Source organism: Gopherus evgoodei, chromosome 1, assembly GCF_007399415.2.
Source record: "Gopherus evgoodei ecotype Sinaloan lineage chromosome 1, rGopEvg1_v1.p, whole genome shotgun sequence".
Classification (NCBI taxonomy): Eukaryota; Metazoa; Chordata; order Testudines; family Testudinidae; genus Gopherus; species Gopherus evgoodei.
The window spans coordinates 200592109-200664197 of record NC_044322.1 but is presented as its reverse complement, the minus strand read 5'-3'; the positions used below and the strand labels follow the sequence as shown (position 1 = coordinate 200664197).

Genomic DNA, 72089 nt, shown 5'->3' with positions numbered 1-72089 from the left:
TTATTTTCCTTTCAGATCATTTAGTTCAATGAGAACAGGTGCATGCTCTCATGGCCTTTTCACTTAGCTGCTAGCCTTCAGCAGGAGTTAAGAAGGAGATTAGAAGTGGCTTTGCAGTTGCTGAACTTCTGAACTAACTACACCTATTTGATGCACAAAGGTAAGGTTATAGGTTACCTGAGTGAGTGTTAAATCACAGTGTCCTAGAAACCATCAGTGGGTGTTCTTCAAAGCACCAAGCCTACCACAGAAGCAGCATTAAGCAATCAAAGTGAGTAAGAATATTTTATATTTTGTGGAACTGAGTTTTAAAATGTAATATTACAAATCTGTCATGTGTTTTTGTTTGTTTGTTCATTTTTTTTTGGGGGGGGGGGATGTCAGACCTTGTAAGATTAACATAATTCCCCATGTCATCATGAATTAACCAACAAATGAGAGAGAACCACCCTCCAGGTAACCTGAGGCATGAGAAATATATTGAGGTCGGATAGAATCTTCTCAAATAATCTTCAAAATCCAATAACGGGTGAGTCAGTCAACAACATTTCTAATGTAAACAAAGGAAGGTAGAAGTGCTGAGTTTAATAGTCTTTACTACAAGGATTATACTTTCAAAAACAGTTATTGCTGCATGTATATTTATAAAAAGTATATAGAAGTGTTTATAAATCATTTGCATTGACAGCATTCAAGGGTACTTGAAGAATATTTCTAAATGTGTTAGATACTCTATGGTCCATTGTAATTTAATGAGGGTGAAATTCTCTCCTATGCAGAAGGCCAGCACAAGACCTAGATGCTGCTTAAGCTCCTGAAATAGGATTTAAATAGATCATAGGCCTCAGTGCCATGAATTTCACCCTGAATAGTGCTCTCTACGTGTAAACATCCACGTACCAGTATATTAAACACTTCTAAATACAGGGGCAAATACTCCTTTGTAAAAATGTACAGTAATTCCCCTACCCAACCCTGTGATGTTACTGTAGTGTAGTAATTCTCTTGGTTTGGACAATTAACATACTAGATGTTTTTCAAGGGCTGCCCCCAACTCAATCCAATGAACCCAGCTCCATAGTGAGTTCTGCAGAGGAGTAGTGGGGAAGAAATCCACCCTCAGGCTGTGTAAAGCTGCAGTGGCTCTAGTCTCTACAACAGGGTCGGGAAATTTTTTTGCCCAACAGCCGCATCTAGATGGAGAAATTGCATGCAGGGCCATGAATGTAGGGCTGAGGCAGAGGGTTGGGGTGTGGGAAGGAGTGTGGGATGTGGGACGGGGTGCACTACGCAGGAAGGAGCTCAGGGTAAGGGGTTGGGGCAGAGGAGGGGTGCAGGGTGTAAGAGGGGGCTCAGGGAAGGGGATTGGGGTGCTGGAGACCGTGTGGAGTACGGGAGGGGGCTCAGGGCAGGGATGCAGGAAGGAGTGCGGCAGGGGGCTCAAAGCAGGAGGTTGGGGTGTAGAAAAGGTGCAAGGTGCAGTAGGAGGCTCAGGGTGGGGGGTAGGGGTGCGGCAGCGGTTTGGGGTGTGACGGGGCACAGGGCAGGGGGTTGGGGCAGAGGGGATGCGAAGTGCTGGAGGAGCCTCAGGGCAAGGGTTTGGGGTGTGGGCTCCAGCCTGATGCTGATTACCTGGAGCAGCTCCGGGTGGTAGCAGTGTGCAGTGGGGCTAAGACAGGCTCCCTTCCTGCCCTGGCCCCGCACTGTGCCACTCCCAGAAGTAGCGGGCACCATGTCCCTGTGGCCCCTGGGGGAGAGAGGGCAGAGGGTTCCACGTGCTGCCCTCCCCTGTGGGTACCTCCCCCGATCCTCCCATTGGTCACCGTTCCCTGTTCCTGATCAATAGGAGCTGCAGGGGGGAGGAGTGGTGCCTGCAAGCGAGGCCCGCGCATGGAGCCCTCCCCCAGGGGCCGCAGGAACATGGTGCTTGCCGCTTCTGGGAGCGGTGCAGGGTCCGCGATGCCGCAAGGGGTGGCAGTCCTATGGGCCAGATCCAAAGACCTGATGGGCCACATCCAGCTTGTAGGCCATAGTTTGCGCACCCCAGTCTACAAGCTGCTGTGTTGTCTGTACCCGTGCTTTGTTGAAGGAGGTCGTCAGTGGATCTAGATAGGTATGAACCCATTGCATTTTTGCTAATCTTGCTCCCCTTCAACACTGGTGGTTACAGGAATGCTCTATAAAAGAGACATCTTTGTTCATAGTAAATAATTCACAGATAAAGTTCCTCTAGATGGCACTCAAACATATGCAAATCCACAGTTTTATAGGGCCCATAAAGCTTCTTGTTGATGTGCAGTATAAAAGGCTTCATGTGTACAGCTCTTACCAGTGGTGTGGGGTGAGCTCTTGTTGAGCTGGGCTCTGATGTGTGGGGTGTACACCCATGTTATCTCCAGGCTGCGCATACCTCTTCTCAGTCAGATCCTTTGTGCCCTCAGACTAGGTGTGGATAGGTTTGTAAGCTGTACTATATTCTGCTCTTCAAGAGCTGAGAGTTACAGGAGGAACTCCAACCAATATAGAAAACAGGCACTATTATTGTCATGTATGATTAGAATGGAGCATATAATTTATAACAAACTATTTATTGACTGAATTTAGCTTTGTTTTTTGCTCCAAAAATGTGCAGAAGCAGCCTGCAATTTCCTTGAATTTACTGCTTTGTACAAACTTTACACCATTATTTTCTATTTCTCTTAAAACTCTGTGGATTGATTGTCAACAGCTCGTTTTGACATTCAAAATTCGAGCTGCGTGCCCCTATTGATTATTCTTATCAGGAGGGGGCCGTTAATCAATCAGAAACTGGTAGGAGATAAACAGGACTAGCAAATTTTTAGAACATTTTCTACTATTATGTATGCTGCTTGAAACTGCTGTGCTTGCATGTATAAAGCCTTTTAAATTTCTGCTGAGAACACAGCCGTTTTGTTGCTGTAGCCTGATACAGAGGTGTCTTGTGTGTACACATGTGTTCACTCCTGGAAACTTTACTTTTGCTGTGGTTTTGTTTGTTTTTTCCCCCTTAAGCACAAAAGAAAAAGGAAAACATTTTAGATTCCCCACCCCCACCCCGCAGTGTATGAAAACAAATTGGCAACCCTATTGATAAATTCATGGAGGATAGGTCTATCAGTAGCTATTAGCCAGGATGGGCAGGGATTTTAAACCATGCTCTGACATATCCCTAGCCTCTGTTTGCTAGAAGCTGGGAATGGGTGACAGAGGATGAATCACTTGATGATTGCCTGTTCTGTTCATTCCCTCTGAAGCACCTGGCATTGGCCACTGTTGGAAGACAGGATACTGGGCTAGATCTGCCATTAGTCTGACCCAGTATGGCTGTTCTTATGTTCTCTTCTGAGCAGTAGCAGCTGTCACAACTTCACATGTTGGGTTTGTATTGTAGGAGAAATCAATGACATGGAGTTCAGGTATATCACACCTATGCCCAGTTCCCAGGGAGCAAGCCTGCCTGAGGAATTGGATCTAAATTATAGTGATGAATGCAACAGGTAAACTCTTTTACTGTTTAACACATTATCCCCTGAAGATTCTGCATCAGAAAAACACCACCACCACCATCAACAAAGCATTTCTTCCAAAACTGAAACCTTGCTGTCATGACAAGAAAAAGAACTTGAAAGACTTTGTGTAACAGCACTATACATATAACTCATTCTTTTTTTCTTTCTGGGCCACACAGGATTTATTAGTTATCATTTATAGAAAAATGATGTCACTGTGAGATTTACTGGGTAGGCACAGAACTTAAAAATCATCTAATCACTTTCATATAAGATAATTGTGTCCGCATGTGTAGACCTAGTTGCAAATGGTGCAGTCAGGCAGGGGTCTGACTAGGGTGCCCGGGCTCTGGCAAGGGGCTTTGGGAACACTGTTTCTCTCTACTGTGTTAAGCAGTCTTCTTTTATAGAAAACTAGCTATTTTGATGAGAAGGCACAAGCTTACATTTTATTTTCTGATAGCACTGTGTGCGAATACTTGTGAAATTCTCTGCTTCAGAATAGCGCTGTTTATTATTTATAGGCCAGATTTGGATGGAGAATCTGGCATTTGCCCTCACAGTCCCAATAACCAGAACTACATTTGATCTTTTGCACAGACCTTATCACTCTAAAGTCACATCCAAAAAATGTTCACTGTATTGGGTGCTCTGTTTATGCCTAAATTTATAGCTATGTTGCAGGGGAAGGAGAAAAAGCGTTCGTTATTATTTATTTATTTATTTATCGATTTATGTATTATTTTTATTAAAGAAGCAAGGCACAGTAAGTTACAGTCTGATTTGCGTGAAATTATGAATACAATCAGATCTTGATATGAACTAGGGAAAATCTTTTGTTTGAACTCTTTAGTCCATATATTCAATTTTTTAATTAACTTTTCTCTGTAATTCTCAATATGTTTCTACTGTAATTCTCAATATGTTTCTATGGCATTCAGGGAACAAAAGGAAATTTACTGTGGCTAATTTAACACCTGTAAATTCCCACATGATGATGAGCAAATAAAGACCTTGTAGCCTGTTGGGAGTGGTGGTGGAGAATATAAGCCTGATGCTGTAGAAGCAATGAGTTCAAATGCTTCCTAGATTGATTCTTTAATTATAACATGTAGTTTTTCTTGCCTGTCATTTAGGTAATGAACTGAAAACCCTTTCAAGATACATTTCAGGATCAATATAATAATAATAATAAAAAAGTTTTCAAAGCAATAAAATATCTGACCCAAAACATTTCACATTTGGTTAAAATAATAATAAAACCTTAAGTAGATTTAGGGATAAAGTACCAGAGTGTGAGCTGAGGAAGTCTGGATTATTTCCCAGTCTTTGCTATGGTCTTGTGTGACTGTCAGCAGGTCATTTAGGGTGCATCTACAGAGCAGCTGGAGATATAAGTTCCAGCTCAGGCAGACATACCTGAGCTAGCTCTGATTTACGTAGTGTGCTAAAAATAGCAGTGACAACATGATGGCGTGAGTGGAAAGATGAACTAACTGCCCTGCGTACAATCCTATCCTAAGCAAATAGGTGTGTCCTTGCGATGGCTAGCCCATCCTGCCACCAGGGCAACCCTGGCTATGCTGCAATTTTTAGCATGCTAGCTTGATCAATACTAGTGTGGATAGTGTCTGCCTGAGCTGACAAGTACACCTCCATCTCCCATGTAGGCATACCCTTAGGCAACTAAAAATTGGGGCCTCCAAAGTTACAAGCCAGTACTGAAAATTTAGACCTATCTAGAGGTATGTAAGACCTGCTTTTGGCACCTTTGAAAATCAGATTTAAGGCCCTCGTTCAGCAGGGTACATAAGGCCATGCCTAACTTTAAGCACGAGTAATACAATTAAAGTAGGCATGTGGTTTGGTTCTCCTGTGTGATGATACATTATTTAGGAACATACGAATGGCCATGCTGGGTCAGACCAATGATCCATCGAGCCCGGTATCCTGTCTTCCGACAGTGGTCAGGCAAGATGGTTCAGCAGGAATGAACAGAGAAATTGCTGAGTAATCCATCCCCTGTTGTCTAATCCCAGCTTCTGCTGGTCAGAGGTTTAGGGACACTCGAAGCATGGGGTTGCATCTTGAGCATTTGACTACTAGCCATTGATGTACCTATCCTCCATGAACTCTTCATGTTCTTTTTTGAACTTGTTTATACTCTTGGGCTTTACAACATCCTCTGGCAATGAGTTGCATAGGTTCACTGTGTGTTGTGCAAAGAAGTACTTCCTTCTGTTTGTTTGAACCAGCTGCCTATTTATTTAATTGGGTAACTCCTAATTCTTGTGGTATGTGAAAGGGTAAATTATACTTTCCTATTCACTTTCTCCATATCATTCATGATTATGTAGACCTCCAATATATTCCTCCTTAACTGTCTCTTTTCTAAGATGTACATTCCCAGTCGTTTTACTCTCTCCTCATATGAAAGCTGTTTCATACTCCTGAACATTTTTGTTGCCCTTCTCTGTACTTTTTCCAATTATAATATTTTTTGAGATGAGGTGCTCAGAACTGCACACTATTCAACTTGTGTGAATACTATGGGTTTATCTCATGGCATTATATTGTCTATCTTATCTATCCCTGTGGTGATGGTTCTGAACTTTGTTAGCCTTTTTGACCGCTGTTGCGCATGGAGCAGATGTTTTCAGAAAACTTTATTCAATGAATAGTGACCATTAACCATTTAGTTTGTTCCTTTGTCTTCAGCTGAGATCATTCCAGAATGTAGTTCATTTAACCTGAAAGCAAAATAATGTTAAGGGAGGAAGCAATTGTGTTACAGTGCCACTGGATGTTTGGTTCAGAGAAGCACTCTGAAGTTTGGTTATGTATTCAGAGCTGATCTGAACTATTCCAACCTTTTACATCTGCAAAACTGGGCCAGGCATCTCCCAGGAATCAGTTTTATCATGAGATTGGTGCCCCTCACTCGCTTTTACATTTCTGAATGAAAGGCAAGTCTAGGGCCCAGCACACTCTCAGAGTAACAGATTTTGTGCTAGGGGCTATCTTAGAATAATGATTCATCCACTGCAGATATTGTGAGAACAGGCTTCATTTTCATAGCATACATTAAAGCCAGGAAGTGCAGAGGCACATGAAAGTGAAAAGGGGTAGGTGTGTATGTGTGTAAGAAATTAGTTTTATGATCCTCCAGGTCATTCAGTGCTTGCTTTGAACTAAGGTTTAGGAAAGTTCATATTTCTTCTGAATCAATTTACCCAACCTTACTTAACTAACAAGAGGAGGGCTAGCTAGTGATTAAATTGGAGGAGTGGGAGTCTGTACTTCTGGGTTCTGTTCTTGGTTCTGCAAATTACTGATGTGGTTTTGGGATACTGTATATTTTAAATTTGATCTTTCTGTAATGCTGATTCCTCAATGCTGATTCCTCCTTGGAAAATCAGCCCAATTACCTCTAAGTGCACTAACTAAACGCAGCAAGAGGAGAATATTAACTTTATGTAAAGTGAGTGAGAATGCAAGCAGTGCTAGCGTTATGTTCCAGAACATTAGAGAGGCTTTAAGGTAGTGCCCTTTAAGATCGAAGGATGGATGAGCACCCTCTAAGTACTTTCACACTGTGTGATAAGTTAAATGTAAGTACAATAATAAACTGCTCAATGATGTATGTTATGCAAATGAAATATATTGGAAAGCCATATTTTCTCTGTCTTGCAAAGCAGTCATTGTGAATTACTTTTGTTTAATTATTGTAATAATCAAGTGTGGTTCAAGGTTATTTGGCAAGAATGTGAATGTTGGAAATGTCAATGGTGTTCTTACTCCACAAGCTCTACATATTAAAATAAACAGCCTTTGTGGCTCCAAGCCCTCCTGGGTTTTGCTGTTATGGATGCTATTGTGACTTCTTAGGAGTAAATGATGACTTCTTTTTTCCCTCTCTTTCTGTCCTATTCCTCAATAGCCCATTGTCTCACACAGAATGGGTCACTCTGGGTATGTGGAGGGCAATCTAAATCTGACTGTGGAATGACCAAGATAAGTCAGAAATCTTGTCAGTAAAACTGGTTAGCATTTTTCAAATGAAGTATCTTTCGAGTGAAAAATGGCCTTTTTTAACAAATAAACATATTTCAAATAATTTCTGACAGTACTGAAACTTAATTTTTCTCAACTTTTTAAAATCAAAATAGCTAAGATAATTGAAATTTTCTGGTTACCAATAAAAAAATCAGTAAATGAAAGATTTTGGTTATTATTTCAATTTAATAAATCATTTTTTTTGTGGGGGAGGGGGAATAGAAAAATGGGTCCAGTTAGACCTCTGTGGAACAAAACAATTTCAAAATGAAATATTTTTCATTTTTTGAGCAGCTTTACTCATAATCTTTCCCATGGAAGATGATCTTTCCTGGCCAATTTCTCCAGCAAATATATTGGACAGCCAGGGAGCCATTTAAAAGACCGAAATAGTCCAAAACCAACAAAGAGAGGCTAGTGGGGTCTGTAATGGACAGTCCAAATCCTCTTCAGAACTATTTTTTTTAAACCATTTGAAATTGGGGTCAACAAGCCCATTCACTAATAAATGGCTCAGCAGAAGAGTAACTGTAGCATAAACCTGATGTAAAAAAACTGTATTGCATTTGTCAAACTATCTGGGGTGGCTCTCAGTCTGCCCTGAAGTAGGCCCTCATGGTTGTCAGAAAACAGGGCAGATACTCCACGTTGGCGGTGTGTTCTGTAATTAGATTTCATCAAGCTAGTAACAAATGTGAACTGTTGAATCACTCTGCTGGTTGTACCATAGAGCCACATACAGTCTGCTTAGACTCTCCACCTAGGCAAACTGGATTTTTGTGATTAAAAAGTCACTTAAACTTCAAAATCACACCACACCAGGTTGCTCCCAGTCCCAAAGGACCAGCCACTTACCTCAGAACAATTGGTACTCCAGATCTTACACCAAAGATAATGCTGGCAGCCAGTTCTAGGGTAAACTAACTAAAGGTTTATTAGCTAAGAAAAGGAAGTGAGAGTTATTGGGAGGTTAAAGCAGGTACAATATATGTACAGGCAGGGATTTGGAGCAATCAAATTTTTGAATTGCTCCGCTCCAGCTCTGAGCATAAAACCTACTGGTCCACACTCCAGCTCCGAGCTCCACTCCAAAGCCCCGCGTACAGGTGAGTCACAGTTTGTAATTCCAAATGGTGGCAGTGATGTAATAAACTGCCAGTTTCCTAAAAGTTTTTTCAGGGTTCCCAGATTCTCTGGGGAACTCTGCTTTGCATCTGATACCCTTCCCTGTAAGAGTCCAAACAGTCCAGAGATAAAGGATCTTTCCCTGAATCCATACTTATAGCTTCTTCTCATGGAAAACAAGCTGACAGGGTCAGTATCTGCATGGACATTTCCTTTGATGCCAGACAGTGAGGAATGGATTTTGAGTCTTTGTCAAGGCTAATTCCGCATTCTGGTACTTCGAGTGCAGAAGGTGGGGGCCCACAAGGATTCTAAAAATTAATACTGGCCACTCCTGGCTTGTATTAAACTCCAGAGGTTACAGCGTTTCTCTGATCTTGGATTGGTAGATGCTGCCACCACCCAAGTTCAGAACCCCTTTAAAAGCCCAGGAAGGTGCATTTGGGAATACCTTCCTGTGGGGTACCCACAAGCCCTTTTACCCCTTCCCCACTTGGGGAAGATCTGAGAAAGAGGAAAAAAGAAACAAGAAAATCAGCTGTTGCCACCAGCCAATTAAACAACATGTGCACAAACCTTTTAAGACACAAAAATCCAATTCTGTTCTGAAAAATGGTAAATTTTATTATTATTATTAATAATAATAAGAAAATACATCTGAGAACTCAGGCTATTGCTAGATTTAAAAAAAAACAAACTACAAGAATTAAGCATCAAGAACAGTTTCCTTGAGGTCCAGCTTAAAGGTTACAAGCAAAACAAAAGCACCTGGGGTTACCACAGAGGAATAATGAAATAAAAGGGATAAGCCATAATGAAATAAAAGGGATATAACCTAATTACATCTTCCTAGACATTTCCTGATCTACTTACATATCTGGGATTTTAAATGAGTAGTTTCTAGGTATGATCCTAATGATTTTTCATACCTGGCCCAAGCTTCTTACAGCATAGCTGTAGCCCTGTCCACCTCTCCCCAGGACAACAGTCAAGGCAGTTATGCCCCCTATCCCATCCTATGTGGATTACTTCAGGATTACAAGTTAGGGTAGCTAACTACTATACTCTAATGGCAAAGTATGACTACACAAATTGCAGCACATTCTTTCATTTTACTGATTTTCCACAAGACCAGCAGGACCAATTTCAGCAGGACCATATGATTGCCAAAGTCTTTTTGCAAGACGCTTTGGACATGGCCAACACAGCCTCTCATTCTATGGCAAACACCATAGTTCTAAGTTGTGCTTTGTCCTTTGGACTGCCCAGGGAAGATCCTGCATTGTGTTCTGAACTTCCATTCAAAGGTCCTAAGCTCTTCAGCAATGCCACATTTAAATCCCTTCATTCATTAAAGGATTCTAGAGGCCTCTCCAATCCCTGAGCATCTACACCTCTGCAACCAATGGAGAATTTAGCCAGTTACAAACAACCCTTGGATCAGAGCTGGAGGATATATAGGGCGCAGGGCGCAGCGTGTTACATGTCCCCTCTCTGGGCCTGAGCCATCAAAATTGTGACTCTGTCACAGCCCCCACCTTGAGAGCCTGGTTCTTTAGCTCAAGCTATAGACACTCATGATTTTAGTTCTAGAGGTCCTATCTTCAATCCCTGGTGTGCTGGTTGTCACGTGAGTGGGGACTTGTCTGTGGTACACCTGAATTTAGTGGCCTGAGCCCAAATGACTGGGAGTCAAGAATCTCTGAGTTCTAATCTTAGCTCATACCCTGATTCTTAGTCCTCGGGCAACTCGTGTGCGACAGCTTGGGAATTTATCTGTACAAATGTATGCATTCTGGTTAATATTATGAAGTGTCCCTATGAAAACTGCCATATCATGAATGACTCTCTACGTGTATCCGTGGCAGACTGCAAGCTCCATTTTGAATGTGAGGCTCGTTGCCTTCTGTGTTGTCCTTTTAAGTCTGTTGGAAGGAAAGGGACATTGTTATTGTGTAACAATAGAGGGTTGTTTAACTTAAGGGCTCAACCACTGAAATTTAATTTCTCTAGGCAAGAGACTGGCTCCCAACCAGGAAAACTGATGTAGTGGGAAAGAAGTGCTCTTGACAGCCCTGATTTCTAGTTCCCTGGCAAAGCTGGCAATGAGGTCAACCGAAAGAGGAGACTGAAAGGTTATCAGAAAGGAAGAGCTGATCATTTGGGAGTCTCTATCCATTTTGTCTTTAGCTCAAGAGGAGTGAAAACAACCCAACATGTAGGGGCCTTCCTGAGCTCAGATGGTCTCCTAGAGAAAGGTGAACTATTTCATTTTGAATATTTGTTGTGTTCTGTATGATCTGTACTGTCTTGTGCTTTGTATGACTAAGTAAAAGGCCAGTTGGGTTATACTCTGGGCAAAGTGTGAGAGTGTGTTATCTGCTTCACAATTATGCAAGCCTCAAGAGAGAGTTAAACTGTGAGCCAGAGGGCTTGCATCTTTCAATAAGATTCTGTGCCAGGGTATATTTTAAGCAACTGGGGGTCAGCGCTGGTCCTGGAGGCCTATGGTGGCTGAGGAGCTCCATTTCCAAGGAGAGAGAACAGACTGAAAGTCGGCTTTCCAGGAAACTTTCAAGAAGGACCAAGGTAGGAAACATTGCTGTAGGCTGCTGAGACCCAGGGGGTCTTAAACCACCTAGGGAATCCAGGGACTTAGAACCTTGGATTCGCCTCACAGCTGTGCAGGGGATGTATGAGGGAAGCATGCCAACCAAATCTGGGACAATGGATTAACCTTTTTGCTTCAGATTCCCCATCTTTATAATGTGGTAATAATACTTAATTGCCTGCAGGGCTGGCTTTAGGCCTATTCCACCAATTCCTCCAAATTGGGCCCCACGCCTAAGAGGGCCCCTCACCCAGTGAGAATCCCTTCCCTGGCTAGAGGCGCCTTTTTAATTTTTACTCATCCGGCAGCGCTCTGGGTCTTCTGCGGCACTTCAGCGGCGGGTCCTTCACTTGCTCTGGGTCTTTGGCAGCACTTCGGCGGCAGGTCCTTCAGTGCCACCAAACACCCAGAGTGACTGAAGGATCCACCGCCGAAGTGGCACCGAAGACTCGGAGCACCGCCCGGTGAGTACAAGTCCCACGTGTTTTTTTAGGTGTTTTTTTTTAAAGTCATCCTTGCTCGAGCCCCGTCAAAACTGTTCGAATTGGGCCTTGCACTTCCTAAAGCCGGCCCTGATTGCCTGTCTCAGAAGTGTGCAACGAGGGTTCATATTTACAGAGTGTCTACCTGTTACTACAAGAGCAACCAAACTTATTACAGAGTGGCAGTGATATGTTTTGTTTTTACTTCTGGAGTGCCTTGACAACAGAGTAAATGATGATGCTTTTAATTTCTTACTGGGAGTTGGCTTCTTCCTGGTTGACTATTATTATAAATATTTATTTGAATGACCATAATGCCGCATGCCACAGTCAAGGCCCTATTATGCAAGGCACTGCACAAACAAGCTCACACAGTAAGAGATGTGCTAGGTTCCACTTCTGCATCTTAAATAAGAATTAGTGAGCCATCACCGTGTGCTCACACTCATTCATTACCGTCATAAAAATCTTGAGATTTATTTAGTAAGTGTTGATAGGCAGAATATTTTACTTTTATTTTACATGGTGTGATGTCCAGGCTTTTTCAGATCACATCTGTCTAAAACTTACTAGCTGTCAGCTTTAGAACAGTTTTTAAAATAACTTAAAGCATATTTGAGTTTTCATTGCTGCATTAAAACACTTTTTTATTGCGTAATAAAGTGTATAGGCAGTATTTACATTGTTATATATTTAACATATTTGGCAAAGTCTTTGCAAAAAGATGAGATCTAGGCATCACTCACTTCAGTAAGATTTTGCTTTAATAAGAACACAGTAGAGTGTTAATGCCTGATATTATGTAGAATGGTTCTTTGGAGTGCATCTTATGTGAGTCAAATGTCATTCTATGGGCCATTTTCAATAGTGTAGTTACCACATGTAGTAATTGCTCAGTGGCAGGGTTGGCCTAGTGAATAGGCTACGGAATTGGCAGCCACACGACTAGGGTTCTACTGACAATTCTGCCACTGTGGGTATGTCTATACTGCAATAAAACATACCTATGGCACTGAGGGCAAGTCTACACTACAATGCTACATCGGTGCAGCTGCGCAGCTGTAGCGTGTCTGGTGAAGATGCATTATGATTACAGGAGAGCATCTCATAGCGACAGTGTTTAGGTTGATGTAACTTATGTTGCTCATGGTAGTGTCTTTTACACCCCTGAACAACATAAGTTACATCCACTTAAGTGGTAGTGTGTAGACCAATCCTTAATCTCAGAGCCTGTGGAAAACTGACTCAGGTTTGCTGACCCAGGCTGTGGGGCTAAAAATAGCAGTGTAGATGTTTGGGCTTGGGCTGGACCCACCCCTTTCACAGTGTCTCAGAGCCCAGGCTGCAGCCCAAGCTAGAATGTCTGTGCTTCAATTTTATAGTACCACAGCCCGAGTCATCTGACCTAGGCCAGCTGCAGCTCTGCCACAGGTCTTTTATTGCAATGTAAACATACCGTGTGTAAATTGTGACTTAACCCTTCTATCTTAGTCTCCTTTTATGTAAAAACTGGGCTAAGGTATTTGAAATACCTACCTTTGTAAAAGTGCTTTGGTGTCTGTGGATGAAATGTACAATGTAAGTGTTTACTTTTATTCTACATAATCCGTAGCATCCATTGCAATGAAGAAGGCATTTTTGCCCATTGCTTTCAGTAAGAGATTGCTTAGTAAGAATAAATAGGGCTATGCTACCTAACACTGCATAGAAATCTAAGCCCTGGTCTACACTATGAGTTTAGGTTGAATTTAGCAGCGTTAGATCGATTTAACCCTGCACCCGTCCACATGACAAAGCCCATTTTTGTCGACTTAAAGGGCTCTTAAAATCAATTTTTGTACTCTTCCCTGACAAGGGGATTAGTGCTATTGCTATTTAGTGTTGTTGCTATTTAGAATCCATCCACACAGTTCATGAACCAGCAACATCTCAGCTCAACAGAACCTTTCAGGACCCTGTTGCACAAACTGATTTGCTTCCAGAACTAGTATCCTGAAAGAGGAAGTATACTTCAAAGGGCATATCACACTGTTAGTCACTAGAAATTCTTAAGGACTTTTAATTAACCTAGGGTCAACTCACTCTGTTCACATAAAGCCTGTATGGATTATATGTGCAGCTGTTAAGAGGGACAGCTGCAGTGAGGAAGCTTGCACTGGAGAGCTGGGTGAAGGCTGCATTAATAGGAATGTATATTCACATTTTTGGTCACTCTTTGTGACTATTCTAGTGCATGAGTTTATAATATCACCAAGCTCTTGTATGGCACTTTTCATCAGTACAGATGAGGAACCTGAGGCACAGAGAAGGAAGTGACTTGCCCAAAGTCACCCAGCCGGCCTGCGGTAGAGCCAGAAATATAACCTGAGTCCCGGTGCAGTGTTCTGTACACTAGGCAACACTGTCTCCCATAACTGCACACATGCTTGTGGGAACAGTGGGCTTTAATGGAGTATTGCAGAAATTCACAGAAGGCAAATTTTAAATGATTAATTTTGAGTGTTCCTAGTGATTCAAAGTTACTTTTATCCAGAAAAGGAATAGAAATATTCTATGGAATCTACATGCCAATCAAAACAGCTGGAATTTTGAATAATATATATTAAGTCCTCATGCACAAAGTACAGACAAATAATTATTCACCAGATAATTTGAACCAAATTTAGTCCAGAAAGTCATGGTCTGTTCATGGACCATACACTGACAGAAAAAGGGGGCAAAATATTGAATTACATTATGTATTAGAAGATATCCATAAAGGTCAACCTGAACTTATAAAACTTCCGCCATCTCTCTTCTCTAGATGGAAGACTTCCCTCTCCAGAGCTGTGCATCTGGAAGCCTGCAAGGCCGCTTCATTTAATTAAAAACAAATAATTAAAATCAGCTGTATACTTGTGACCTCCTCCATTTCATCAGCATTCAGTAGCAACTTTGCTTGTGTCAGTTTATTTTTTTTAATAGTGTATGAAGTGTCTTGGCAAACTTTTTCATGCAAAACCAAAATAGACTGGTATAGTAAATTATATAAAAAGGCAAGAGTTATTAGGAGCATTCTTAGTAAGCTGCTTCAAATAGCATTTTTGCAACAATAGGCTCTGATTTTTGTTTCAGGAATGAATTAGTAATGACTGTTGCTGTTCATCCTACTAGAAATTAGATGTGTTGTGAAAAAGATGGGTTATGTCCCTAAAGAGAAGGGGTGGCAGCTGCAATGCTATACAGCTGCTTGCTGCCAGTTCTAGGAATATCCTGGGCCTTTCTATAGCTACTATTGCACCTGGTCATAACCAGATCTAAGATGACTTCCTGGAGTGCAAAGGTAGTTGGCAAGAAAAGAAAAAATCAGATGTGCATGTATAAACATCTCCATTTAATTTTGGTCCCAATTGTCTTTCCGCTCCACTGAGTCGTGTGTGTGTTTGTGTGTTTGTGTGTTTGTGTGTTTGTGTGCGTAAGTAAAATTAACTGCATATGAACTTTGTGGCTTGGATTCATCTCTGATAATATCTATCTAGCTTTATAATGTTTATTTTTACTGCTATATAATACCTGTACTGATCCAGCAAATCACTTATACATGTGCTTAAAGTTAAGCATGTAGCTATAACCACTGAAGTTAGACTTTTGAGGATATGTCTGTGCTGAATTAAACACCTGCGGCTGGGTCAGCTGACTTGGCCTTGTGGGTACGTGGCTGCAGAACCATAAGACTAAGGTGTAGATGCTTGGGCCTGGGCTGGAGCCCATGCTTTGGAACCCATGAGGGGACGGTCCCAGAGCCCATGCTCAAGTCAGAGCCTTAATATCTACACCACAGTTTCACAGCCCTGCAGCCTGAAACCCCTGAGGCTGAGTCAGCTGACATGGGCCAGCCATGTGTTTAATTGCAGTTTAGACATATGCTCAGTTATGATTTACTATTACATATTAGATTTGTGTCAATAGCACTAATTGCTTGCTTAAAATTTATGCACCTGCTTAAGAGCTTTGGACCTGAACTCCCCAGAGCTTGGGATTATTTGCATCTTTGGGTTAATTCAAAATAGGTAGAGCACCATCATAACACACCAGAAATAAAAAATATTGTGTATATAAAGTGTAATCGGAAGTATATGAAACAGAAATGGTACTATTCAGAAAGCATGTGGTAGGAGTTAGGGAAATGGGGGAAGTTCTGGCATTGACCCTAAAATTCAGAACACTTGACTGCAATCACAACCCTGGGAAAAGAGTCAGAGCCTAGGATTCTTCTGGGCTAGCAGCATGACCTGAGACTGTTTATTTGTATTGTGATGCTAAGAAAAATAACAGTTTGGGTTTGGTTTGGCACGTTAGAAGGCAGCTAAGCTTTGGTGAGTTTGAATTCTGGCTGAAGCTATTTGCATAGACAGAGTGCTGCAGCACTGCTCAACCCCACCTACAATGCTGTCCTTCAACACTTCTCCTTCTATCCTCTTCCTGCTGGTGCCTGAGCATGGTCTCTTTGTCTACCTCCCATCTGGCTCTCCTGTAATGTATTTTTTGTGTCCCTCTTCTGATCATTAGGGCTTCTTTAGAATCATAGAAGATTAGGGTTGGAAGGGACCTCAGAAGGTCATCTAGTCCAACCCCCTGCTCAAAGCAGGACCAATCCCCAGACAGATTTTTATCCCCAGTTCCCTAAATGGCCCCCTCAAGGATTGAACTCTCAACCCTGGGTTTAGCAGGCCAATGCTCAAACCACTGAGCTATCCCTCCCCTTAACTTGGTCTAGATCTGGTTGAAGAGCGGGGAAAAATGATTTGTCATGCATTTGCCAATTGATAAAAAAATGGCAAGTAATTTAGCTGATTAATATTGCTCAGCCATTTATTTTCATCTCTATAAACATACTTATGGATACCTTTTACTTTATTTTAGATAAGACTTTTTTCTTTCATTTCACCACTGAAACTAGGAATATGACTTACTTTCCTGAAATCTAATCAATTTCTCTTATAAACTGCTTCTATTTCAAATCATTATCATTTAGAAGGATGGGTAAGTCATGGAGAAACACAAGTGCTTTTCAGGGATTTACAGGGCGCAGTTAAAACACTAATATCAGAGAGGAAGGATGTGAGACTAGCTCTGACAAAACCACTGGCCCCAAACGCTCCTTGATTTATTTTTAAACAGGGGAAGAGTGATGTGCCCCCTCCTAGAAAGGACTCATTTATTTTCGATGCTGATTTTCGGGACTCAGAAGCATCTCTCCAGAGCCCCAGCTTCTCTGAATGGTAATCTCATTCACACTAGTAGATATAAATACATTCTGGATGATCTCTGCTGGGAATCCCCCAGCTTGTGGAAAATTATGAATTCAGAGATCAAGATCTCAGCAGAGAGGAATTCAGTGCCTGAACCACAGAGCTTCACAGCCTTTTTTCCCATCAAAAATGAACTGGAGGACGGAAGGAGCTTTCTGGGAAACTGCAGGCAGGGCAAGTCTGGAGGAGATTGGGTTCTACAGGAATTCAGAGGTAGAGAGAATGGCAGCAAGTTGGGGAGCCTTTTGAAAAGGGGGTAGAGAGATGAAAGGTTCTTGAGTTACATCTGCACTGCAGCTGGGAGTGTGAATGGCAGCTCATGTAGACATACCTATGCTAGGTGTACTCTAGCTATCTTACTAAATATAGAACTGAGGACACTGGAGCAGATGTCAGCACAGGTTGCATAAGCCAACCTGACCCCTTGGGGTAGGTACTCGCTTCTGCAGCCACCACTGAAGCCATGGCACTACATTATTGCTTCTATTTTGAGTGAGCTAGCTAGAATACAGCCAGCGCAGGTATGGCTATGCAAGCTGCCGTTCACACTCCATGATTGCAGTATAGACCGACCCTAGAACAGAAGTGTTCTGGGCAGTTGAGGGGACAGAACCTCCAAAGGAGTTAAGGGGATGGAGATAGTGTGGGAAGAATGGAACCTACCATGGGAGGAAAGGGGGGTAGTAATAATAGGAGCCTAGGATAGATGGCAGATATTTGACAAGGATCATGGGCTACGGGTGTGTGGAAAAGGAACACTAAAAGGTCTGGTTAGTTCAAATAAGCATCCACATTCTTTGGTATTTATCCAAACTGAGCCGAGACAAACCAACCCTTCGGGACACATCCAGTTAGAATATGCCTCTGATGATGATGATGATGATGATGATGATGCTCAATTTACTGATCCTACATTATACATGTATAGACAAAGAAATCCATGTTGTAGCTCTGACACAGGACAAATGTCCAGTGAAGACAACAGGAAGCTTGCCTTCAAAAAGACTCCAGGATTGGGCTTGGAGAATGCAGACAACAGGACTGGATAGATACCTGTTAGGAAACAGCTACATGCACAATGGCTATTGATAGCAATTTGTAAAAACCTACCTTTTACAGGCTGGTAAGTAAGTACACAGCAACTGCACTTTGTACACCAACTGAGAATGCGGACCAGAACTGGTGTATAGCACCATTGAAGAATCTAGTCTATTATTTCAAGTTTTACCTGTTTCGGTGAAATACAGTAGGCAGCTGCTCTGTTCCCATGTTACTTGCGCTTCTCACAAATCTTTATGTATCAGACATTAACTTTTCAAATGTGGGTGCCTAATGTAAGGCACTTACATGGGGTCTGCACAGTACCTCTTAAAGTCAATCCACTTTTAAATGTCTAAATATGGACATAAATACCTAACTTTAGGTGTGCATATCTGAAAAATTTGGCCCATTTGTCTAAGCTTTTACAGCTCTGCTCCTTTTAGAGCCAATATCTGTGCATCTTTTATATATAATAATGCAACACAGGTATATTTTAAAATTCAGTTTTCTCAGTGATCATTAGCGGGGCTCAGCAGCAGTTTTTGACAATCCTCTTTTCTCAAATCTCTCATCAGCAAGTGCACACATGAACTGAACAGAGCTAGGAATTCACATGCCAAGTTGCTAGTATGCAGCTGTTGCTATTTTCACGGCTGCACGGGATTATTTAAAAAACACAAGTTCTTTCATAAACTGATCAGAGGATGTTGGCTAGGAAAAGTTCACTAGTTGCCTGGAAAGTTAAATCAAGTCCACTTCTCTACTTCATGCCCCTTTATCTTCATAAAAATATCCATATCTCTTAAAACTCATTATAGTATTTGCTTCAACAGCCTTATTTTTCACTTTTAATTCATATATTTGATTGAAATGTAACTCAAATAATTGACTGGACTAAAAATGGCTTGGATCAATCAATCACTGGTCTAGATATAGATCTCATTTCTTATTGAAATCACTTGTGCTTCCCACCTCATTGAGCTTGTGGTTTAACAGCAAAACTCCTGTTGTAAGTAACTTCCCTCCTTTTATTGAGCTCTCTCAGAATTTGGGCCATTTGACTGTTTCTGCTTCAGCCAGGGTGTGGGAGGTGCACTAGCACCTCTAGGCTTCAAGAGGTTTCCCTCTTATATACAGGTTACAGTTTTGTTCAGTGGCTCTCAGCCCCTAATATAAAATTTGTTCCAATGCCACAGCTCATCAGTTTCTATTATATGTAACTTCCTGCAACAGCAGGACAGACTTCTCATCAGAGTACATGGCTTGCACTCTCTCCCCTCCCCTCCTTTTGGCCCATGGCCCGACTTTGAGGCAACAGTTCTCTCCAAAGCCTGACCCCTTCTTTATAAGATGAAATGTACTTTTAAGAGTCTTCAGTTGGACCTCCATTTTCTCAGCCTTTTCCAGTTAAAGGGATAAAAGTTCTATGTATTTTCTAAATAAAAACTGAATCAAGGGGCAATTGCTGACCCAGGAGGTGAGCCAAGAGAGCCAGTTTGGACCTAAGTAGAGAGGAACTCAGACCAAAGCTCTGTAGCAGAAAGATGCCAGACTGCAGGGAGCAGGTGCAGTTCAGAAGGTTCAGATCTGAATTGCGAGGTTGGCCCCTATCTCTGATTCCAAATCCTACTCAGATCTCAACCCTCTGAGTCAGGGAGTTAAAAAATCTACCTGTGCAAGGTGCTCAGGGGCTTCCATTTCCATAGGTCCTGAGCACTCACAGTTTTCAACGTATTCATCCTAATAACACCTTTGAGAGCTAGGGCAGTGCTACTATCCCCACTTTAAACAGGGGGAACTGAGGCACAGAGAGACTGAGTGAGTTGTCCATGGTCACACAGCAAATCTGTAGTAGGTCTTCTGAATCCAAGGTTACCATCCTAGCCAGTGGAGCATCTTTTTTTCTCCTCTGAATGTGTCTTCAAATACGGTGGTTCTGGCGCAATTCTAATTTTAATCATCTTTGTTTCATTCATAAGACGCTTTTATATGTGTGTGATGGTTAGGTAAGTCCTAAAAACACTTCTGTGAGCCACAGTGTGGTGCTAAGGTTGAATAGTATGCTATTTCTTTTCAAGCCTTTGATTTAATAGGACCTGTGACTTGCTAGGGTTCTCTGGAAACATGGAATATTGCAATTCTGGCCATTAGGGACACTGGCCATTTAAAATTCATGAATTTGTGTATTCACTAATGTATCCACACAAACGTATGCTGGAGTAAACACTTGTACAGGGCCCTGGTTGAAAAATGCCACTAGGAAAGAGCTTGTGGTGGCACAAAGCAGCCTCTCCCTCAGTTGCACTTTGGAAGGAAGGTGGCTTGTTGATGGCCAATACTCTTCAAAAATTAGCTGCCAAAAATTTGCAGCTCATCCTCTCTGTCACCTCTGCCAGCAGGGCTTCTGTGGAGCCCCCAACACAATCTAAAGCTATCCCATTGCAACCTGGCCTGCTGAGAATAAACCCTTAGGGGGCTGGGAGGACACTCCAAGCAAAATGCTGAAAGGGGCTATGGTGGTCTCACATCTCATACTGGAAAATTATAGGATAGGGTGGGCCTCGTCCTTCAAAAGGCAACTGGGATGTGGGTAAATATAGCCTCAAGTGTCTCCCTATAGGCTTTTTGCCATTTGGGGAGAGAGTTTAAGGAGGAAAGTTCTGGTCATTTGTGCGGGCATCCAATAAACATCCAACACAACATAAACCAGTAGTGCTGTGCTTGCCAAACTCCATTGCAGCCATGCTCTAAGGGATCCATCAAACCTGATTCTCAGGCAGATTTTTACATCTATGCGTGTGTGTGTGGGTGTGTGTTTACCAGGGTGAGAGTGAGGTGGACAGGAAAATAAACCAGGTTAGCTTTACTTGGCTGAGATACTTCATGTAGCAGTGCAGCAAGTTGCCTGAAAAATGTATGTGACCACCTGTTAGAATAGGCACAAGTAGTTTAACTGGGTCCAAAGTAGAGTTGGTGGATTGCTTTGTTACAAATAATATTAGTGTTTTGACCCTAAGTGCCCCTGTATTCACACTGTATACACTATTGTAATCATCTTTATATAAAATATGTCTTGTGATGCATCATCTGAAAACTAATAACTCACTGATCATTAATATTATGTATGTACATATGAAGTGTGTATTATGATTAATGGATATATGCTAGAATGTGTTTAAATGAGGCATGTCGGGGGAGTTGGTAAGCAGGTCTGCCCTAGCCAAAAGAATGTTTTCGTTTCTCTGACCAGCAGCCGAGTTGCGAGGCAGAGACAAGGAAGGTACATTTACATGCCAGGTAAACAAAGATATCAAGCTAACAAGTGAGGGAGGAGACAGCATGGTGCCTATGCCTCAGCAGGAGAGAGAAGTTTGATCTGGATTTTACTTTCAAAGAATACCATGGAAAGGTTCACTGTAAAATGTGTTAGAGGGGGAGGGAGCTGAACCTCAGGTGATAAGCAGTTGTACCAAGTGACAGTAAACAATATAAATGTATTATGGAAGTGTATTGAGTGAGGTCTTTTCTAAAAGCTAATGATACACTGATGATTAATATCATTGTGAATTGTATATACTAACACAATATGAGGATATATGGATACTTAATGATATTATGCTTTAAAGTCTGTGGCCAAACAGGGAGAGACAAGTTTCCTCCCAGACATGAGAGAAGGCAGCTATCTACCTGTCTCCAATGTAAATTAAGCATGGGGGAAGCAAGAGTGGGGCTGTACACAGGCTGCTGGGGTCAGAGTTGTTCAACTAGGGTTGTCTAGCATACAGACGCACAGGGTCTGACCTGCATGCTTGTAGGCTGGCTGTAAGCCTCCCTGGCTGGGAGCAAAGCATTAAGGCACCCAGAGTGGCAGGGCAAGTGATGACACAACCCCTCCCTGGTCTGGATTGCTTCCTGAATCCCATGACAGAGTTTAGCCCCTGCTGTGGTCCACAGCTCGTTTGTGGACTGTGCCTGGTTTCTTGTAGCGAGTTCATTATTTGTAAGCATTCATTGAAGAGTTTGGATGAATATTTATCAGCCTGTGGATTGTATGCAAAGTATTTACTTCCATTATTTGTTGTTAGACTATGCACATTTACAAATGGTGAGCACTTTTCTCACACTAGTCCCATAGAAGTAAAAGGCATGAGTCCTGTCCATTGTGAATAAGCATTAGCAGTCTAGCCCTAAATGTGTCATGTGATTGGTCATCTAAGCAGAATGGTATTGTTCAGGCACCCTCACTGGATAAATGAAATATCCAAAACTGAGAAAATGACTAAAAGTAACTAGCAAATAATATACTTTGGGGATACATTTGGGATGAATAATCCTTTGTCCTAAAATTAATTAAAGCTTTAGGATAAACGCTGTGTGAAACCTGGAAATGCCAGACCACTGAATATTTTGACACTTTGAAATTTTCAGCACCTACATCTTGTGCTCCTAAAGTGAAATATGTCCCTCAGCATGGCAGTTTCACTCAGCAGCTGCTGGGGATTCTGGGATCTGTGGCAGCTCTACCATATGGACTACCCCAGGGCCAGGGACCCCTAGTCTTCCAAACTCACATGCCAGTTGGGTTCTGGGCTACCCCATCCATGCAGCCTGGGGAGCCAGCTGGATTAAGAGTCTTGCAAGCTTCCAGCTCAGAGACAAGAAGCCTGGAGAGCCTGATCTTGAGGTGGGGCTTCCAGTCTCTGAGCACTGCATCAGGGACTCTGGAAACACAGTCACTGACTCTGAGCCAGTCCATATGACAAGTCCATCCCAGAGCTGTGATCCCTGGAAGCCCAGTTCTTCGGCAACTTATCAGGTGAGCTGGCAGGGAACCAGGCAGGTTTCCTGGCAGGTAGGCTTCCATGCAGTGATGAGCTGCTAAAATATTAACAACCGGTTCCCTCCTCCTCACCCCATGAGAGGCTCATGCCCCCTCACCCCCCCCAGGACTCTTGCCCCATCCAACTCCCCATGTTTCTTGACAGCCCCCCCCCCGGGACCTCTGCCCCATCCACCTTCCCTTCCCTGTCCCCTGACTGCCCCCTGCTGCCCCATCTAACCCCTCCTCTCATTCCTGATGGCACCCCGTGACTTCTGCCCCATCCAACCACCCCTTCTCTCTGTTCCCTGACGGTCCCTGGAATCCCTACCCCTGACTGCCCCCTACCGCCTCATCCAACCCCTGCTCCTTCCTGATTGCCTTCCCAGGACCCTTGCCCCCATTCAATCCCCCTGTTCACTGCCCTCTGACTGCCCTGACACTAATCCACCCCCTAACTCCCCTGCCCCTTATCCAACACCCCTTCCTTGCCCCCTTACCATGCTGCCTGGAGGTGGGGGCCAGGCCCGGGGTTGGGACCAGAGCCTCTCGGCCGAGGTTGTGGCCGGGCTGGAGCCACGCCGCCCGGCCGAGGTCAGGGCCAGCTCGGGCCTGGGGACCAGGCCAGAGCTGCGCTGCCTGGCTGATGTCGGGGCCAATTCGGGCCTGGGGGCCAGATTGGAGCTGCGCCGCTGGCTGAGGTCAGGGCCGAGCAGAAGCTGCACTGCCCGGCGGGCTGCAGTCAGAGCTGGGGCTGGACACGCGCCGGCCGGGGTCAGGGTCAGGGGCCAGGGAGGAGCCATGCAGCGCCTGGAGCCCTCCTCCCACCCCCGCGTCCCAGCTCACCTGCAGGAAGCCGCTGCTTCCTTCTCAGCCCTCCCATGCTTCCCACGCGAACAGCTGATTCGCGGGAAGCCAGGGAGGGGGAGGAGAAGCTGGGGGTGCATTCAGGGGAGGAGGCAGAGGCGGAGTGAGGTGAGCTGGGGCCGGGGAACGGGGCAGGGATCTGCTGGAGATTTTGTTAAATTTAAAAGCCCTTTTCGAACCAGTTGTCCCTTGAGGGACAACCGATTCTAAAAGGGCTTCTAAATTTAACAACCAGTTCCCGTGAACCGGTGGAAACCGGCTCCAGCTCACCACTGGTTCCATGGGAACCTTGCCTGTGATTTGACAAAAAAGGTCAAACCTCAACATTTTGGAGTCAACAAATCAACATTTTTCAACGAAACCAACCAGCTCTATTTAGGATTCAGAAACACTTTTAAGAATACCTGGTGGAAGCCCAAACTCTCATGAATAACAAATAATATAATCCTCTGAATCACAGTGAACAGAACTTGGATTTTGTCCATGAAAATATTCACTCTTGTTTGCTGCTAAAACTCTAGTTTCAAAGATGGAGTTTTGCTAAAATGTGGAAAGGAAAAAATGCTATAAAAAGCAAGTTTGTGCGTCCTGGCTCTTCTATTGAATTGGGAGATTGTCCAGCTGTTGATAAATTGTAAACATTTTCAAGTCACCTTGACCCTTCAAATAATTTTTCAAGAGTTAAAAAAATAATCTGAAATAACCATGCTGAAGAACTAAGCAAACAGGCTGGATATTGCTTGATTTGTTGTGGTTTTTGTTTTATTTTCCTTTGCCCATATCTCTGTGTTATCTCGATATTATTTATCTGCAGTGGAATGGAAACCTGTAGGCGTACAGATCAGTCCCCTTCTGTTTCAATTTGTCTCTTTAATTTCATTTCCCAAGCTCATTTTTTTTAATAGGGAGCTCATTGGTAAGATGGACAGGACACCCTCAGGACTAGGGAATTAAGAGAAAATCTACAGAACTCTGCAGCTGTAGAGTTTTTCCTAATGGCAAGTGAAGAGATGGGAACAAGAAGAGAATCAGCAGCTGGACTACAGAAGCCAAGTAATTAATGCCTAGGAATGACTGTTGCTAGAAAAGTCTGCCTAAATATGTCTTTTTCTCCCAAGGTAAGGCTCATGCTAATCCTTTGCTTGTACATCATGTATTTCAGATGTATAATGATTTTGCAGCTAGAACAATTTGTGTGCACAAAATTTTAAAGTATTGTCAGTGGTGGTTTGTAAAACTAGGTTTTAAGCAAAATTTCTATTTTTTTTTAGAAATGTTTTTTACACTCATTCTGGAAAGCCACCCAGCCCTGTGGTTATGTACAGAGCATCTGTTAATACATGGCTTCCTACTTAGCAGTCTTGCCATTAGTCAGGGATGGAACCAAGGCATGCTTTTTGGATCCTTGAGATATGAATGCATTTAGATAGGGAAGAGTCCATAGGCAGAGTATTGAATGAGAGACAGAATAGCAGGAGTCTGACAGTTGCTTGCTTGGGTGAGATGGGCTATCTCTAACAGAAGGAAAATTATGGAATCAAGAACAGGGAGAAGACAGGAGTCCATCTTTGGATATAGGAAGCAGATTTCCTCTAGCAGGAAGCTTGAATCTATTCTGGGTGATGACTGGAGAGACTATTTGAAATTCTGGGGATTACTCAAAATTGTGATTGATGCAGACCATATTTAATCTTAATTTTAATCTAGCCCTGTTGAAACACCTATTGATATTCTTCACTCAGGCCATGATTTCAGCAAATCATTTAAACATGTGAGTAACATGAAGCAAATGCTTACACCTATCCTTTATTCAGCAAAACATTTAAGCATGAGCTTCACATTAAGTCTTACTTAAGTGCTTTGATGAATCAGGACCTTAGTCCGGAATGTCAGACGATAAGAGGTTACATTCCTGTATGCACATCTGTGGAGCTTTGATTGGTAACAAAAGGGGAGTATTTTAGCTTTATTATTTGGAATCTCAGTAAATTTAAGTTTGGATAATGAAACAAAAGAGATCCATAAAAAGTATCTATATACTTATATATACCATGTTCAGAGAATCTTTTTGTCACCATACACAGGCAGCAGACCCTGAGCCTGGGGCTTGAAACAAGTGTACCAGGATCACTATTTGTGGCCACTAGGGCTTCAGAGCTGTGAAGCACTCATTACTTGGCAAGAAAATCATGTAAGTAATCAGTGGGGTCTCAGAAGGTCACTCTCCTTCAATTACTGCCTAAAAGCCTTTTTTCTTTCCTCTATTTGAATTGATCCTATTTCAGTTGATACATGGCCCAGCCTGGTATATAAATCCTTGCAAAGTTTTCTGCCTTCACTCTAGCCATTTTTAATTCACTTTGTACTTTCTTGGTGTGCAAAATTCTTCAGAATCTGCAAGGATTTCCAGTTTGAGCATGAAAACTATAAATTAAAAGCACACACTGAAAGTGAAGCAATCAAATACAATTTCAGCCAACATTTTCCTAAAAGCAGCTTAAACCTGATTTCACTTGCATTTTGGAGCCAGATTTTCAAATGTGCCTAAGTGATTTAGGAGCACAATGTCCAAATGAATGTCAATGAGAATTGTACTCATAGGGTGACCAGATCGCAAGAGTGAAATATCAGGACACATTGGGCGAGTGGAGGGTGGGGAGGAGGGGAGATGATGATGATGATGATAAACACAGGTACAGCCCCGACCAGAGCCATGAGAGGGGGCACACAGCCCTAGGAAGCTGCAAGCCCATACCACAAGCCACAGGGCAAGGACTCATGGCCCCAGCTCCAGCCGCCAGTAGAAGCCATGGGGCTAGAGGCACAGGGCTCCGGCTCCAGCCCCGGATGAAGCTGCAGGACAGGGGTGAAGGATCCTGGTTGCAAAGTCAGATCCAGTTGCAGGGCAGGGGAGCAGTCACAGTGAGGAGGCTTCCAGTTTTGCCTTCAGCCCCAGCTTCAGCCACTGACAGCTGAAGCAAACTACATCACAGAGGTCTGGAATCAGTGAGTCTAAATTATAGACTTAGTCATAATACATATTTAAACATACATATTTATTTGTATACTAAACAAACAACAGGGGTAAAAGGCCGGGTTTTTTATTCTGTCAATAAATCAACTTCCCAATTTGCATATCTCTCAGATATGCTAGAAATCTAGTACTTCTTGGATGACTTTGCCATAGTCATGACTTGCTTCTGGGCAATCACAAAGCTGTAGAAGTCCTTGCAACTCATCTGGAAATTCATTTTGACAAGGGTCTCACTCCGCACCAAGTCTATGCTGCTTCAATTCTGGACATCAGTCCATGCACCTTTCATGATTGAAAATACATGCTCTGAGTATGCATTGCTTATGGATATACTGAGCACGTATGACACTAACTTTGCCATGTTCAGGAATTCAGTGCTACAGTCCTTGTTTCTCAGCACTTGAGACCAGAGTTCCCTAACTGAATAGTTTCCAGGCTCCAACTTGGAGTTGATGTCTTTGATGATACAGTATTCATCATAGAGCTGATCAAGATCCACTCTTTTCTGAAGGTTTACAGCTGTGACAGTTGCAGACAGATCCTTGTATTCGAATACCCTATTAACTTTGATGTTCAAGCACTGGGTATTGAACAAGTAGCCAGCAACTGAAAAATCAAACCATTTCTCCAGATATAGGATTGACATATTGCAAAATGTCATGAAGTCTTTCTGGAGACATGCAGCAGTGACAGGCAGCATCTCAGTTAATGCACTTTCAACTTTGGAGCCAAAGAATATGTCATTTTTCCGTTGCTGAAGTTTAATTCTCAGAGTATTCATTATGGCATACACTTCACATGCTGTCATACTCTCATTTTCCAAACAGAGCACAGTATCATTGAAGATTTTCAGGACATTCTGGAGGAAAAACAGATGAACCTCAACTTTGCTAGGCCCCTCACATTGTTCTCCGTTTTCCCTGTCTGAGAACAGCATCCATAGAAATTTTGGGCACTTCTCACTGCCTAGAGAAACAAAGTAGCACTTAACAGCCTGCCACATATTTACAAGCCTGTTTACAGCAGGGAAAAGACTCAACCAGCGCGTCGGAACATGGCGCAGTAAAGTGGCATACTCCATATCCACAAAGTCAAAGATATTCTTCAATGCTGCTACTCTCTTAGCAGAACTGCTGAAATGATTGAACATCTTAATCACCAGAGTCTCAATGTCAACTTCTAGGGTATTGCTAGCATGTTTCACGTCATTGTGCACAACATGGGCAGGGCAGTTTGCTGGCAAGATATTTTCATTTTGTTTTTTTAAATTCTGGTACACTGATTGTCGCTTTCCATAATTCACGTTTGCATTATCAGCACAGTAGGAAGACACTTTTTTTAGGTCTAGTTTGTGTGTCACAAGTTTTTCAGGTAACGTGTTGCTTATTGCCTCTGCAGTCTCTTCACTTTGCTCATAGAAGTCTAACAGTTTATCTTGGACCCCATGTTCATATGTCCAGTATGTCAGTGATAAGGGTAAAGTTTTCACATTGCCCTTGTTAGATGCACCTGTGGCAACTGAGAAATAGGGACCATCTGGTTTGCTGAGGTCTTTTAAAAATTATGTTGAGAGCGATGACAGCATATGTTTGATCAGAGCCTCCGCTTTAGTTGAGCCACAGCTGATGTGCTTCGCAATTGTTGAATCTGGATACAAGGTAGCTGCCAGTTTAAGTTCACAGTCACATGAGCGATAGGAGTGTGGATGGAATACTGTGTTGTAAACTTGAGTTAGCTCAGTAGCGATAACCTTGTTATTGAAGGATTCATTTGGCTGGCTGAAAATATGTGAGACCAGGGTATTGCTCTTGTGAGTCTGGGTGTTTTGTCCATGATTTTTTGATTCAGCATGACGCTTAACATCAGATTTACCGCCATGGCAAATGCTAAACTCCTTCCTGCATGCTTTACAAAAGGCTTTGTAGAATTTCCGAATCCAGGTGTAAGTGGATTCCCATTCTGTCCTGTATCTGCACTGTCTTTTTTGTTTTTTGGTAGTTGGCCCCTCGCTTGCCGTTGCCATTTCAGCTGGGGTTTTCGGCTGAAGACTGTTAGCTAGATGGCTAGCCACTGAAAAGAACTGCGCAGTCTTTGTGCTTCTTACGTGTTATTACGTGCCCACTGCAATTTGTCCTATGGTATGCACTGTAGTTCAGAACTGTAAACTACATATCCCTACCATTAATTTGTGTTACACCAGAAAACAACCTGAAAAACTAAAATTGCGCCCACCACAAGCACGAGCTCCGTGGCTGGTGGCTCCCATTGGCCGGGAAAGGTGCCAGTGGGAGCTGCTGGAGCTGCGGAGCAGGGCTTGCAGGTACCAGCAGCATGCTGAAGGTCTCCCCCATCCCCCAAGCCAGAGGAACCTGCCAGGGGGCGAGGTGAGTCCCAGTGGTGCTTACCTGGATCGGCTCCTAGGAAGCATCTGGCAGGCAGGTCCCTCTGGCTCCTAGGGCAGGTCAGATTGGGTTGGGTCAAGGGAGGTCAGGGGTGGGGGGCTCTCTGCCCACTGCCTGCGCCTGCAAGTCCCGCCCCTGCAGCACACAGCGGAGACCTCCTCGCTGCCTCTGTGCCTGGGGCTGCACTGCAGGCTCCTGCCAGCGGGCGGGTGCTGGGAGCTGCCTCAGGAAGAAGAGGTGAGTGGTGCCGGCGGCAGCTTGCAGTCCTCCACCAGACAGTCCTGATATCGGGACAAAGTGCGTCCCGACCTTACATCGGGACGTCTGGTCACCCTGTGTGCTCGTTGGTCACTTACACACTTCTGAAACTGCTGCCTCCAGTTTGTAATTGCTAAATTGTGTGAGGAACCAGCTAACCAATGGATAACCTGTGGAATTATGTAGATGATGTTTGCCATGTTGTATCTGTGTTGGTCCTAGGATGAAAGAGAGAGAGAGACAAGGTAGGTTAGGTAATATCTTTTATTGGACTAACTTCTGTTGGCAAAAGACAAGCTTTCGAGGTTACACAGAGCTCTTCTTCAAGACACCTGAAGCTGTGGACATCAAAAGCTTGTCTCTTTCACCAGGAGAAGTTGGTCCAATTAAAGATATTACCTGACCCACCTTGTCTCTTTTATATAAGATGATGATCTACACATGTTAATGTGATGTGCTATAAATGGTTCATTCAACTGCTAGGATGGCTGCTTTACCCATGAGTGCCGAAGCCACAGCTGAGTAATAGAGGTTTTGCCGAACACTTGCCATCTAACTATATGTTTGGCACCAACCACATTATATTCTGCACATGTCACATTTGTTATGTTTAAAGTATCTTGGTCATATATAAGAGCTTTTTAAAAATTACTTGTACAATTTTTATTACCCTATTTTCCATGTGCTGGGATATCTTGATTGCCATGAACCCAACTCTGTGGACTTCAGAAGAAGAGAAAAAAATAATAAAATTACCTAGACTTTCCTTTCCATACAGAACAATGTTGTGATATGATGGCCCAGTATCTTACAATCTACTGGGGCCAGAAACAGGAGTTTCTGGAGAAAGATGGAAACACTTTTCTTGGAGGATGATTTTATTTTTTTTTAAATGGCAGCCATTTGAAGCTACTTATAAATTTGGAATGTAAGATGTGGACCTGATGGAGATGGCTTAATGGGCAGAGTGCAGGTGATGTGGTCAAACGTGTATGATAAATACAGTTCATCACATGACTCTCTACACCACATATATGGTGTGTATGATGGTGTGTGTGTTTGTATATATATATATATATGTTTCAAAAGGGAATAATGATATAGAAGATTTCAAGGAATAATAATATATTTTAAATAAGACATTTTAGCCTAAAGTGATTTTATAAACTATAAGCATACTGGTTTCCTGGAACCATGCTGGGGATGCAGGCATATGGACAAGTGGAGAACAAGGAGATCAGAGTCTGGCCTAAGAACATTGGGCCAAATCTCTACATACTTAAAAGCAATATAATAATTTATTATCAACATAAAGTTGAGAGGACCTTTTATTTCAAGGTCATATCAGAAAGACATACTCTGATAGATATAGCATGTCCCTGCAATATCCTTGGAGATCTTATTGAATTAAGTTTAAGTATCTTTGGGGTCCATTGTATTAAATGCAAAGGACTATTTTGAACAATGTTGCAAACAAGAAATTACTTTCAGGACCACACATGTGAAGTGGATTTCCTGGGAAATAGTTAGGGGGAGGTGAAGGCAAATTCCTCCCCCTGCCTCCGGTTATGCAAAATATCAGCTTGTTGAAGCTACTTTCTGAGGAGAGGGTGATTGATGATTATCTGATCCCAGGGTCTCAAGATCAAAGGCCCAAACTGTGTAAAGGAGGGACTCTGATTCATGAGTTTACTTGTTCAGAGCTAACAGTTATGATGAAAAACCCTTTGGTGGGGTTTGAAAGACTGGTCACGTGTCAGAGCCCTCGCTGGAGTTGGGGTGATCTCTGGTAAGCTTATTAGTATCTATGTAGGTTCTTTTGGTGTTTCAATATGTTTTCTCTATAATGCTTTCTCATTAAATGTGCTTGCTTAGAAAGGCTTATGTGGTAACTTCTAACTGTGGGCAATTACCCGGTTTATATCCTTTGGGGAGAAAGCAAAGTACACCTGCTGAGTAAGTCTGACTTGACAGGGAGCTCATAATGTAGGCAGGGAACTGTGCAGCTTGGAAATACCCTTGTCAGGAGCAAAAGAGTCCCGGGTCTCTTCCCAAGAGGGGTGATGGCCGAGGAGCCAGGGGGCTAAAATGGGTGCCCTCCCTGTACCACAAAGGGGGAATATTGATGCAGTTGCCCTGAACTAAGACAGAAGGGAACTTTTATTTCAAGGTCACATCAGAAAGACATACTGAGAGTAAACTGCATGTTGTTCAATTTTATCTGTCAGAAGGACTAAAGAGGGAGCTGCCCCTGTTAGAATTTGAACCTTGCTTGTTTTCAAATCTAGGTATTTCCAGCCTAATACTGAGACCACTTTGCCACTAGGTAGAACAGGTGTCAGTAAGATTCTGAGTTGTCTAGAGAGGAAAAAAACGTAAAGAGATAGTGAAGTGTAAGTGTAGGACTGGGACCCAGGAACCACTGATTTCTAATCCTCACTCTTTGTATGAGTCACTTATCCACTTAGTAGCTCAGTTGCCTCCTCTCTGAAATGGGGATTAAATATTTACCTCAAAGGACTGCGGTGAGGGTTAATTAGCTAATGGGATCTAAAGCACTCTGAAGACAAAAAACACTCTATAAATGCTTCATAGTAGTCGTGTTGTTGGGGAAAAAATAGCAAATAGGTTTTTGAGCACCTAGCATCTGAATTAGTGGGATAACTTGGGTGATAAATAGTGCATCTCCATAAGTCTTTCACAGTTATAGCATAGCATTAAGGGAACTATTGCAAAATATGTGCAGTGGCATTATGGCAATTCATTTTTTAACACCTACTTAAAAAACATTTCTTAATGTTTCTCTGTTACCATTCAGGAATCTGGATGCTCCATAAACTCTAATTATGAGTTTAGACTTTATGTGAGACAATCAAAATGTCTTTATTCCACTGATATTTCAAAACCAGTAACTTTCCCCACATCCCACCAAATGTGGCTATACCAATTATAGAAGGAGCCATATGCAACTTTTTAACAGTATAGATCCTGTTCAGAGGCCATCATTTCTTATCTGGGATTGAAAAATATATATAAACTTAGAAAGAAGAAACACCTCAGTTCTCTTTGGACGTGAGTTGCCTCTAGCTGGCTTGCTGTTCAAATGTACTTCCTTTCTATCTTTGTGAATGAAAGCTGAAATTTGTATCCAGTTCCAGAAACGAGTCCTTCTGTTTCATTTTTTTTTAAAAAAAAGAAGACTGATGGAGTCATAAATAATTTATGAACTTGGTATATTGATTTCTTTAAGCACTTATAGGAAATTATACATTTGTGGCTTCAAGAAATAGTTGGACCAATTTAATCACATAAAAATTATACTCCTTTATAATTCTTTTGAAATGGAACATTAATGATCACTGGGTCATATAGTGGGGTTGGGATGGAGAGGGGTAACTCCTCAGATTGAAGAGAGATAGAAGGGTCAAAAATCTGTAGGTTTCTCGTAAAGATGACTCCTGCTCCCCCACATGGCAAAGGTTTCAGATGAAATTGAGTTGACATCTGTGTGATTACAAACCAGCCTTTCCATAAGGAATTGATAGAGACTCTAATAACAATATTAAATAGCATAATGCAGACCAGAGGATTGTCAGCACTTTAGATAGACTTTTGCTCCATTGTAAATGTCAATATGTAGAAGGCTCCTGCTCCAACACAACTCAACCCCCAAATCCAGTAAAATATCTTGTTCTGGGTAACATTTTTTAAAAAAGGCAAAATAGAGGCCAGATATTCAGCTGGTGTAGATCAACCTAGACCCATTGACTTCAGTGGAGCTATGCCACTTCACACCAGCTGAAGATCTGGCTCTACGTGCTTTTCATTTTTTTTAAGTTTACATTCTGTAAGATGAAGTAAAATGAGCTTGCTTCCAGTCTCATTGAGGACACAGTTAAACAGCTCATTATGGCCAATGGTACAGGATTAGGGAAGGCAACATTGCCTATTCTTTGGGATTTCTGCCAAGAGGGATCAGCTTTAAGTGGCGGTTGGACAGGTCTGAAGGAGTAGTGTAGCAAGCTACCAGGACAGAACTGCAGTGGCTGCTCTGGGTATAATGTATCCATTTCTTGTTGTGACCCACAGTTTTCTGACTCAGGAACAATGAGAACAGCTGAGCCATAATGACCTTTTCCTTTGAACATTATATTCAAAATCTACAGTACTTGCTGAGAATTAATGCTGTAAATGTAAAATGTATATATATGCTACACTTCACCACACATTTTAATAATACCCAGCATTTATTTGATGATCATGCAATAACAATTTTATTACATATAAATGTAGGGGTCTGTTTTTTGTTTGATGCACATTTATGCTAATATCTTACATTAGCATTTTTATGAGTGAGATTTCAATGACAAACATATTAATATATCCCTGGGCAGTGTTCAATCTGATGGCACGAGTTCCTGTTCCATTTTATCTGAGGAGCTAATATATTTTCCCACTTGTCAAATATTAAATGATAAAAAGTTTAGGAACAAACTGAACCATTCAGTTCCTGTGACCTGCGGAGTGGTAATGGCAGATAGAGCCTTTGACCTTTTAAGTTGCTTGTTCAAAGCCAGTCCAAGTCAGTGGTCAGTAGTGACTGATCATCATTGCAGATGATGACTGACTGGTGGCTTATGGAAAAGAAGTAGGTGGCCTCTGTCTAGTTCCCAGTGGAAAAGTGTCCACTGAATAAAATCACCTCTTTAGTTGACCTCTTACTGCCAGGTTTACAGGAGAGGCTAAGGTCTGACTTGGCATGGAGAGTGGATCATCTCTTGGAGTGTGGGGGAAACATGCTGTCCAATGGGACTTCAGTTTCTAGGACTGTCATCTTTCACAGCAGTGTCCACTGACAACCTGGACATCATCTCAGAGGAGTGGGCATTAGAGCTTTCTGCTTGGTGTCCCCTTCTAGTTTCCTTTTCATTGTGACTGTGGTGCTTGCAAGCCAGGTGCCAGCTCTTGCCAAGGCCTTAGGCCTCAGCCAAGTATTGACCAATTCTTGCTGGAAACAAGTCAGTTTCCCCTGTGTGTTAGTATTGTTAAGATGGGTATTGAACTTATGACAATGCATTGAGTGTTTAGACTTTATGAAATGCTTGTAAGCTGCTGCATACATTAATCTCACATGCTATAAAATAATATTGAAGTTTTTGCTTTGTAACTGTAAAAAAATGTTTGCCCTGAAACTGTTGGCCTGTCATGAGGGATTGTCTTCTGCTCATTAAGAAGACTATCACATCTGAATGGGCCAATGTGGGAATCACAATACAAAGCCTTTGTTATTTACCTCTTCACAACTATGAAGACAATATGTGCAAAAGGGTGTGTCCCATCAGGTTGAATTCTGAAAGAAGGAATTTAAATTAGTAAACAAGAAAATTTTTTCATCTGTTTTGCTGTTTGGACTCTCACAGGGCTGGAGCTATTAAAGCAGAGATCCCCAGGGTCAACCAGATTAGCTCTAAAATTCAGTGCTACCAGATTGCTATGACTCTACAGTTCCAAAAGGTGACTATAATTTGTGTGTGCACGTTTACCTGCTCTAACCTGTAAATAACTGTCTCATTTCTTTTTCTGAATTAGTAAATCCTTAGTTAGTTTACTATAGGATTGGCTACAAGTGTCGTCTTTTGCTGTGATATCTGAGATACAAACTGACCTAGGGTAAGTGACTGGTCTCTTGGGACTGGAAGCAACTTGAATCTGTTGTGATTTTTGGTATATAGCAACCAACCGTCACTAAGTCCAGTTTGTCTGGGTGGCAAGATAGACTGGAATGCCCAATGGGACTGTCTGTGACTACATGGTGAGACTGTTATAGTGCTTCAGGAGTTCACATTTGTTAATAGGTTGGTGAAATCTTATTATAGGACATACAATCAGCTTGGGGTGTCTGCCCTACTTTTTAGCAGTCTGACCTGAGGCTGGCAGTCATGGTTGTGAACCACTCCAGACAGTGTGGCAATGACCTTGGCCTCACTCCTGTTCCTATGCTTTTTCCTTTGAATCCCAAATGTAGCAGACATTTGGTTTTGGGGCCCTTCTCTGTTATGGAGGGGGAGACCATTGTTGGTTTGGTGTGAATCTCTTTTTGGTGCTCCACCTCCTTACCAGCAATCAAATAGACACTCGTCACCAGCACTGTTGGCTGCTAATGTGTTCACCAACTCATTGAAAAACAATGAATTTATTAGGTTGGACGACATCTCCCACAGTGCACCGTGGCTAGGTACTCCTATGATGAATTGCCTCCCTTCTCCAAGAGGGGAGATTGTGGTGTGTCATGGGAGATCTTGTCCAATCAGGGACCCTGATTTATAGAGGAGAACGGGAGCTAGGAGCACCAAAACAGTCCCTTGAGGCAAAGCAGCAGCTTTTCCAAATCAAACTATTCTGTTGTTTGGCTGAAATTTTTTTTTGGTCAAAATATTTTGGTATTAATTTTTTTGCCAAAAGTCAACACTTTCCCTGAGGTAAACACATTTTTGTTGACCAGGTCTAGAAAATATCCTTCCAATACTGGATTTCCATGAATGAATTCAGATCGCAATGCACATGGTGACCTTTTTGTTTCCAAAGGATGGAGTGCTAGAGCTCAAAGTGAACTTGGTGGGAGCTGCATTGGTTCGAGCAATCTACAATCTTTAGGGAAACAGCTCGTGAACCACAAATGGGGCTAAATTCAGTGGAATAATTTGCTCACAGCAAACAAATGCTGTGTGGACACTACCATCAGATCCGTACATGGTGTGAAATAAAATAAATGTGAAGTACATAATCATTTTGTGTTTGTGGGAAGATTCAATCTGGGAATATGGATTGATGAAGGGATTATGGTAGACCCTCTAACTATGTAAAAGGAGTATCTAATTATTGAGGATATCCTAAATCTGATGCTGGTTGGCTAAGACCCTGATTCTACAAGCACTTGAGTATGTGAATAACCCCAACCCTATTCAGCACATGCTTAAATTCTATCTGCAATGTTTCAGTTATGCCCCAATGTATGTCTATCTGCCATGCTATTTCTCTTTAAGGGTGCATTAAAATAAGGGATCCTACCCATTGGAGAGAAACTAATGTTCATGTCTCAATTAGAAACATTGTTCTCTTTTGAGATAGCATTGTACTCTGGGAGGGTTATGTTATCAGTCACTGTCTAATCACAGACAAAGCAATCTGTTACTCAGATACAATAAGGATAGTGCGGATTCTGACTGTGACTCAGGACTGAAGTGGAGGAGTGTGCATACTGTGGGAGAAGTTAGCAAGGGGCTAAGCAAGTGAGAGCTGGGGGTTTAAGCTTTGAATAAGAGTATGAGAAAAGCATTATGATGAGCATCTAGTAGGAGGAAGAGGGAAGACTAGTGACAAAGGGCATATGCTGATCATATCTTAGCAAAGATAATTGGACCAGATTTGATTCCAAATAAAAGAAATGATGGACAGCTGTGAATTACAAGGTTATATAATGCTGCTGAGCAGCTTCTGGTGACATCTTGAACAGAAAAGCAATAAAGAGGATTAATGGGGCTGCTTTTTCAATCTCTCTGCAGAGCAACTCACCGAAAAATGCCTGGCCATTGCTTGCTAAAAAGCAGATCAAGGATCTGCATGCCAGATATGCACAGCTGAATGGCTGCTGTGCTAATGCTTGCTGCTTATGTTCTGCCTAGCAGTTAAGACTGTGTCCAGAACAGACTCACACACAGACCCTGTTTACAGCTTATTTTGGAAGATTTTCCTTTTTACCCATTGCTCACTTCTGATTTCGGCCTTGTTGTTAATTCCTGCTGTGGCCGCGCTGCTCTATGTTTAAGAGTTGGAGCTTAATCCAACAACAGGGTGACATTTTCCAGATGATATATTTGGGTATCAAGCTCCCAGTGCATATAGTACTTTTTTTTTTTTTTTTTTGAAACTGGCTAGCTGGGGGTATGAGGAGGAGAAATGACTGCTTGCCTGCTTCCTGCTCAACTCTGAATGCTGCAGGGAGTCTGCAGGGGGAGCACTGGCTCTGCCTGTGCTGAGGAGAGTACCTCAAACAGGATGACTCCCCCGCTACAGCCAGACTAGCCATGGAAGGGAAGAAAAAGGGAGCCAGAGAACCTGGAAAGAAGACTGCAGATATCCAGCGGGCCTGCAGCGGGAGGAAGAGGATGAAGTGACTAAGATGGAGGATCAATTGGACAAGGAGAGGCAGAAGATTAATTGTCTAGGGATGGCTGAGGGAAGTGGTAGGTTAATTAGATGTGGTGAGTCCACGGGCCAAGGCTAAACTCACTGGAAGCAGAGGAATGACTCTTGGGTTAGAGGACTAGATGATTGGTTGAGAGTACCTAAAGGGCAGAGAATGGATTGTGTGATTGATTAGTTGGTCTTTCAGAGAATGGCTGGAGTGGAAAGGAGGTAGGGATTGCATTGAATGGAATTCTAAGAATGGATTTGATTGGGACCCTTGAGGGCTAGCTTGAGAATCAGTTCATTAGGGAGCCTTGGGTAGAGAAGATTGATTGATAGATAGGGTGGATTGGTGGTCAGAAGAGGAATTGAAGGATCCTGGGGGGAAGGGATTGAAGAGGATGACTGATGGTGGCAAGGATGGGTTGGCAGTCTGAGAAGGGCAGAGGGTGCGGCAGGAGCTGAGCAGAAGAATGAGAACAAACTCTGGAACTGATAAGAGCCTGGGGAAGGAGAAAATCATTCCTGAATCTTGGGATGGGGGAGAAAATTGATTGGTGTGGCTGGGTTATGAGGTTTGATTAGAGTAGAGAATTGATTTAGGAACAATGTACCAGCAAGCAATGGCTCAGAGTGCTGTTGGCTGTGTTGAATTACCCAGTTGCTTTGTGCGTGTTGTGGCTGGAACTAATTTGGGGTAGCATTACAAGTTGGGTACACTATTTTCATCTCCTCTGCCTCTGAACCACCATCAGCTCCCTCTCCAGCGGAAGGAAACTTCAGCATAAATGTTTCTTCATTAACAAATCTAGTTATTTTTATAAAGCAGTGACATGCAAGGCTCTGGGTACCATGGGAAAGTGTTTTTTGAATTAATAGTACTTGGTTCATTTCTTTAACACATTTACTAATGTTATCCTCAAGTCCCTGTGCCTGCTGCTTAACTTGGCTTCTAGCTGCAGTGTTCGATTCAAAATAAATAATTATACAATAAAAGATGAAGACAAGTGGGTTTCATTTCAAAGTCAGCTGGTGTTTTGACATTGCCCTCTTCCCTACAGCACTGGTGAGGTACAACAGTGTACACAGGAAGAGTCATTCCGATGTCACAAAGTGATTTTAAATAATTTGCATGAATATTCATGTCATCTAGTATATGAGCTGCTATCATGATTCCATCAAGTATCAAGGGATGGTAATGTGGTGCTATTTTGATGACCTTCTGTCTTGTTACTCCTCCCAACAATCTCTATCAATCCCTTTGGGTCCAATCCTGGTGGCATAGACTCTACTGCATCTGATTACATTAATTTTAAACAAAATGGAAGGAGATACAATTCAGTGACATTTAAAAAAATCTGGGCATAATAATGTTTTATTATGTTGCCTGCATGAAAAATCACAAACCTATTGCAGTTATGTGTCTGTGCAGCAATGTCCTTGCTATAAACCAAGGTGATGTAATAACTTCAGGAGCAATATTTCAGTTTGGTTTGAGTCACTTTCATTTAGCGTGGCTTTGTGGGAACCAGAATCGTTAGCTATGTTTTGCTAACTTTAATTTGAGCAGACTGTTGTCAGTTTGCGAGGGTCAGCATTGTCCCCAGAGGAGCACTCCCAGAATCCATTCTGCAATAAACTGAAGGAGAATGAAAGAATAACTTTTACCAAAGTGAAAAGTACTGAGAACAGCGGTGCAGTTTGGACTCTTTGTTCCTAATTACAAGGATCACTAGAGGGAAGTTAGTTATAAATGAGTATAAAGACTAATCATTTATTTAGGCTACTGGATACAGATTGACCCTATAGTTCTCACTCTAATACAACCTATGCTGTTTGGTGTAATCCTGTTGGGTGTGTCTCAATCTTAGCCTTCATTAACCTGTCAGGTAAACAAATTAATGTCATGATCTGAAAGAGGGAAGAGGGTGGTAGCAGGTAGAGTGGGACGGAACATGCATCTTTCAAAATTGAAACTGAGTTGGAGTGGACTCTCTCAGAGGATTTCTGGCTTGTCTGGAGTCAGGAATAGTTATGGAAACAATAGGCCTCATGATATTTTGGCATTTTCCCTCTGGTACTGTCGGGTTTATTAGGAACTGGGGAACCTTTTGGGAAAGGAGGACTGGTACAGGTAGGATGGGGCTCAACCTAAACCAAAAGGGAGCCAGATTGCTGACATGTAAAATTACAAAGGTTGTAGGGGAGTTTTTAAACAAAAGGCTGGAGAAAAGCTGATTGGTGTTGAGGAGCACGTAGTTCAGACAGACACATCCCTTAGGCGATACTTTATATCTTAAAAAGGAGCAGATGACTGGGCAACAAAATGGCAGATGAAATTCAATGCTGGTAAATGCAAAGTAATGAACATTGGAAAACATAATCACAGCTATACTTGCAAAATGATGGCCATTACCACACAAGAAATCAATCTTGTTTTCAACGAACTAGCCACAATAACTACATGTGCTCAATGAGCAGCAGAAGTTAACAGCAGGTTAGAAACCATTAGGAAAGGGATAAAAAATAAGACTGAAAATATCAAAATGCCACTGTATAAATCCATGGTCCATCCACACCTTGAATATGCTATATAGTGCTGGTCACCCCATTTCAAAAAAGATATATTAGAATTAGAAAAGAACACAGAGAAGGACAACAAAAATGATTAAGGGTATGGAACAACTTCCATATGAGGAGAGATTTAAAAGACTGGGACTGTTCATCTTAGAAAAGGACAACTATGGGGGTGGTATGATAGAGGTCTATAAAATCATGACTGCTGTGGAGAAAGTGAATAAGGACGTGTTGTCTACTCCTTCACTTTCCACAGGAACTAAGGGTCATTCAATGAAATTAACGGGCAGCAGGTTTAAAACAAGCCAAAAATGGAAGTACTTCTTCACACAACCCACAGTCAACCTGTGGAACTTATTGCCAGATGATGTCGTGAAGGCCAAGAATATGAATGGGTTCAAAAGAGAATGAGAAGTTTTTGGAGGATAGGTCCATCAATTTCTATTAGCCTAAGTGATCGGGGATGCAACCCAGTGCTCTGACTGCCAGAAACTGGAATTGGACGGCAAGAGATGGATCACTTGATAGTTGCTCTGTTCTGTTTATTCCCTGTGAAGCATCTGGCACTGGCAACTGTTGGAAGGCAAGATACTGTGCAAGATGGACCCAGTATGGCCATTCTTATGGTCTTATCTGAGATGGGTCACATGCTTTAAATATCACTTTCTGCCACTGCTTTGAACGTGTACAGGCCTATCTAGGATGGGAATAAATAAAAGGGTCACTTTCGGATAGCAGTTAACACACACACATAGAAACCATAATGTGTCTCATTTCTAAAGCCCAAATAATTGTATCTGAAGTTTCTTCACAGTATTAATACTGGTGAGGTTGGCATGTTCTGGAAATACAAGGGACTGCATGCCCTCATAAGATAACTGAGGAGTCATTATTTTGAATTTGGCTCTGGTAGAGAAGGGCATATTCCTGGGATATTCAGCATTTCATTCCATCTCTGATGGAAATCTGAAATGGGTGCAAAAACTGTGAAGTTGGAGTATCTGTCAGTCAGTGGCTGGAAACGTGTTGAAGAACATGGACAGTGAAAACATTGCTCAGATACTTTGTTCTGTACAAAAAGACACAAAGGGATATAAAATAGCTTCCCTATCATCTGTGACAGTGCAGCACATGTTCATGATCAAGGCAGTGAATTTCTCTTAATCAGGTCAAACCTCCTTTTTTGGTACTAGACAGATGGAATTGTGCATTTTTATGGTGGTGTAGGAAAAAAACTCTACTTCTGTGTTGCTACACGATTGGAACATGACCATTGCTATCATTAATATTGCCACTATTAGACTATTGCAACAAATCTTATACAAAGTATATCATGTAAGGTGTCAGTGGAAAAGTTATGATTTGCTAAATAAAATAATCCTGTTTGTATGCATCTGTCACCTTCATCGTTGTATCTAAAGTTATGAATATTTACTATATACCTGTATTTCAAATGTGTTTGCTCCTCTGATGACACCCACAAGGTAATTTACATCCAGTCTGGCCAGCACATTGCAAATGAACTATTTGAGTTGTTGGTGCATTAAGGAACATGTAACTCTTACAATGTATCTTCTTACATAGAAGAAGCTCATCCCTGCCTAGTGAGCCTTCCTGCGGACTGTTTAGCCAGAATATAGGTAATGGCCGATCCTATGAGTCATCAACCAAGTAAGAGCATGTGACTTTCTCATGTGACCCTGGACTACATCTTGTGCCTGTAATTTTCCACAAACTAAGACTGAGCATCCCCTCCACATGGGAGAAGGTATAAAAGACCTTGGAAGTATCTCCATTTTGCCTCTTTCCTTCTCTGATCTCTGGACTATGGACTGACACTAAAAGGAATATTCCAACCAATGGACTAAGGACCTTCCAACCTTTTGGAAGTTACTAGAGACTTTACAAGAAAGCAATCTGTAACATCACTGCTTCAAACCTGCTACAAGAATTCTGCAAAGATTGTATGTATATGATTCCTTCGACTTAAGCTCTCTCCTCTTTCTTTTCTCTTATAAATAAACCTTTAGATATTAGATACTAAAGGATTGGCAACAGCCTGATTATTGGGTAAGATCTGAATTATATATTGACCCGGCTATGTGGCTGATCTCTTGGGATTAGAAACACCCTTTGTTTGATAAAATTGGTTTTAAATAACCAGTCATCATTAAGTCTAGTGTCTGGGTGGGGAAACAAGATCTGGAATGCTTAAGGAGACTGCAGTTTGGACTTCAGTGCAGTCAGAGAGAAGTTTATTTTTGTTACTGGCGTGGTATATCTTATGGAAGAATAACCACCAGTTTCAGGTGAGTCTACCCTATTTCTCAGCAGTTTGTCCTGAACATGGCATCCTCAGCTGTGACCCACTGAAGCACAGTAACAGCTTCATTTCATGCACTTATGTGATTGCCCAGTTCTTCTTTGAAATTTGATGTACCTAATGCCAGAAGGGGTGTTGAGTTCTACTGGCCAAATTCAACCATACAGTCCTATTGACTTCAGTAGAATTACATCCATTTACACCAGCATTGATTCTGCTTCAAGGATACTTTGAGGAACTCCAGGCCTTTCACTTCTCTAGTCACATCATGGTACAGTTCTGTTCTCTATAGGCTCTTATACCGTGCTCATCATCATAGTATATGGGTGCCCTGCCATATATCAAGTTGCCATAGCCCCTGAATTTTGATTTAGGAGTCAAAGTTATGGAGAAAGACTGAGTGTTAAAGATTAAAGATGTTGATAAATAAATGTACCCCTCACCCCCCAAAAAGCTGATTCCCCAAGTCTGCAAATCATTTAAACATGTATAACCTGAAGCACATGACTAGTCCCATTAAGCTCCATAGTACTGCTCACGTGCTTAGTTACAAACATGCTTAGGTGCCTTGTTGAATAGGGACTATGATGGTGGAGATTCTGTCTGCAGGTTATATCCATATAAATATGAAGTAACATTGAAATCAAGGGAGCAGAGGTTACTCTAGATCAGGGGTAGGCAATCTATGGCACGCGTGCCAAAGGTGGCACGCAAGCTGATTTTCAGTGGCACTCACACTGCCCGGTCCCGGCCACTGGTCTGGGGGGCTCTGCATTTTAATTTAATTTTAAATGAAACTTCTTAAATGTTTTAAAAACTTTATTTACTTTACATGCAACAACAGTTTAGTTATATATTATAGACTTATAGAAAGAGACCTTCTAAAAACGTTAAAATATATTACTGGCACGTGAAATCTTAAATTGGAGTGAATGAATGAAGACTCAGAACACCACATCTGAAAGGTTGCTGACCTCTGTTCTAGACTGATGTGGGTGTGACTGAGAGCAGAACTGGCCCCCTTGTTTCTAGGAATGAATACGTACTTTACTGCTGAACTTAAAGAGAAGTATTTATCAGGGGAACAATTTGTATAGTGGGGGTGAGGAGAGCCACTGTACCAAACTAGAAACCCTGTATACAAGGGAAACCACTTCAAGCCAAGAGGTGAGGCAACACCATCAGCACCCCTAGTTCCAGCACCTATGGTATTTACTCTCACCTGAGCTGAACACAATCAGTAGCAGGAAGCATCAAACATTCTGTGTGGGTGATGTTTCAAAAATGTAAAGCTTGACAAGGGATCAAACACAAGCCTTGATTCTTGATACTGCGGGCTAAAAGGATTAAATAACTTTTTAACCAATATCCCAGTAGTTCCTGCTGTATTTATAAATGAATGCCTCTAGATCTTTTAAACTGAATTTTAAATAAACCTTTTCTTTTCATTGGAAAAGACGCCAAGCACAGTGTTCACAGCAAAATGTGATTTACAGAGGTCATAGAATTCTCATTTCAACCTACTGCACAGAATCAAATGGCAGATGGAGACATATTCTCACTTTGATAGCTGGCTATTTTTGTATCTGTTATTTTTTAAAAAAGAGTAAATGAAATAGCAGATTTGGAAGGAGTGCAAGCAGCAAGGGTGGTGTGTACTCACTTAATATCAGTTTTATTTTCTTGCTGGGTGAAATTTTACAAATGTTCTGCTAATCAGAATCTTGACATTACCCTCAAGAAAATGAACCAGAGGAGGCGTAACCTTTGCAGTATTCCCTCTAAGCGTAAAATGGAATATGTCAGTCTGGCCACAAATGTTTTGTTTTTGAGATGAAGATATTTATATTGGAAAAAATATTATTACCACTTTGCACATCTATATTCGGGCCTGCCACCTGAGGACCTCAGCATAGCACTGACATTTGAGCTAGATTGCACAAAAGGAGAGGGCAACATGAGCCAGGAAGCCTTTTCTACTGTCGTGATCAGTCATAGCTCATATGCTTCCGCAAGCTCCAGGACCATTCTCTGTTGGTCACTAGCCAGCTCAAAGAGAATGGATAGGGAAGGAGAGGAGCAGGGCTGGTGCTTCCATTTAGGTGACCTAGGTTGTCACCTAGGGCGCTAGGATTGGGGGGGCAGCATTTTGCCACCGTCGGTGGCAATTTGGCGGCGGGTCCTTCACTCGCTCCAGGACCCACCGCCAAAGTGCCCCAAAGACTGCGAGCTGCGGAAGGACTCCGCCCGCCGCAGAATTGCCGCCAATGATCGGGAGCGGGGAAGGATCCCCGCCTACGGCACCAAAAACCCTGGCGCCGCTCCTGGAGAGAAGGTAGGGCCGAGGTCCTAGCCTCACCTCTCCACCTGTACACCCAGAGGAACATGCTGCATCTCATGGCCTCCATGAAGGCTAAAAGTAGAACTGTGTTTAAAAGAAGAATGTTATAAGTGTATGGAGGCTAAGCCCATCATCCATGGCTATTAGCCAAGATAGTCAGGGAAACAACCTCATGCTGTCCCTAAACCTCCAACTGTCAGAAGCTGGGACTGGATGATGGGATGGATCACTGAATATTTGCTCTGTTCTGTTCCTTCCCTCTGACGCATCTGGCACTAGCCACTGTTGTAAGACAGGATACTGGGCTAGATGGATCATTAGTTTGATGCAGTGTGACTCTTCTTACCTTAATAGCAGAGGACATGCTCCCGCCAAAGGCTTGGGAAGTTCAGGAGTGATTATGCCTCCTGATGCTCTCGCTCAGATAGGGCAGTTCTGCACAGCCACTTACTTGTGGCTGTGCCTCTCAGGCACATCTGAGCCTTGACTGATTGAGATTCACAACTCCCTTCTGATGCAGGTATTAAGATACCCATTTTATAGAAAGGCAGGCTAATGCCAAGTTCAGTCTTGGAATAGACAGTTTCTTGACTAGACATTCTACTGCCTTCAATGGGAGCTGTTCCACTCCTTTGAAACCCGAATTCAAACCAGTGAGTCAAGAACAGATTTGGGTCCTGGCTCTGAGTCCCTTGCTTTCATGTTCCATTCCTGTAAGTGGTGATATGTTACACCAAGCCTATGAAAAAAAAATGGATGTTACATTTTGCATGTGCACATCTGCAAGCGCAGAAAATCCACATCCTGGATTTAAACAGTCCTGTTGCAACTCCTGTTCTGAAGATACGGGGAAACTATGAAAGTAGGTTAATTTTAAAATCTAAGAACCCTGACACTGTAGCTTTAAAGCAACATAAAAAATGCCTTTGAGCCATCTGGACTATATTGTTGGGGAGCAGATCTGTATGTAAGGAAAATACGAGTCCTGGTCACTAGCATAGTCTGAAGTAGGAATGGATAAAGCACTGGATTCTGGTCAGGGGCTAAAATCTGGCTCAGCTTCAGGAAAGTCTGTTGAAATATTTAAAGTCAATATCCCCTATAGGAACTTCTAGTCAGAGAGAGTTCAAATGTCTGATCAATGAAGATTCAAAATAAAAGAGGGGTTGTCCTTTTATGTTATGGGGTGGATGTTCTCAGAGCTGTGGTGGAGACGAAATGTCTCGCAAGTATAGCCGGTTGAAATTTTTTTCACAAAAATTAGAAAATATATAAATATTTCCAATTTTGAGTGTTCAAAACAGTATTTTTCCATTTTACAAAATTTTTTATGGCTTCCAAAAATGTTACAAACCTCAGAGACCCTTGTGTGAGTAAAAATGGGAGTGAGTGCATCCAGTCAAGGAGCAAGGAAAATGCAGCATGTCATAACCTATATCCGGTCAAAAGCTACACAATGCTAAACAGGAAAAAAATAAAACTAAAAGTTCTCTATAAGATCTGGTCATTACTGTTAATAAAAACCAAAGATGGGGCCTTACGTGTGTCCCAGAGCTCAGATATTAGATCCCCTAACACCTTGGCCTGCATTGGGCTCCTTTGCACCCATTTCTAATGAAAGTGACAACAACAAAAACAAAGCGGTTAACCTGATGTTCAGTCTAAAATGACTTGAAATCAGCATTTGTTTAAAGGATAAAATTATCTCTGCTAGACATGGAACATGCTGAGAGTCCCACATGGTGAGAGAGATTTTTAAATAATAAATTCTGCCTGTTATCAGTTCTAATTAGCAAATTGGATTGTCTGCTGTCACATGTGTGCCTCTGTTCTTCTCAGGCCTTACTTTTCCCTAAAGTGGTGTGTCTGAGGCAACCACACACCTGTAGGGAGAAGGGCATGGGTTTTTTTTTTGTTTTTTTTTTTTCTTTAAGCAATTAAAGGCAGGTGGGACTAGATGCTGTAGTGACAGACAAGAAAGAAAACTCTGATGTCTTTGTTAAGACAGACGGGTTTAGCTTCAAGGGCATTTCTGAAAATTTAGTCTTTTAAGAAAGGAACTAGAAGCTTTGGGACTTGGCACTTTCAGGCAACAGGGATAAGAATGAGATCTAGTTGATCCATCCTCATCTTCTTCCTTTTTGTCTCTTTCTAGCCAGCTTGCAGATAGTTCTTCCAGGGATAAGTTATAGGAAAAAGGAGCTGGAGGCAAGCCAATTGAACTAAAGTTTAAAGTTTGTATCTCTCTCTCTCCACTCCGCTGGTCAGGAAAGAGTGACTGTAAAAATGCCCTACTGGGCTTCTGTATTTATTCATTCTCTGTGGCTTACAAGTCCTGGCTGGAATGATTTAGTTGGGAATTGGCCCAGCTTTGAGCAGGGGGTTGGACTAGATGACCCCCTGAGGTCCCTTCCAACCCTGATATTCTATGATTCTACGATTCTATGGCTTTTCTTGCCACCAGCCCTGCAGTCTCAACCTGGTTTCTGAAAAATGAAGGTGTATCCTCTCTTCCTTTTACGTCACCAATACAAATGATTCTCTGGTTACCACGTACCACAATTCTGATGATGCTAGAGGCAGAAGAGAATCCATCTTTTTCTCCCAGAACTGTTGTGGCTCTACAGGGATAGTAAAACTTTGGCTTTGTTGTTGAAGTAAGTCAACATGACTTACAGATACACAAGGAACAGCTTTGTTGAATGAGACTGCGCCATCTTTGCATTTAGCAGTTTATTTCCTGACTGCAATGCTTTCTATTCTCTCTCCCACAACCAAAGGTGAAGCTGATTGGAAACTTGTGCCACAGCCTGCCACCTAATGATAAATCCACGACAAAGATCTTGATTATAATGATTTATAGCACAAGGGAGGGAAACAGAATACATCACAGAAACCAAAAATAGATTCAGCTCTCAGCTGTTCCTGTGCTCATTCAATTGACCGAACATAAAACTCTGGCTACAACCAAGAATTCCTCATTTAACCTCAGATAAAATTATTTTTTTATCATGAGAGCCTCTGCAGCTTTTATTGAAAGATACCTAAAATATAATGTAGGGCTCAATCCTGAATGGACAGGGATGGGATAGATGACCTAATAGGAACTTGCCATTTCTATCTATTATGTGATTGCATTATAGTGCTCTTATTGAACTACACTAGAATAGCTATAAAATTAGCATCACCCCAGAAATCTGTAATGGACAGTAAGCACTAAGGAGCCAGGTTTGGCAGCAAAGATGGCAAAGAACTATTATTAATTGCACCAGGTCACAGTTTAGATCAAGTTAGCTCAGGCATTTGGGAACATCAAGTTCACAATGATTATTACACAGGCATTAGAATAATCATTTCATTCATAGACATATGGCGCCTATCTTTATAATATCTGGCTGCTGAATCTGAATTTGCCTTTTTCTTGAAAGTGTCGTTTATCAATTGGTGCCAACTTTTAGCTCAGTTAGAAAATCAACAAGAAAAACTCATAAAATCTTGACATCTCAAAAATAAACAAAATTAAAAGTAATAGTGTTTTAGTCATTGGAATGGGTTCTTTCTCTCATCACCACAAAGAAAAGCTGGGTGGGGAAATCTTTGTCCCAAACCATGAGAATTTGAGATTTAACTTTTTTTTTCCATCCTAAATTATAACAAAAAGTTGAAATATCAGAAATGTTCATGAAAATAATAATATCAGATTGGGTCAATCAAAACATTTTGTTTCAATAATTTTCAAATGTTTGGTTTCCATTTTGACCTTTTAAATTTTTCCATGTTTTTACTATAAATGTAAATCTCAAAACAAAAAAGTCATTTTGACCCAAAACCCAGAAAATTTTAATTAAGAAAAAATTGAAACAATTCCAAAACTTTTCAAATTTTTGTTTAAATAGGAAATTTGACAACACTGACTCTTTCCCACAAACATTTTCAGTTGGGTGAATCTGCATTTCCCAACAAAAGAAAACAAATTGCAGTCAAATTCCTGAGCAGGTATAGTAGTTGACATTGTTTGTTACAACTAGTCTGTTGTAACTGACACTTGGGGATGGATAGCGGTCTGTCCAGCCCTAGAATATGGGGTGCTCAGTGGTGGATTACAGTCATCTTGGCTTCCTCCCCCCCTCCTCCCCCCGCAACCTCTGCCAAAAGCACAGGAACAGAATACCTATGAATCAGGCCTACTAAGTACTGAACTAACTTTCTCCCGCTATGCACACACTTTTAATGGTAGAAAAATAGAATCTTCCACCCATAACCCCTTGCCTCCTCCATATTCACGGCTCTCTAAAACTGGACATGTTGCATATTAACATCCATAATTCTCCACATACAAAACTTCATCTTGAAAAATCTCTTCATCTTAGGCAAGTTTGTGTAAGATCCTGCAGGGCTAGAAGCTGGAACTATAGGGGTTCTGAGTTACCAGCACTTCCATGTAGCCATCAGAAGCTTAAGTCAGGTTTCTGCTGAAGGATGCTGTGAAGTTAGCAAATGCAGGACGTACTACCTAGCAGGGCCTGAGTGGTAGCTTCCCCCGCGCCCCTCAGTCTGCTGATTGTCTTGTGCTGGTATATAAACCAGGAAGCCGGCATGGGCACGGGGAGGTGTCTTAGCAATGATGCAGACTGCCTGCTTCTGCTTCGACCTTGGCTGACGATGGATTCTAGACCCTGGCTTCTGACCCTGCTTCCTTCCTAAATCTGTTAGTTGTCTGGCGTCTGACCTTGACTTCCTGGTATCCTGACCTCGCTTGACCCTGATCCTGCTACTTGTCTCCTGACTGCAACCTCATAATTGACTGGTGCACATACCCCAGCCCTGACAGTGTGTTTGTATATGTAGGCTTCATTACACACCATCCTTCAATATTTTCAGTGGTTTCCTGTTCATCCCTGAATCCAAATCAAGGATTTAGGATGTCTAAACTCTTTATGGATTCTTCTCACCATACCTCTTTGACCTCATTCTCCTGTTCCATCACCTACTCACTTCAGTCCTCCAGTTGTTGCGTTCTTCATGCTTACTCTCTAGGATGCTTTACTTTTGGAGGTAATTTAGCTGTGGTGACTAATTTAAGGAATCTACGCCCAATGTGTTAGCTTTGTGTTTTCTTCATGCCAACTATTTAAATATTTAATCCTTTCCCTCTCCCCACATAGTGATCTGTATGTAGATGAACTGTTTTTTCCTGGGCCATGAAATGTGTTGCAACAGATCAATTCCATTGTACTATATTTTGTGCTAGTCTAGGTTCAACATAGGGAACCTAGAGTGAAAAGCTCTGTATCCTATTATCTGTCCCCTGCGGCACCTGCAAGCCACAGTATTTTTTTGGCCATTGCTGACTTACAGACCTTTCTGTCTGACGTCAGTGCTGAAAATCTGAACTCTAGAAATAGAATTATTTTATTTAAAACTTGTCTTAAAAGTCATTTATGTCTAAGCAAGACTTTTAGAAGTTCCCATATACTGTAGATTGAGTTCAAATGATAGTTACTTATATTCTATATTTTAATATAGAATACAAGAAAAAAAATTGACTGCTATATTTTCCCCAAAGCAAGACACTAACTATTAACATATAAAATTAATCTTTCTTATATTTTGTAATTTCACAAGCAGTAGAATATTAATTGGAACTCGGGAGATCCTACATTTGAAGGGGGGAAATAATAAATTCAGTCACTTTTCTTCTTTCTCACTGAATGCCACTGCAATACCGCATTATGATTCAGCACACACCATCCACACTAAAAAGCTCATATTCTGGGGTTCAGAGCTTTTCATCAAAGACCCACATAGTGCATCATAACCCTTTGAAAACGTGCAGTTGGTAGGCTGGTGGTATTCCAAATGCTGGCAGATGTACTCACACAAATATGAGATGCTAACGCTTTTCTTTTCTCTATTTTCAGCCAGCCACAAGTTAACAGCATTCCAGCTTACACACCTTCTGTTAATGAAGGGAAAGGAGCGATGATACACTGCCAGGAAGTGAGTCTGAAAAGGGAAGTGTGTTTTAATGGGATCAGTCAGCATGGCCTCTTCTGGATCATTTTGTCCACCTAATCCTGATGAGCTGCTTTGGATGGTTAAAGGTGACCATCCCAATCCTGTCTGCTCGCAGAAAGAGGAACTCAAGGTGAATCCAAAGGAACTGTACTGATTTGAGAATGTAAAAATGGAGGGGGAAATGAAGGCAAAAGAACAAACTGTTGAAGTCACAGCTGAAATTAAAGGTGAAGGGCTAATAAAAATGCCTTCCTCTTCCTTCTCTGTCTAAAGGACGTTTGCACAAGAGGAAATTTCTGAGAAAACTATGATTATTAATACAGTTGGTCTTTGTTAACTGTGTTGGCTTTTATTTTCATTATCACACAAGGGGTCATCTAGTCGGCAAAAGAGGACACCTCAGAAGCAGTAGTAGGGTTTCTTTGCCCCTAGCAGGTGTGGGGAGAAGGATGAAAGTCTCTGAAAGGCCACATATACATTCCTAATAGGACATAGATGTCTGAAGACCAGCTCTTCTTTCCTCCCCAATGCAATTAGCTGTGGCAAGATTGGGAGCCAAGGATTCCTCATTACCCCTCTCTCCATGAAACATCGGGGAACATTTTCAGAAGTGCTCAAGTCTCATTCTCAAAAACACCAAAGTAATTTAGGTGCTTTTGAAAATTTTACCTATTGGCAACTTCTTCCCCCTGCCCGCCCCAACTCTTTTCTGTTCAGCAAGAGCAGAGGAGGAGAAGGTCATGATGCCCTTGGATGACAGCACTTATCTCCCTGAAAGCAAATGCCAAAGAGACCTCCTTTTGACACTGAATTTCAGTATAAGTTGAGTGAAATTTCATTACAAGGAATATTGAAAGTCTGTTAAAATACACGTAAGCTACTCAAGACTTTCACTGTACTCGAAGGATTAGTCTGCAAACACGTTATACCACTTGAACTATACTAGTACAGTTAAGATGGTACAACCAACGTAGAGTGGCTGCAGTTATATTAGTATAGAGGGGCTTATACCAATATATATTATTCTCCTTCCCTGACAGCAATAAGCTATACTCCTATAAAGCACCATTATGCCAGTAGAGATGTATTAACACTAGTGGTTGTACGGATTTAAAATATTCTGATGACAAAATCATACCCCCTAACTGAAAGAGTTAAATTGGTACAAAAACTGTATGTAGACCAAGGGTTTCACTGTGACCTGACCAATACTATTAGGCCATGATCCTGCACCATTAAAGTCTATGGAAGCTTTGCCATTAACTTCAGTAATATGGGATCACACCCTAGAATTGCTATTTATTCCTTAGCAGCTGTGTGCTTCCCCCCTCCCTCCCCTGAATTGTGCCAGATCCAAACTAGAGAGAGTCATAAGTACTGTTTGCACTGTGGCATCTAATCCAGCTCAGAACAGGGTTAGGTGACACCCTGGCGTAAAATTGCCTGGACCTAGTCAATACAGAGCTTGCACTGCTGGCAACATCATTGCAAAATACGGCCACAAAATTTCCTAGTGCAGAAACATCTTATAGATGGGTTCCACTGTATTTGGAAACAAGAAATTAAAATGTCAGTTCTCGGACACAATAGCAATATTGTTAATAATAAAAGAATACTGTATGGAAATGCACTACTAGTTTTTACCTGCATGTAATAAAACATGTCAGGTTAGTTCAACCAGTTACCTGGTACTTTTGCAGAGTTTTTTTATTTTTTTAAGGAAATTTAAAAGTTTCCAAAAGTTTTGACCACCCTATAAGCTGGGTTTAAATAAAATCAGAATTTTTTTGGTCAAAATTTCCGGAATTAAACGTTTTGAACAGTTCTAGCAGAGGTGGCAGCATCATATACTTAGGAGAATCTCTCTCCATGGGGCCGCAGAGTTTGGATAGTGAGGAAGTGGTGACAAGCTACAGCTCTGAAAAGAAACTTCGACCTTCATTGTTTCCACTTATTAAATCCCAGCCAACTGATCCATGTAATTGCATGAACAGGATGTCTGACATTAGATACAATGATCCTAAATCCAAAGCACATTGGAGTCCCTAGACTCCCACTGACTTCAATGAGCTTTGGAGTAGACACTAAAATCCATATTTAAACACCAAAGCATATATTTAGCTGGATAAATCTGGATTTTAGTTCCTAACTTTTGGCTCTCAAAATCTGAGAATTGTAGCCCATGCATTTAGCACCCAAATTTATTGCACAAGATCTAGTAGCAGGAGTGAAGCTAACAAATTGGGAAATGCTGTTTTGGCATAGGACTTTGAACAGAAAAGGTTAAAAGGGCTGTAGAAAACCATATTTTTGTTGTGATTTACAACAGTAATCTATCTTATCTGTATCACTATGATGAAAGAGAAAAATGAGAAAAGCAGCAGGAATAGATCATTGTAATAACAACAACAATGTTCTCTATCATTTTGGACTTGTCACTCTAGAAATGATTAGATCCTTGTCTCATCCAATGTATAGCAAGTAACTGGCATGCTTCCAAAATGAATTAGTAACAATCATATGTAGCCTGGATTTTTCTGTGTAGGACAGAGTTTGCCAGAACCCATGGGGTTATTTTTAGGGGCCTACTATAAGCTTAGTATTTGATCTAAAATCCATTGGAGTCAATGAGACTCTGTCTATTTACTTCAACAAGCTTTGGATTTGGCTCTTAGTTCACATGTGATTTCCATATCGTAACATTGACTGGGCATGCGCCTTTTTTCCACTTATTGTGCAGTTTGGGGACAAGAAGAGATTCATAAGAATAAAAGCTTCTCTTTCTCTTTCTTGTTTTCTAATTCCTCACCAGCTTGTGCCTTTACGTTACTTGGGAGAATGCTAATGGCTGAAATGGATGAAAACCTGTTTAAAAATTGATAGTCCAGCTCTCAACTTTGCTGAACCTCGCTGAAATCAGTCTGGGTGTTTATCTTTTAATATCTGGCGTCTACCAATGTTGGCTCTTCTCTCTTGGTCTGAGAGCCATATACTCTTGTGAGCAAGTGCCTATCCCAATGTATTTTAGAACATGGTACACATGCTTAATCAAGCCCCCTTCCTGGTCTTTGGCTTTATTAACAAATTTTGAATTAGCAATTTAACAATTTTCAGCTCAAACTTGTTCCCAGGCTTGGTTACTCTTAAAATTCTTCCTCGAGGCTGCTCAGCTCACAGCCTAGATCTCTTCCCATCTCCCTTTCTTCTGGATAGAGGGTAACAAGCCACCTGCCTCAATGAGTTAGCAAAACTGAGTTGATCATTCTTCAGAAGGACCAACACCTGCAAACAGCGTGAATTGTTTTAGGTAAGTACAGCCAGGTTGAGTTTAACAGATACTTTTCATGTTTTAAAACCTTTGTTAATATCATCCTTTGGAGTTATATAGCAGGAAGACAACAGTGCCGTTCTGTCAGAGTTAGGAGCCTTTAGCTGGTAGAATGTTCATTCTGCCTTCCTAGAGCTTTATGGCCTGATTTTCAGAGCTGTTGAGCATCCATAATTTCCACTAAAGTCAAAGGGGGCTCAATGCTTCTGAAAATCAGGCTGTTAATATCTGGTAACTAGAGGTCATGAAGTTTGTTTTTTAATCAAACTTTTCTCTCACAGCTCTCTGCTTCTCTGAGGTGTGTAACCTGGAGGCACGGATGTACTGCTCAGTCTGGAGCATCTTCCAGATTCACTGTGGAGGGAAGCAAGGCTCGCTTTGGCTGCATAGTGCCATCACCTCTACATAGCAGTCCTGAGTAACAGGGATTTATATAGGAAAAACACCCACCACTTTCCCATGAAATAAAATGTATTCCTGCGAACTGATCTATACTGATAATTGTGCAAATATACTCCCCTGAGATAGAGGCAGATTAAGTTCGTAGTGCCTTTCTAATCGAGTTTTATACATAAAGGTTCATGAAATGCTTTCCCTGAATTGCTCCTATCAGTGTTCCATTAAGAACAATATGAAGGTTCTGAACTATTTATTTGGTCACTTTTCCACTCTGTCATGTTACCCTGGGAACTTGGCTAGATGTACAAGTTCTGCACTAGGAGAAGGAGGATAATTGGCCTGCTTCCTGCAGCACTGTATTTATAAGAATACCTTTCAATGATCTATGTTTGTACTGTCTGGGAGTATGATTTCAATTCTGCCCTTGAAACACACATCCAGCAATGCTGCCAATCCATATTATTCCCTGTCAAACATTTCACTGACTCAGGAGTCTGTGCACGATTTAAAAAGCTACGTCCTCTGCCGGGGTTACTGCAGCACTGTTGTCTTCAGCAGCAAATTCGGTTAACCTTTTGGGAAGGAAGGGCTGCAGTTCAGACACCTATCTGTCTGTTTCTATAGAACATGATTTTCACCTTTTAGTCGCTATTCTGAAAGGGCCCGATTTACATCTCATAATTGTGTTGTCACTGGTGGGTATTCAATGATCAACAAATTGAGTTGTCTTGGTGTGGGAGGTGTTGGGGGACAGACAGTCCCATCCCCATCCAGCATGTTCAGATTGCTTTTATATATGCCTAGCTTCTCGGCCACTCATCTTCTGCTTTTCCTTTATGGCCCTTTTTCATGTAAATTGTTCTTTCCTCTCTAAGTGACAGTTCAACAACAAAGCTCTGGGCCTCTCTGCTCAAAACTGATATGTATATCACTGAGTGAAAATATATGTATCTATATGTCAAACATACATACTGGCTTTTAATGTAAACAACAGCTGCCACTTTCCTTATAGCTGAGGATTACTTTCTTCTTCTAATTGGTGGAACCTTTGGAGATGTGACAGTATTTAACAGCACATTTCCATGTCTATAATTTGAAAGCAAGCCAAGATTTTGGTAGCTTTTGCGTATGGATTGTCCTCAGTAGCGCTAGTGTCCTTCTTCCCCAAATATACTCCCGAAAGGTTACTCTTTTCTCTCTCCAACCCAACTCTTTTTCTTTACTGTATTTCAAAACATACCAGCAGACCCCTCAAGCCCTCGAAAGGTTGAGCATTTACATTTGCATCCACCCTCTGGCTCTGAGTGTTTGAGTCTGGAGTGGAAATAAATTTGCTGAAATGATGTAGGTAAAAATCCCGAACTGTTCAATGTTTCTACACTCGTGTGTGTGCACACTGCCTGCATGCTCCCTGGTTTGTTTTTATTTTAAACAATTTTGTATAGGCCCAGATCCATGGCTGTGTCTGATGAAAACAGACTGTAGCTTGGGGAAGGGCTTTGCAAATGTACTAGAGCCAGTGAGCAATTGGTCTATCCATAGGCATAGCTTGGAGCTGCCACCATCTGCCTCTGACCCTAGGGAGCAGTTTTGGCAGCCAGGAATTTTTACAGAGAAGCCCTGGCCACATTCCCTTTCCCCATTATGCCTCTTATGTTGGTGGCTGAGGTGGTGCAGTTTAGAAATTGCTACAGCAGTTCTACATGGGTAGAGAATCCCCTTATGCGGGGGGGATCTTGAACAGGGTAAAGCCATAGGGTTTGTCTGTTTTTAGTGCAAACACACCACTGAATTGCAGCCACGTTTTAATGTTCACTCTGAATTTTATGCAGTAGTCCCAGAAGAATAGAGAAGCTTAAGTAGCAGAATTTGAAATAACAGCCATAGCATAGCAGTGGTACAGACAAAAGTACTGTGTGGTATTCTTACAACTCACTAATAGGAATTTTGAACAGTAGTGAGAAGCATGACAATGTGGAATTCTCGCAGAAATTGGCAGCTTTTAACATCCAAGCCTAGATTTCCAAAAGTGATTAGTGGCATCAATATTTAGGTACCAAATCTGAGACCCCTTTAAAGGGCCCAGATTTTCAGAAAGCAGAACTTTGGCACTTTGTAAACATCATGCATCTTCAAGTGATCTCAAGTTGGGCTCCCAAAAATTGTGGCACTGAACAGCACTAGTGGCTTTTGAGAACTTAAGCTCAGAAAGGGTTAACATGACTCAGAAAGGGCTAAAAAAACCTGACAGGTCACACCTGAGGGTGAGTTAGTCTTGATAGGCAATCCTTGATTGAGGGCACAGCCTAGCTAAGCAGGAGCAGGCAGGGCTGAGATAAGACCAAGCAGTGAAGGCAGCTGAAGATTGTCTTGTGGAAGCCAAAGAGGAAAGGAGAAGCCCTGGAATTGCAACCTAGAGGGAAAGGTGGGCCTAGAGAGGTGGTGGAGAAGGAAATTTGATAGAGGTGGAGTAGGAAAAGGCTCAGGAAACATCAGCAAGGTTTGGGATGGTACAGGTCTTGGCTTCTGGTTTGAAGGTTCCTGAGCTGGAACTCAGAGCAATGGCTGGGCCCAGATTCTTCTACAAGCCACTGGGGAAGTGGTAAAGTCTATCTGGGTAATGAATTGGAAGAGTGCCTCAGGCAGGTCATATGCAAAGACTCTGATACCCTATGTGTTTTCCCCTTTGGGTATGTTTACTCTGCAATTAAACACCCATGGGTAGCCCATGTCAGCTGACTTAAGCTTGCAAGTCTCAAGCTATGGGACTGTTTAACTGTGGTGTAAAGATATGGACCTGGCCTAAAGCCTGGACTCTAGAACTCTCCTGCATCTCAGTGTAGATGTACCCATAGTGATCTAGCTGGAGGGCCAAGGCATGAAGAGGGAGCAGCCTGACTAAAAAAGATAAAGCACTGTAACTCCTGGAGAGTGAGAGGATCCACAGCATGAGCAAGAGAAAGAAGGGAGTGTCAGACCAGGCATAGCTCTTCCCCAGATGCAGCCATAAGGAGGTGCTCTAGCAGGAGGTCTTTTTTTTTTTTTTTTTTTTAAGAAATCACATATCTTATTCAGATACACTTTATATAGCACCTGAAATAGTTTTACATGAGAGAGCAGACATTTACACTGAGAGGGAGTAGGATTTTTCCTGATAAGCTTAAATCAGTACTAAATGAACAAACACTCTCTCCTTTGCAAGACAAAAGGAAATTGGGATGTATATCATATCAGTTCTTGCTACTGGGTCATAAAGAAGCATTCTCCTTGTATGTGCCATGCTTATAGCCACTTTGTCAATCCCTGCAATAAAGACTCAGGCAACATCTGCTGCATTCACTTAGCTAGTAAAAACACTCATTTAAAAAAGTGAGGGGGAGGAGAGGGAAGAAAATGGAAAAGAATGATATATAATTTTTTTTCTGGGTTTTTTTTTTTTTCCATTTGGTACCAAGGAGGTTGCTTGAGTTGCATAGATATCCTGCTTCTTAACACTAACCTGCTGTGTTGTACCTTAAAGCCATCCCAGTGAATCTGGACTGAGGGCCATCCCTTCTCATCAGCAGTCTAAGCAACAGCACAATGGGCTGAACTTTGCTTTAACGCCAGTTTGGAGCAAGGGAACCTGGCATGTGGGCTGGCTGTTAAGGATTCCAGACCTAGAGGTTAGAGAATAGCTTTTGCATAGAGGTGGTTTATAATACTTTCTAAGGATATGTCCACGCTGCAATAAAAAACCCTGCAGTATCAAGTCTTGGAGCCTGGGTGAATTGACATGGCTTCGCAGGGCTCAGGCTCCAGTCTGAGTCTGAACATCTACACTGCAGCTTTTAGCCCTCCAGCCTGAGCTCTGTGAGCCTGTCAGTTGACCTGGTCAGCTGCAACCATGTTACAGGTCTTTTATTGCAATGTAGATATACGCTAGGGCTCAGTGACAGTCTCACCCTTATGTGGCTATGAATGGGAGTAAGCAGTGGGAGGGGAAGGGTTAATTCACTCCTCCCTCTGTAATTATGCAGGACTTAGCAGACAGGAAGCACAGGCCCAGCGTGAAAGCAGGCTCCACACAGCTGCTACACCCCATCATGAGCAAGTAGGTTTGGGTATTGGCAGAGGCTTGGGTCAGCTCCTCACCATATCCTGGCTGGCAAAGCAGAGAGTGAGTGGAGAAGTCAGCTATGTCCTGTATAGCACAGCAGGAAACCACTTTCCTCCTGGAGGAAAGGGCTTGTGCCTCTGAGTTACTATGCATTCGACTCTGACTGAGGTGGCACTGCTATGCATTGCCCTAAAAGCAGGGTTTAGAGCTAAGACTCAGTGTAGCCCTGGCTGGGTTTAGACATATTGATAGCATAACAGAAGCAAACTTCAACAGTGAAGGCCCTCTTCTAAGCATGCCTTATCCCTGGTAAACTGAAACCATGAAATACAAGCAAAACTCTATATTAGCACTATGATTCAGTTCATGGCCAGATCCAGTGCAATTCAAATCAATGAGTTAAATTCTGTACTTATTTAGTCTAGTATCAGCCTGAAGTAAACTTGTTGATTTAAGTGTAGCTATTTCAGATTTGTACTGATGTAAGGCCTGGTGTGATGGAGTGGACCAGGACTGGAGACCTTGAAGCTTAGCCATGCCTCACTGCAGAAGGGGGCAGCAGAGAGTTCCTCCAAGCTGCCTAGAGTGGCTATGTGGGAAGCAGCCAATCAGAGAGGCTGCAGGCTAATATAAAAAGAGCTACAGGACAGAGGGCAATCAGTTTTCTGCTGGAGTTGGAAGAGTGTGGATGGTGTGCCTGGCTGGTTGAGGGAGCTCTGGGCCCCTGCACAAAGCAGTGCTGGCAGAGGCTGGGGGAATGCTGGGACTCAATCAGGACAAGACACTGAGGTAAGGGCAAAGAACGAGCTGGGGCTATGGGGAAGTGGCTCAGGGAATCATAGCAGCAACACAGTTTATTCAAAGGGATTTGGTGGATAGCTGCCAGTTATAGGATTCCTCAGCTGGGATCTGGAGTAGAGGGTGGGCCTAGATCCCCACTCTACCAGTCAGTGGGAAAGTGGCATGGACTTTGATGTGCCCTAGAAAGAGAACTGAACTATTTTAGTGGCCTACCTGATGATCTGGGGCCAGAAAGGCCCAGAGAGGCAAAGAGTCTTCAGGGAGGGAGCTCTGGCGAACATGGTCCTACACCAGGGCTGGGACTGTTAAATTGTCCTGGCTCTTTGAGAGAGCCCGGAAGGGGTTGAGAAAGTTTGAAACAGCGTACTGTGATAGGTCCTGCTGGGATGATTGAAGAATGCAGCCCTATCTCTGGGCTCAGATTGAGAGACTTTACAGACGAGGCTGAGAGGCCCCCTGTTGGACGTATATTCCAGAAGGCGGTTCTGGTGTGAGGGTTTTTTGTTTTGTTTTTTTCTGAGTCACCAAAGACCCACCACAAACAGTGTGTGCGCGCGTGTGTGCAGGTACCATGCACTTAGATGGGGAGGGGGAACAAGGAAGCTTGCGAGAGGTCAGTGTATCCCATTACACCTGGTCTAAACTTAAAACTTTTGTGAGTATAGCTATGTTGATTAGGAGTGTGATTGTTTTGTTTTTTTCCCTCCCTTACCTTATGACTGACATAGTTCTGCCAGCAACAACCCTAGTGTAGCTATAGTTGTCATGCTGTCTGGCGTGGCTCATGATTATAAGTGCCTACCTCAGGGCAGACTGTCAAAAACAGAGCAGACACCCCCAAACTGATGGTCACTATAACAGTCTTACTGTGAAGTCACAGACTGTCCCCTTAGACTCTGCTTGTCACCCAGACAAACTGAACTCAGTGATAAATGGTCATTTACACCAAAACTCCCACCATGTTCATGTTCCTTCCAGTCCCAAGAGAGCGGTCACTTACCCCAGATGAATTGGTATCCTAAAGACAGCAATTTTAGCCAATCCTGTAATAAGCTATCTAAAGACTTTTTAACTAGGAAAAAGAAATGAGTTATTTACAAGTTAAAGCAAGCAAACATATAAACACAAATGAGTTACCATCTAGATCCTCAGTGTGACAGAGTTGTAATGATCTCTCAACTCAAAACATCTTTCAGGATGGACCCAGGAGGCAGCCCCTGGGGATCTCTGGCTTCAGTTTGGTGGCTCTGGCCCTGTGAGAGTTCAAACAGCAAAGAGATGGATGTTGAATGAAGAAAATAAAACCAAGTCACAGGAAAATCTTCCAAGTCCACAGGACATGCTTCCTTGCACGTAGCATTTCCAAGGTGGGATGGGGCAATTAACTGATCGTTTGTATTGAGGTATTCCTTGATGGCCCATCTGATTTTATAGCCCTTCTGGGTGAGTGGAGATGGGGGAATGATTCCCATGCCTAGGCTCACAAGTTCAGAGCCAACATTTTCAAAGTTATAAAGCAAACCTTACATATATGCTTACAGCTTGGACTATAGACATTACCAGTGAAATTGATACATGCAGCAACTTAAAAGTATTTCACAGAATCTAAACACTAAATACATTCTTATAAGACCTGATGCCTATCTTGAGGAAAAACTAACATATTAGGGGACCTGATTTGGTTTCCAGTGAGAGCTTCAGTTCTTACCCAAGCCTGCAACCTGGGCAAGAGCTGGCATGTGGCTTACCAGCATCACAGTAGTTCTACCAACAAAACAGTCCTCTTGTCAGGGTAGCTTATTTTGTTTGGAGAACTAGTATAAAGTATACCGGCAAAAGCACCCTTTGCTGCATGTGCTTTAGGAGGTCTTCCTGATAGCTATATCAGCACATTTTTTCTAGTATACACAAGGTCTTCATGAGTGTCCTGAATTTCACAGCACTACATGGAATTACTCCTGGCTACCTGGGAGGCAATCTCTTTCCTTCCACAGGAGTGACGAAAGCTCTTGTAAAAGTGCAGGATAGGGTGGGGCCCATGGGCACCTGAACTGTGGCCCTGAACCCTCATGCTGCCCTTTTCCCCAGAGTCCATGCCCTCATGCTGCCTTTTCTCCTACCCCCAAGACCCTGCCTCCCACTCCCTTCTCTCCACCCACTTCCTGCTGTCACTTGCCCTTATGGCTGATAAAAAGTGGGAGGCCTCCCACTTTTAAAAGTGATGGTACCATGGCCCACTAGCCCCGTGTTCTGGTGCCCTGACCATGACCCCTCCTAATAGCTGCCCTCCATTGACTGTTGTGGTGTGACTGTTGATCATTAGGGTGTGAGCTTGTGGTCCTGGAAGACAGAACCCTTACAGGACTCTGTAGGGTTACCAGGCATCTGTTGTTTTTTTTTATTGGAATGCCTGGTTGACAAGGGACCCTAGAGGCTTCAGTCAGTACTGACAACCGGCCATTAAAAGCCCAGTTAGCAGCGCAATGGGGCCAAGGCAGGCTCCGTGGCTCCCAGAAATGGCAACATGTCCTCTGGCTCCTAAGTGCAGGTGTGGCTAGGAGGCTCTGTGCATTGCTCCTGCCCTGAGTACCGGCTCGGCAGCTCCCACTGGCTGGGAACTACGGCCAGTGGAAGCAGTGGGGGTGGTGCCTGTGGCATAAAGGCAGTGTGTTGAGCCTCCATGGCCGCCCCTGTGCCTAGGAGCCAAAGGACATGCTGCCATTTCCGGGAGCTGCCTCAGGTAAGCGCTGCCTGGAGCATGCCCTAAACCCCCTCCCCCAGTCCTGAGCCCCCTCCAGCACCCCAACCCCCTGCCCCAGCTGGGTGAAAATAAGCAAGGGTGGTGGAGAGCAAGTGACAGAGGGAGGGGGATGGAATGAGTGGGGCAAGGCCCTCAGAGAAGAGGCGAGGCAGGGGTCAGAGCAAGGATATTCTGTTTTGTGCTATTAGAAAGTTGGCAACCTTACACAGGAGCTGGATCAAGGATATCAAATTCACAGGCAGAAGAAATAAGAACAGTCACATATAGAGCCAAGTGTCAGACCCATGTATTTGCCTAGGCTTTCCACCTAGTAGATCCTTTTATTCTCTCAGATTAAGTCACTTAACTCAACCCCCCACCCCACGCCTGATTTTTGGGGCAGGAGGTGGGGACAGGGAGGGAATTAAAAAGAAAACACTGACATTTTTCATGTAATGGGTTAAGGGCCTAATAAGTAGGGTAAATAAGCTTGGGAAACCTGGGTCTTGCTTTTAACATAAGCAGTGAAATAATTGTTCATCCAGTTTGTACTTAGCTCTCCTTTGGATTGGATTTGTTGCAGGATCAAGTGGTGAGGTTACATTTATTAATACAAAATTAGTTTTAGAACATTTTTTTGAAAGTGCTCTTGCAGAAGGGAGATGAACACTACTAATCTTATTTTACAGCATGAAAGGCACAGCCATTGCTTCTTTGTTTACACTATTTCTTGTATCTGTTGCTTCACCTAAATTGCAATAATAACACAAACAGTATATTATGCTGAAAAGTGCTAATGGCTGCCAGAAGGAGGATCTCTTATCTAAAGCCTCTTTCAGTCTCCACAGAAAAACAATTTTTGATTGATCTATGTAGTAAAAAACATCTCAGGCTACTGGCCGAGGCAGTGGGCAGCAGGTCAGAGATCTAAGCTATGTAGACTGAGGGGTTTCCCTGGATGCAGAAGCTGGGGTAGGATATTTATTACAGCTAGCAGGCTGTGGAGTTTGAGAAATCCAGGGGAATGAGTAGTGAGTGTCTCCATGAGAGAAAATGGAGGGACAATTTCTTGAGTACAGAGCTTGCTGGAATGAAATGCAAAATAATGCACATTGGAAAACATCATCCCAACTGTACATATAAAATGATGGGGTCTAAATTAGCTGTTACATCTCAAGAAAGAGATCTTGGAGTCATTGCGGATAGTTCTCTGAAAACATCCACTCTATGTGCAGCGGCAGTCAAAAACGTGAACAATGTTGGAAAAGGGATAGATAATAAGACAGAAAATATCTTATTACCTCTATATAAACCCATGGTACGCCCACATCTTGAATACCGCATGCAGATGTGGTTGCCCCATCTCAAAAAAAGGCAACAAAAGTGATTAGAGGTGTCAAGGCTGATTCCCCACTCTGGCACTTTGAGTGCAGAAGGTGGGGTCCTGCAAGGATTTTAAAAAATGAATACTTGCCACTCCAGGTTTGTATTGAACTCCCAAGGTTACAGCTTTTCTCTGACCTTGGATTGGTAAATGCCGCCACCACGCAAATGCAGACCCCCTTTTTTGGAACCCAGGAAGCCCTTTCACCCTCATCCCCACCCCAGGGAAGAGCTGAGAAAGAAAACAAAGGAAATTAGCTGTTGCCACCAGCTAATTAAACACATGCACAAACCTCTTTGGATACCAAAAATCCAATTCTGTTCTTAAAGGTAAAATTTTATTAAAAACTAAAAGAAAATACATCTGGAACTTAGGCTTTTGCTAAATTTTACAAGAGCAATTCCAAAAATTAAGCACCCAAAATAGCTTTCTTGGGGGTTCAGCTTAAAGGTTACAAGCAAACAAAACATCTAGGGTTAGCACAGAGATTTCACAAGACAATAAGAAATAACCCTAATTGCATCTTCCTAGACGTTCCCTGATTACTTACATATTTGGGGGTTTAGATAAGTAGGGTTGAGAGATGTTTTGATGATTCCCCCCCCACACACACACACACTTGGTTTTAAAGCTGTTTACAGCATTGCTGCTCTTAGTCTCCCTCTTTCCTGGAGAACCAGAACACACAGACACAGGGATGTTTTTTCCCAATTTTAAAAAGTTCTAGCCCTCCCATTGGCTCTTTTGGTCAGGTGCCCACTCCTTTTCATTTACTTGGAGGACTTTAACCCTTTACAGGTAAAACAAGAAGAGAACAGCCACCAAGAGATACACGCTGGGTGTCCATAAAAGGGAGCTACGCCCTCCTTCATTTATTGCAAGTGGTATGGAACAGCGTCCATATGAGGAGAGATTAATAGGACTGGGACTTGTCAGCTTAGAAAAGAGACAACTAAAAGAGTATATGATTGAGGTCTATAAAATCATGACTGGCATGGAGAAAGTAGATAAGGAAGTGTTTACTCCTTCTAACACAAGAACTAGGGGTCACCCAATGAAATTAATAGGCAGCAGGTTTAAAACAAACAAAATGAAGTATTTCTTCACATAATGCACAGTCAGTGTGTGGAACTCCTTGCCAGAGGATGTTGTGAAGGCCAAGACTGTAACAGGGTTCAAAAAAGAACTAGAGAAGTTCGTGGAAGATAGGTCCATCAATGGCTATTAGCCAGGATGCTAAACTATGCTCTGAAGTGTCCCTAGCCTCTGTTTGCCAGAAGCTGGGAATAGGCAACAGGGGATGGATCTCTTGATGACTACCTGTTCTGTTCATTCCCTTTGGGGCACTGGCCACTATTAGAAGACAGGATACTGGGCTAGATGGACCATTGGTCTTAACCCAGCATGGCTGTTCTTATGAAAGTCTTGAGGATATTTGAGCAAGGAAATTGCCCGTTTGTGGTGGTTTTGTTACTGTGTTCAGGGAAACATATCTTTGCCTACATTATTGTATACAAACAAGTTTACACCAAGAATATCCTAGTCTGATGTTACTGATTTGTCCTGTTCATGGAAACAACCCTGCAAGGCCCCAAATATTGGCTAATCTCTAAGGCCAACACTAATAATTACTCTCCCACAGAGGAACAGTTTCTTTTTAGAAATTCCCAATAGTCTCCTTCCTAATTTTAAACAGTCTCCATGTGAATATTCCCCTACAAGTGTTGCAACATTTGGTGGCAGCAACCGCATCATTATTAACATCTATCTTGGAGATTTTAGCCTTCAGAGAGGCTTTGGCAATGTCCTTAGTAGGCTGACTGCCTTTTCAAAATACAAAACTGGGACACATGCAGGAGCCCTACTTCTCCCTCCTACTTCTTCCCCCTCCCCCTCATGGCCCTGCTCCTCCTCTTCTACCTAAAGCCCTGTCCCCGAGGCAGACTGGAAGCCAGAGCCAGGCAGTGGGAAAGAGCTGTCCAGGCTGCTGTGGGGATCTTCCACCTGCACTGGGCAAAGGGCCAGGGGAGCTGAAGAATAGTCCCCAGCCCCTGGGGCACATCACCCAGGGCAGGTGTAGGGTCCAGGCTCCCCACACTGGAGTAACTAACTTGGTCACTCGCCTGGGCTGTACACTGCACAGATGCTTGGGAAGCAGCTCAGCCACTTGCCTCTCCTGGATAACTGTTTTCCCGCCCTCCCCTTACCCAGCCCATGAGGGGGGAAACTGACCTGCTAGCAGAGAACACCTGGCTGTTGTCTCCACTTAGCCCCTGCCTGGACATGCCTCTGTGCCCTCCTAGGGGCCTGGGCAGGAAGAGGGGGTGAGCAGTAACTCCAGGTGCTCTGTGCTTGCTGGTCGGTTTCTTAATGTGAGCTGTGCAGTTAGTGAACAGGAGCAGCTCTCCTGCTGACTTCCCCTTACACGGACCATGTGGGGAAAACTGTCCAGCCGGCACAGAGTTCCTGGCGTCACCATTCCCCACCCCCAACTTCTTCTGAAGGGAGGAAGCAGGACTAAGGGAGAAATCTGGGTGCTGCCCCCACATGTCACCTATGTGACATATCTAGTTTTTGCTCTGTCAACTTTTGCTTATGCTGGGATGTTCTCTAGTCTTGTTATAGTGAGAGAACCAGTGTAAAGAGGTGGGACTAACATCACTGTTCAAGTTGACTAGTTTTAGACACATTGCACATTGAATTTCAAGAACTCTTCCACAGAATCCTTTGGCTCTGGTAGAAGGTTAATTTAGGCAACTTGGTGCTTGCCTCTTTGTGATGCACAGTGGTTGTTATAACAGGAAGTCTCTGCACCCTGTCTCTGCATGTTTGCTTAGTATCAAGGCATTTCGTATCATTAAAATTTGTGTGTGATTGTGAACACACTTACCCAAACATAATTTCAAAGTAACTCAAAGTCAATGGAGCCTTGGGATTGGACCAGATAGTAGCAGAAGTCTTATCCCTGTGTAGTTCTGGAATATATAGAACCTCTTGCCTAAGGATTTTTACCCTGTAGTTGAGTTTTGGGGATTCTGAATGCTTCTACCTGAGGGGCATGTTCCTGTGTAGAGGAAGCCATCTGGGAAAATCTCTGGCATATTTAGCTCACCATATGTCTTCAGAAATTTCTGCTTTTGGAATGAACATTCTTAAAAACAGCCACAGTAAAAGATTGTCATTCATTCATTGTGATGTTGAGACCTATGATGCACTCAGATGAAAGGCAGTAAGCAGGGGGGACAGAAGGAGGGAACTTGACTGAAAGGAGAAAAAAACAACTTCATTTTCATATTACTATGTGCCATTCCTATTTGTTACATATGTACACTCTTATATTCATGTGTACATAAATGTTTTTTCTATGTGTATATATTCTAGGCAGGGCAGGTAGCATCATGTGTAAGGTTGCTCATCGCTTTCTATTATAAGACCCTGTTTTTCATGTGTTGATGATCAAACTTTGCCAAGATTTAACTGTTTGGGTAAACTTTTCTATGCAGAGTGGCTGTTTCATACTACTGCCAAAAATGAGGCTATGGAAGAATAAGCTTTGCTCACTTTTTAAAAAATTCTTGAGGCTACTTTATTTTGAACTTTGGAGCAGGGACTTGAAATTTGTCAGGGGTTGCCTTTATACCAGGGATGGGTCTTTTCCTGTCCCAGTGAAAATCCACTCTGATTTGGCCAAGTCACGAGCTTGCCAAAAATGGCAGTTTGCACTTGCTCAGTAGAGACTTGGAGTTGAATAAGAGACTTTAATCTTTAAAGTTTCCATCCACATAGAGCATGATCCATTCCTTGTTAGATCCTAATGATGACCAGATAGCATTTGCACTCACCCCACAGAGTAACTGAGCATGCTCCAGCCCAGGTCCATAGGGGTGAAGCTGGGCTTTCCCTGTAACTGCCACCCAGATTTGGGCACTGGAATTGAGACCAGGGAGTCTGTCTGTGTGTCTCTCCTGTGCTCTCAATGACATCCCCTGGGACAGTCTGGGAAAGGAAGCTGAGACTGGAATGAGATGCCTGTGTAGTGGGGACTGGGAGGCAAAGGGTTTCCGGGGGGCAGAGAATGAGCCAGACATCAGGGTTTCTGCAGCAGTAGATTTCCCTTTCTGCAGAGCTCTATACCAGACTGACATCGATAATTTGGGGAACAGAGGCAGGTGTCAGGGTCTTAATAGCATCAGCAGAGCATTGCTCGCTGCAGGGCTAGATAGCAGCCTGGCATTGATAATCTGGGGGAAGGAGCTAGGTCTCAGGATTTCTGCTGGAGTGGTACCAAAAAGAACAGCAGTGTCTCTCTCTGATGTTGTTGTCCCTTTAGCCTCCTGGCAATGATGGTATTCTGGGCTGGCACTCACACCCTGCTTTGCGTGGCCTGGTGTTAGCAGCAGCAGTGGGGAGGAAATGGTATGAGGTACATGGCAGGAGAAGACTTGCGGAGGCGTTGATGTTCCAGCACATGGAGCTGTAGCAGAACCTGAGATATTAGAGGTAGAAGTGAATCATAACTACTCTGAGGACCTAGGCCAGCAATGCAGCATGTGAAAATCTGAAACTCCATGATGTCAGTTCCCTCTGGGAGGGTGTGAACTAATTTTTGAGAATTTGGTTCACTGAAAGATGCCAAGAAACACTAAGTCTATGCTTGGTGCATGGCCTCACTATACAATTAAGACCTATGTATAGCAATGTTTGTGAACCCTGATTAGATTAGATTTTTAAAGACTCTCATTCTTCTCCCCCCCCGCCACCCGCCCCGGTATAACTCACTGCAGGGCAGAGTTAAGGTTTTCTGGGAACTCCAATTAGGTGTTTCCAGACTTTAACATGTTTGGGGGTGTCATGGTATAATTCCCCACTCTGAACCTTAGCGTCCAAAAGATGGGGTACCAGCATGAATTCCTCTAAGCTTGATTACCAGCTTAGAACCTGTAGCGCTGCCACCAACCAGGAATTCCAGTGCCTGGTACACTCTGGTCCTCCCAAGACCTTGCTCGGGGAACCCCAAGACCCAGACCCTCTGGATCTTACCACAAGGAAAGTAAACCCTTTCCCTCATCATTGCCTCTCCCAGGCTTCCCCTCCCTGGGTTACCATGGAAGATCACTGTGATTCAAACTCCTTGAATCTTAAAAGAGAGAGGAAAATGCACCTTCCCCCCTCCTCCTTTCTCCCCCTCCCAGACTCTCCCTGAGAGAGACAGTAATCCTAACACAGAGAGAAATTAGCCTTTCTCTCCCCCTTCCCGCCTTTCTCCCCACCAGTTCCCTGGTGAATCCAGACCCTGTCACCTGGGGTCTCACACCAGAATAAAAAAAAACAATTAGGTTCTTAAACAAGAAACTTTTTAATTAATTTTTACTGTTTTTCTCTCTTTATCTTTGTAAATTTAAGATGGAATATGCCACAGGGTCTTTCAGCTATAGACACTGGGAATACCCTCCCAGCCTAAGTATACAAGTACAAATTAAAATCCTTTCAGCCAAATACACATTTGAACTCCTCCCAGCCAAATACCCATTTGCAAATAAAGAAAACAAACATAAGCCTAACTCGCCTTATCTATCTAGTACTCACTATTCTGAACTTATAAGAGCCTGTATCGGAGAGATTGGAGAGAAACCTGGTTGCACATCTGGTCCCTCTGAGCCCCCAGAGTGAACAACAACCAAAAACTAACAGCACACACACACACACTTCCCTCCCTCAAGATTTGAAAGTATCCTGTCTGCTGATTGGTCCTCTGGTCAGGTGACAGCCAGGCTCACTGACCTTGTTAACCCTTTACAGGCAAAAGAGACATGAAATACTTCTGTGCTACTAACTCTTACTTATCTGTTTATGACAGGGGGTGTGTGCAGGTTTGTGGGGGTCTGTATATAATTTTTATTTTAAGTTGACAAACCCTGCAAGGACAGAGTTAATGTTTTTTTGGAGAGAATTGCAGCATCTCTGTAACATTTGTTTTTCTTCCTAAAATGCTGATCTGTTCCCTTGACATTCAGTGTTTCTCTGGCAAACATAAACTAGAGACTATGTTTCAACCCCAGTAACTTCACAAACCCTATAATAGAAAATGCAGTAACAATTCACCAAAATCAAGGCAAAGACTTCTAGAGTTACAAATAAGCAGCTTGTTGGTGTCCCACTAGATGAATGGGGAGGAGTAGCCCCAAATGTGGCTTTCCCGGTGGGTGCAGGATGTTCGGGGGAGGGGAGGGCAGGGAACACCATTCTCTTCTGCCCTGAAGCTCTGCAAGCAGCAGAGGCAAGTGGGCAGTTCCAGCAGTGACTGCTCAGTGTTCTAAAGCAGGAAATGGGATAATTAGCAGCAATGGTACAGCCTGCTCAGCAGCCATACATCGCTTCCAGGGATGGGACCAGGCTGATGCTCTGGGGTCTGCAGAATAAAATTGGCAGCAGCAGACGGCTTCCCTCCCTGCAAGTCTGTGTAGGAGCCCAGCAATTAGATCCATTCCACTGGTAGAGCCAGATCTCAAGAAATTTCCAGCAGAAGAATATGCTGCTATGTAGGACTAGAGAAGAGTTGGGCTATAATGTTAATACTGGGGTGGAACCATGCCTTCAGGTCTCTGTGGATAGAGCTGGTAGTGCTACAGCGGAGTGTCCTTCCCTGCAGGGCTATATTGCATTGTGGAGTGACTGAATTCTGGATTTGGATGCCAGACATGCCGCCTGGCTATAGAACACAAGAAGGGGTGGAGCCAGGCTTCCTATTCTCCTCCAGAAACAGCAGTTCATCCTTCCATACAAGCTATATAGGAGCCTGGCACCAGTGTCAACAGAGGCTGGAACCAGGCCCTAGTGTTTCCTAAGCAGTAATCAGAGCATGATTCAGTGCTATACAGGAGCCCAGCCATTAGGTCAATTTCTTATGTAGGGTCAGGCCTCAACAGCAGGTGAACATCGTTCCAGGGCTCTGCAGGAGTGCATGATGATGATATTTGGGTTGGAAGCAGGCCTCGAGTTCTTCATTGCAGTGGCATCTCTACCTGCAGGGCTCTATTGCTGCATGGCAAGGAGCAAATTATAGGGGAGGAATCTCAGACTCCCCCTCCAACGGCATATCTAGCTTTAGGACACTTATTGCCTGCATCAGGTTCTCCACAACCACAGCATGCAGTCTCCCTCTATGGCTATATGGAGCTCACTAACAAGGTCCAGGTCAGGGCTGAAACCAGAACCTCTTGGTACCTGGTGGCAGGAGGCCTTGCACTGCACCTTCATTGCAGTTGTACAGGGGCAGATCTTCCTGCAGCCTCTGCACAAGTGGCAGGGACCTAGCCAGTGCTGGCTCCCCAGGAGGAGGTCCAGGAGCTGGTGGGATCTCTGCACCTGCAAGGGGAGACAAAACACAAATGGGGACTGGAGAGAAGCAGGGCAAGTTCTGATTAACATGCTTCACTTTTGTGTTAGTAATTGTCATGTCATTGGGCAATAAAAGTATCTGTGGCCTTGTGGGTAGTTCTAGTGCCCTATTTGTAGCCCCACCCTGGGGCCTTGTGGGTAGCTGTGATTTCCCACCTCTGTTCCTTGGCATTGTAGGTGGCTATGATCACTCATAACAGTGCAGATGAAATGACTTTTGTTAATCCTCCTAAAAAGGGGGCAAATAGGATCAACTGTGTAATTCACCCAGATCAACTCTGAACTCCAGGTCCCCCACTGCTCTTTGTGCATTGAACAACTTATCTGTTTTACTAAACTGGGGCAGGCTTCCCCATTCTCTCCTCGTTTCTGAAATGTCAAAATGATTCCTTTTGAAAATGGCTTAAAAAACCCCCGAACTTTTGGACATCTTAGTTTTGAATTAATAATTTTGTAATATATGATCAAAACAACATTTTTCTAAACAATGTAGAATTGAATCAACACTTCTAATTTTCTACTCAAATTAATTTTTTTAGTTCTTTATTTTGGTGGTGGGGAAAACTCTAAAAGAAAATTCAATTAGTTTCTAAAGAAACTAACCTCCCCTCATCTTTTCCTTTGATAACCAAACAGAAAAATCAATTATGCACTCAGCTCTACTACAGACCAAGAATTATTTCTATAAATTGAGGAAGTGTTTTGGAAGAACTCTTCCTGTCAAGAGCATCATAAACTGCTCACAATTCATGGGGAAACGGCAGCAAAATTGATCAGATCAGTGATTTGTTATGAATTAGTTGCTTGGTATTAAAGGAGAACAATGACCAGAGTCTCCTCCCTGTTACCTCGATAATACCGCCATTCTTGGCCAACCAAAGTGGAGAATTTCAGGGACCAGAGGCTGAGCATTCTCACCAGAGGTAAGGACAGCTCTTGTCATTGGAGGGGATCATTGAGTAAAATTCCAGCCCCTCC

At 42.7% G+C, this 72089-nt stretch overlaps 1 long non-coding RNA gene across 1 annotated transcript; it reads left to right on the top strand.

Moving 5' to 3' along the window:
• Positions 1–24658: 24658 nt before the first annotated feature.
• LOC115646557 lies at positions 24659–51169 on the top strand. The gene is made up of 3 exons (XR_003999058.1): positions 24659–24940; positions 25907–26013; positions 50866–51169. It is a non-coding gene; the product is annotated as an uncharacterized LOC115646557 (long non-coding RNA).
• The last annotated feature ends 20920 nt before the right edge of the window (positions 51170–72089 follow it).